The sequence below is a fragment of the Bos indicus genome, chromosome 24, assembly GCF_029378745.1.
Source record: "Bos indicus isolate NIAB-ARS_2022 breed Sahiwal x Tharparkar chromosome 24, NIAB-ARS_B.indTharparkar_mat_pri_1.0, whole genome shotgun sequence".
NCBI classification, from domain to species: domain Eukaryota; kingdom Metazoa; phylum Chordata; class Mammalia; order Artiodactyla; family Bovidae; genus Bos; species Bos indicus.
In genome coordinates, this window is record NC_091783.1 from 9,843,826 (window position 1) to 9,915,914 (window position 72,089).

Genomic DNA, 72,089 nt, shown 5'->3' on the forward strand with positions numbered 1-72,089 from the left:
TATAATTTAAAAGGTTTAAAAATTTTAAATAGCAATTACAAAAAACTAAAATGAAATATTTGAAGCTATTGAACTATACTGGGTTTCATGCTTTAAAAAATAATACGTACTCGAGAAGAAAAAATTGGTCCAAATTAAATGCACATTGAACAATGCTATTCACAGCACAATTATAATGCAAAGATAATGGCCTCTGGAAAAAATAACAGAAATTAAGTTAACTAAATGAATAGGGGGAAAGTGACCATTTTGATCCATTTTTAAATACCCATAGATTTCCTTTTTAAATTATGCATATAAAAGTTTTTAATTTCTGGTTTTAAATTACTATATACCACAGAAGAACAATTTGAAACCAGTAGGATAAAATATATCTTCGTTCTAAGAGATGCACTGTTTTTTCATGAGATGTTGGAACTCTGTAACTGGCAGCAAAACTCAAAAGAAATAATTCTCTGTTGAGGTTCTTGCTGTGATAACTATTTTTTATTTTTGCACACACAAAAAAGAGAGAAGTTTTTTAAGTTGCCAAAAGGAGAATATAAACAAGAGATATGTGAACAATTTAAGATTCGTTCATGACATTTTGTTCTACCCCGTTGACCTTGGCATGGGAAGATCCTCATTAGCATGTGCTCTGAATCAGGATCCAGACCACCTCTCATAATACAAGATACCAGGTTCTAGCAAAGTCTAATGATCATTTCTTCAGGCCAAGGCAACTTCCTTTCCACAAGTTAAGAAAACTTTGGTGGTCTTCATATTTTCTGTCAAATTGTTATTCCTATCTGATTAGACAGAGTATTAATTAATGACAGAAGAGTAATATTAAATCTATGCACAAATAGTGAAAATGCTGAATTTAACATTCAGGATAGCATTAAAATTAATTTTAAGGGAAACAATAAAATGATAATCTCTATGAGGTTGATCTTCATTTTTTTAAAGTAGCATTAGTTACCAAAAAAAGAAGCTTTTAAAGCTAAATGTTTATCTCTTTTTAAGAAAACAGTTGGATTAATTTTTTATGTTCTATGTTTACTTTTTTTCTAATATTTGCAACATCTTTTATCAAAGATCCTTTTACATAAAGATTCTTTCCCCTCTTTTAAAGGAAGGAGAAACATAAAATATGGTCTAATTTAAATGTGCTATTTGACTTTAAAATTACTTGACAAAAGAGTAACATAACTGGAATTATTTTTAACCTGTGGCTCAGCTCTTAGCATCTAAATAAATGGTCCTAACTTCCTCTGTTTTCTTCTTTCTAGCAGGGAGGGGGTGTGTTTTAAAGAGACAGATTTCATCACATTTCAACATTTTTGTTTAATTCTCAAACACTACTTCTGAGATGCACCTGATGACTTGATACCACTTCACATAGGAGCTAGAACTGGCTCTAGACTTATATCTCCTGTTCTTGAAAAACACTATTTTCTTTGAAATCATGATAGCCATCTCGATCACATTCTGCCTATACTATGGTCCCTAAGGATCTCACAGTGATCCCTCCTCAGTTCAGTTCAGTTCAGTTCAGTCGCTCAGTCATGTCCAACTCTTTGTGGCCCCATGAATTGCAGCACGCCAGGCCTCCTTGTCCATCACCAACTCCCGGAGTTTACCCAAACTCATGTCCATTGAGTCAGTGATGCCATCCAACCATCTCATCCTCTGTCGTCCCCTTCTCCTCCTGCCCTCAATCTTTCCCAGCATCAGCGGCTTTTCCAATGAGTCAGCTCTTCACATAAGGTGGCCAAAGTATTGGAGTTTCAGCTTCAACATCAGTCCTTCCAATGAACACCCAGGACTGATCTCTTTAGGATGGACTGGCTGGATCTCCTTGCAGCCCAAGGGACTCTCAAGAGTCTTCTCCAACACCACTGTTCAAAAGCATCAATTCTTCGGTGCTCAGCTTTCTTCACAGTCCAACTCTCACATCCATACATGACCACTGGAAAAACCATAGCTTTGACTAGATGGACCTTTGTTGGCAAAGTAATGTCTCTGCTTTTGAATATGCTATCTAGGTTAGTCATAACTTTTCTTCCAAGGAGCAAGGGTCTTTTAATTTCATGGCTGCAATCACCATCTGCAGTGATTTTGGAGCCCCAAAAAGTAAAGTCTGACACTGTTTCCACTGTTTGCCTGTTATTTGCCATGCAGTGATGGGACCAGATGCCATGATCTTAGTTTTCTGAATGTTGAGATTTAAGCCAACTTTTTCACCCTCCTCTCTCACTGTCATCAAAGGCCTCTTTAGTTCTTCTTTACTTTCTGCCATAAGGGTGGTGTCATCTGCATATCTGAGGTTATTGATATTTCTCCCAGCAATCTTGATCCCAGCTTGTGCTTCATCCAGCCCAGCATTTCTCATGATGTACTCTGCATATAACTTAAATAAGCAGGGTGACAATATATACAGCCTTAGCGTACTCCTTTTCCTATTTGGAACCAGTCTGTTGTTCCATGTCCAGTTCTAACTGTTGCTTCCTGCCCTGCATATAGGTTTCTCAAGAGGCAGGTCAGGTGGTCTGGTATTCCCATCTCTTTCAGAATTTTCCACAGTTGATTGTGATCCACACAGTCAAAGGCTTTGGCATAGTCCAGAAAGCAGAAATAGATGTTTTTCTGGAACTCTCTTGCTTTTTCGATGACCCAGTGGATATTGGCAATTTGATCTCTGGTTCCTCTGCCTTTTCTAAAACCAGCTTGAGAGTCTGGAAGTTCACGGTTCACATATTGCTGAAGCCTCCTCTACTGTGGCATATTCTAGCTGGCCCGTTTCCTGCAAACATTCACCTTCCATGGCCTCTCAGCAGCTTGAGCAACATGTTGCAATGAAATCTCCTCTTGTCTCCACTTGTGGTCATGCTCTGGACCTCCTCGTGGCACTACTAATAAACGAGGAATTTCTACGTCCTGCTCTGGCTTTTCCCAGTGTCGCTCTTATTCCACCAAAGCCTATTCTCTCAACAGTTGTCAGAGAAAGTCCTTTGGAACATAGGTCAAATCTTCCCAGTTTCTGCTCCAAATACTCTCACAGCCTCCCATCACACCAAGAACACAATCCCAGGGCCTCACCAGGGGCCACAGAGTGTATCTGGGCTCATAGGTCTTCACATCCTCACAAACCCCATCCTAGCCGATCCTAAGTCTAACTCAGCACCCCAGACCCCAGGACTGTGCACCCACTGACCCACTGGCCTAGATTTCTCTCTCCTTGTTCCGTCCCTTCTTTTGGTCTCAAACATCACTTCTCAAAGAGGGGTGACAGCTCTAAATGAACATTCCAAGCTTATGTTACCCCTTAATCTACTTTATTTTTTTCTTAGTATTTATTGCTACCCAATGGCACCCCACTCCAGTACTCTTGCCTGGAAAATCCCATGGATGGAGGAGCCTGGTGGGCTGCAGTCCATGGGGTCACTAAGAGTCAGACACGACTGAGTGACTTCACTTTCACGTTTCACTTTCATGCATTGGAGAAGGAAATGGCAACCCACTCCAGTGTTCTTGCCTGGAGAATCCCAGGGACGGGAGAGCCTGGTGGGCTGCCGTCTATGGGGTCGCACAGAGTCGGACAAGACTGAAGTGACTTAGCAGTAACATTATACTTGTTTACATGTTTATTGTCCCCCTTGAAGGTACAATAAATCTCCCGAGGGACAAGGGCTTTATTTGTATGATTCACTGGTCAACCTTTAGCACTGAACTTAGCTAGAATACACTTAAAAAATGTGAATACAAAGAATACAAATAAAAACAAAAAACCCAAATAACAACCAAAAAAAAAGAAAAGAAAAGAATCTTCCCTCTTGAAAACACTGCTTCTTCCAGCTCACTTGTACAGCTGTTTCTCTAAAGGCCATTTGTCAACCTCAGCTCAACTTCATCTCTCCTTCCTCTGGATGCAGCTAGATTAATGATGGGTCATCATCTCAGCAGCACCGCCACAAACACCAGCCTCCTTGTACTGTGTTCAAGGCAAAAACCTAGTATTGGGTTGACTTTATAATCTGCTTCTTCCATGAATGAACCCACGCAACTCATTGCTACCCCACAGAATAAGTGAAAAAGTGAAGTCGCTCAGTCATGCCTGACTCTTTGCAACCCCATGGACTGTAGCCTAAGAGGCTCCTCAGTCCATGGGATTTTCCAGGCAAAAGTACTGGAGTGAGTTGCCATTTCCTTCTCCAGGGGATCTTCCCAACTCAGGGATCGAACCCGGGTCTCCCTTATTGCAGGCAAAAGCTTTACTGTCTGAGCCACCAGGGAAGACAGCGAAGAGAGCAAATACCATTATTTTAGGTATTCAGGGGATCAAACTGACATCACTTGTTTGAAGATACATTACGGGAGATGGAGAAGTAAACGATGACTGGTATCCTGACTTGTGACTAGATGTACATCATGGTGGTTTAGTCACTAAGTCATGTCCGACTCTTGTGACTGTAGCCTGCCAGGATCCTCTGTCCATGGGATTCTCCAGGCAAGAATCCTGGAGTGGGTTGCCATTTCCTTCTCCAGGGGATCTTTCCAACCCAGGAATCGAACTGGGGTCTCCTGCATTGTAGGCAGATTCTTTACTGACTGAGTTATGAGAGAAGCCCAAAGTCACTCAGTCGTGTCCCACTCTTTGCGACCCTGTGGCCTATACAGTCCATGAAATTCTCCAGGCCAGAATACTGGAGAGGGTAGCCTTTCCCTCCTCCAGGGGATCTTCCCAACCCAGGGATCGAACCCAGGTCTCCCACATTGTAGGTGGATTCTTTATCAACTGAGCCACCAGGGAAGCCATGACACTCCCTAAAATACAAGTGAGGAAGACAGTCACTTTTAGCATAGGAGGAAATCACAAATTTGAGCTTGGCTTTGTGAATGTTTGTTTCTCATTCAATTGGTGCTACTGAGAAAACATTTGATTACCTTGACCTGGATATATAAAACTGGGAAATCAACAATCTATGAATAGCTATTAGAGATATGGACATGTGTAAGATTGTAGAGGTGGGGAGGAAGGATGCGTAAGAAGATGGTCCAGAAGTCTGAAGTTCCTCCAACATGTAATGATTGCAAAGAGGTAGAAGGAAAAAGCAGGAAAATTGCCATTGTAAGTGATGGTTTCAGGAAGAGAGTGATGACAACATCATCTGCTGCAGAGATGACAAGTAAGAGGAGACCTGGAAAAGATCTCCAGATGCCACAGCTGCCCTTAAACGGAACACTTCCAGGACATGGCCGGGGAAGGAAGCAGAAGACAGTAGGTTAAAAAGTGAGTAAGAGATGAGAAAACAGACCCACCATGTGCTGTGCAAAGTAGACAGATAATTTCCAAGATCTAAATCAGAGGAGGCTTTACTGGGCTTTCTTGGTGGCTCAGATGGTAAAGAATCTGCCTGAAAATGCATGAGATGGCATTTCGATCCCTGGGTCGGGATGATCCTGTGGAGAAGGCAATGGCAACACACTCTAGTATTCTTGCCTAGAGAATTCCATGGACAGAGGAGCCTGGTGGGGCCATGGGGCCACAAAGAGTTGGACGTGACTGAGTGATTGATACTTGAACTTTTTTAACTTTTACTGACTGTAGATAAAAGGAGTAATATCTTCCACAGTGTAATCTGAGAACAAGAGAGATTTTGTGTGGGTGTAGGCAGGTTTGCAGATCTTACAGCTGGACAATGAGAGAGATTTTGTTTATTGGTTTAGTTTTCAAGGAAAAGGGCACAATTTCCTCTGCTGAGGGTAAAGAGAGAGACATTTGGAAGTAGAGGTGGAGTCCAAGTTTGTAAGAGAATGAAAAAGGCTCATTCTTGTCATGGAAAGAGAAACCATCAGCTGCCCAGAGGTGCACAGAAGGACTGCAATACAGACAGATGGCCTCTTTCTTCAATCAGGCCACTCTGCACATCTTCACTCTCACCAGCATGGTCTAAGCAGCCCCATCTGCCGAGCTACAGCAGTAGACAAGCCTCCCTGTATGCTCTGTCGTCCATTCTAACTCGTGCTGCTCACGACAGCCAGAGAGATAGCAAAAAACACAAATCTGTTATCCCTATTATTCTATGGTCAAAACCCTTAATGGCTTCCTATCATTATTAAGATAAAGACCAAAATCTTTAACTCAAATAGTGTGACCATAAAATACATCATCCAACCCCGGAGCCTTTCAAGATTTATGGCACGTACTATTTGCAATGATGCTGGGAAAGCTAATGTAAAGTAGGACCGCCCTGGGCAAAACGGGATTGAGTATTACCTTGTATATTAGATGGTACTTGGCTTAGCTACTTCACCCTTCTCCGGCTTCTTTCACGTCACATTACCCTCAGCTTTCTCCTTTCCAGGTAAACAATTCTTTTTATTTTTCTCGTATGCAGGTATTTTGCACTTGCTATTCCATGCACAAGAAATGTGAACTTCTCCCCACTCAGAGCTTGGAAACACACCATGGATTCAAGGTTATCGAAAAAGAGATGTTACCACGTATGACAGTTGTGAAGGGAAGGGACTGATGAGTGTTCATAGCAGGGACCAGACCACCACCCCCCCAGAAATGACAAGTCTGCATGAATATGGAGGTATAACCAAGATCTGCCATATCTTCCTTGTGGCGATGAGAAAAGGCTTGCTCAGGAAGCAAGGTGAGAAATTCTGACTAACTGTAACATAGTCCTTAAAATGCTGTCTTGACTTGTTTTGAGGTCTTGGCTAGAGGCCAGTCACTTCCCCTTAAGTAGCTTAAATCCACGTTCCAACCACCTGTGCAATGGGGTCTCACATTCAGGGCCGCTACACACTCACCTGAATTGTCCCAGACAACAAGGACTCTCTGTCCAGAACCTGCCGAGACGATGTGAACTGGGCAGTCCTAACCCTGCTTCCCCGGCATCACCTGTCCTTCCCCCAGAGGCCACTCTCAACACTCGTGTCCACAGCTTCTGCTCCCTTTCCCTGCGACCCACTCACTACTCACCCGAGAGACCCTGCTCTTTCTCCCCAGGGCTCTAGGAGTAACGAAGATGGGAGGCTCTTTCCATTTTCTCTCTCTTGATCCAAATTTGGCCTCACTGTACTTCAGCCAAGACGGTGTGGTTAAAACAGAGACCTCTTGCCTACAGCCTCCCGAGGACCTCTGAAATATGGCATGATGTGGTGGTGCTCCACGGTGTCTGACTCTTTGCAACCCCCGTGGACTGTCACCCGCCAGGCTCCTCTGTCCAGGAGATTCTCCAGGAAGAACACTGAGGTGGGTTGCCATGCCCTCCTGCAGGGGATCTTTCCAGCCCAGGAATCAAACCCACGTCTCTTGCATCTCCTGTATTGGCAGGCAGATTCCTTATCACTGTGCCACCTGGGAAGCCCTGCTAACAGCTGTTAATCCTCAGAAACTTGGAGGAAATAAACCTTTGGTTATTTTTGACTGCCAAGTTTGGGGATAATTTGTTATGCAGCAATAGATAACTAACATTCAAGCTAATGTTCCTCAAAATTGGCATGATATTTGGGCTTTTTCCCCTCTCCATTAAATTAGATTCCTTTTGTCTGAAGCCTAATTTTTTCTGATCTCCCTCTTGCATATATATAGGAAAGAAAGAGTACACACACACACACACATACACACGCACACACACACTCTCTCTCTCTCCAAACAAACAATATATCTGGCAAGAGAATTATGCTTCTAATTCAGATCAAATTTTTTAAATGATATATCTTTGGAAGTGATTCATCCATACACCTGCTTCACAGATTTTCATATAATCAAATCATTTTACCATAATTTGATTCTATCACCATTCAATTCAATGAGTTAAGTGAGTGCAAAGTGTCTGCTTAAAATTCTGGCTGGAAGTGACAGGAATACAAAAGAAGGAAAGTATGCAATTCCTGTTCTCAAGGACTTAATGGTTTAATTAGCTAGTTCTCCAACTTTAATTAGTAAACTTGATAAATATGCAAATTCTCATTCCGCATCAAGATTCTGATTCAAACATGATCTCTGGTGACATAGAAATCTATGTATTTAAAAAGTTTCTGATAGAACTTTGGTACAACTGTACGCTAGATAATCCCTTGAAAAAATGCCCCATTTTAGGATGCATATAGAATGGTGACTAAGGAGTTAATTTTTTTTTAATATCAAAGAATCAAATCTAAAACATGCATCACTGGATTTACTTAGAGAGAAATCACATCCTCAACAAGGCAATGGCAACGCTGCAGGATGGACATTAAAATCCTTAGTTCTAGGGGCTCTATGATGGCCTGGAGCAATGGGAATGGGTGTGAGATTGGAAGAGATTCAAGAGGGAGGGGGCATATGTATACCTATGGTTAATTCATGTTGATGTATGACAGGAATCAAACCAATATTGTAAACCAATTATCAATCAATTAAAAAAAAAAAAAAAGCAAAACTTGAGTTCTGGGTCTGCTTGTCCATCCATCTCTCTCACACCGAACAAATTAGTTTACTTCGCTGGGTCTCAGAGTCTTCACCTGTAATGCCAGCGAAATGTATTCAATATTTCCTTAAAACATTCTCAATCTTTAAAATTAGACAAATTCAGAAAGCAAGTTGCTAGACACCAGTGTACTATTTTTGCCACACTCTCCCAAGATATGTTTTCTCTCCAGAATGTCTCTTCCTCAGTTTTTAATTCACAAAACTGAGTTAATCATGTACTATTCGCATGATTGATAAAAGGACCAAATGAAACAACGTAAGTAAAATTGCTTTTTCACTGTAAAGAGTGCTCAGTGAACATCCCCAAACTCTGCAGGAAGGATTTTACCTGCCTTTTCTCATTTAAAATTCTCAACTTCCTATGACAAAATTAGTATTCTCTGGTGGCTCAGTGGTAAAGAATCTGTCTGCAATGCAGGAGAGGAGGGTTGGATCCCTGGGTTGGGAAGATCCCCTGGCAGAGGAGGCAATGGCAACCGACTCCAGTATTCTTGCTTGGAGAATTCCATGGACAGAGGAGTCTAGCGGGCTACAGTCCATGGGGTAGCAGAGTTGGACACAAGTTAGCGACTAAACAACAATTGTATTTTTACAGTTGAGCACAACAATAGAAAAGTTACAGAACTGAGCTCATGTCTCACAGCAACTTACAATATGGCCTCATAGCTCAGGTTCAAATTCAGGACCATCTCACCATGAAAGCTGACATAACATGGGTAACTGGAACTCACACCATCACAGGGAGAGAAGCCTTCTTTATCCTTCCACTCCGGTATCTGTTACATCTCTGGCGGTAACAATCACTGAAAATATCCGCTGATTCCATCCTTGCCTCCGAATCTGCATTTTCGGCATGGAGAATCTCTACGTGCCTTTGGTGATTCTTACCATCGAGGACTTTTGGAAAGCATGCTTCTGTCCATCTCTTTTCTATTGATTATGAGTACCCAGGAGAGGCTGGCTTCCCTGGTGGTTCAGCAGTAAAGAACCCGCCTGCCAATACAGGAGCTGCAGGAGAGCGGGTTCGATCTTTGGGTCGGGAAGATCCCCTGGAGAAGGGAATGGCAACCCACTCCGGGATTCTTGTCCGGAGAATCTCATGGACAGAGAAGCCTGGCAAGCTACAGTCCATAGCGTTGCAAAAAGTCAGACATGACTGAAGCGAGTTAGCACGCACGCATCAATGAGAGGTGACTTTCATCTTGTATTTGGGGCTTGACTGAATCTTATGATTAAAATCTCTAGCTCAGAATGAGGGCTATGCCAACTGCATGGCCCTGTTCTTTCAGACTGAGCCTCCTCCGTGGCCGGCTTCGCTGCCTGCTGCGGGATAAGGGCTCTGTCTCATCCCCAGCGGTTCCCAGATAAACAGCTGCGCTGCTGCATTCATTGTTGCTGAATCCCCTCATTGTCCATAGGAAGTCTCTGACCAGCGCAGGGCGCTGGGAAGTCTAGAGACAGGTCAGCAACAGAGCTTCCAGGATTCCTTTCTGCACTAGTCATCCGGCGAATTTTGTGCCTGGCTGAACTCCAGGGATTCTAACAGAGGGGGGTGCAGCTCTGAGAAAATGCAAATAGCCTCGAGATTTCTTACAAAATCAAAGGTTTTATCCACTTTCCCCGTTCCTGAGTCATTACTGATCTTCCATCCTTGTCAATTCAAATGTGCTTTTCAAAATAATGACAGCAAGACATAGAGGCGCCTTCAAAAGACAAATCTCATGAAGGAGTGATTCAAATACAAACAACGAAGTAACATTTCATACCTATTATGACTTTTCATTATGCCTTTTCTGTCCATAAGATTAGATAAGCTCCATTTGGCTAGGATTTGTTTTTTTTTTAACTTGCTCATAAAGTTTTTCCAAACAGTGCCTGGCAGAATGTGTTATTGAGCACTTTGTGCATATTTATTGAATAAGTGGAACAACTTTAACACATCTCTACAGATATGAATAAGATGATTTGAACATATCATCTGTCTTGGACTATTCCAGACTGAGATGGGTTATAGGAGTAGATAATTTAAAAGAACGGTACTTTTCTCTCCAGCATTAAAAAGGAAGTAGAATTCCTGGAGTGGAGATGGATGAAGATAGCTAAATCAGAAAATTAATTTTCAGTACATCCAGCTTCTATAAAGTCACAACCTAGCATTATATAACCTGAATCCATCTCACAGACATATTTTATTTGGTCTTCATGTGGTTTTGAAAAAAAAAAAATAAGCCACTTAAAAAATCACATTGTTTCACATAAAAATCGAGGTTTCTGTCTGTCCTTGCAAAATCAGATCATCTGGCTAGACGTGGTTCTAAATTCCACATGACAACCATCAGTGGTTACCCACAGATGTTACCTAGCGAGACAGTGTGGTACCACAGTATTTAGGTTAGATGTGGTTCTAAATTCCACAAAGCAACCATCAAGGGTTATTACCCACAGATGTGACCTAAGGAGCCAGTGTGGTCCCGCAGGGTTTAGGTTCTTTGGAGGATTATAGTAGAATCTTTTGGAAGTAACACACGCTGTCATTGTTATCAGTACTTCAATACCTCAACATCATCAACATTGTGATACTTACCCACCAACTCTGCACAGACCTAGGATGGGGATCCCGACATAAATATTACACCATCTTTCTCCTTGACTCCTCCTCTGTGTTCTAATCCAACAGAACTTTGTGCAGCAAAGGAAGTGTTCTCTACATGTGCTGTTCAGCATTATAACTACTAATCACAAGAGGCTACTGCACACTGGGAAATGTGGATAATACAATTAAAGAACTGTATTTTTTATTTTATTTAACTTTACCTAACCACACATGGCTAACAGCTACTATACCGGACCACACAGCTTTAAAGCTTCACTCAAATATAGCTTATTTTTCCTTCCCTGTCTGTCAAACTCTGCTCTCTGGACTTGAAACTAATTTATGTTCCATCATAAGAAACTGGCAATATTTTATACAGGTTATCTCTTTAAGCAGCAGTCCCCAACCATTTTGGCACCAGGGACCTGTTTCATGGGAAGATTTTTCCATGGATGGGGGACAGGAGATGGTTTGGGGATGAATCCAGTTCATTACACATACTTTGCACTTTATTTCTATTATTATTACATCAGTTCCACCTCAGTTCATCAGGCATTAGATCTCAGAGGTTGGGGGCCATTGTCTTCAAGGACAATTTAACAGTTTTGCAATGAAAAGATGACATTTAAAAACATGAATTCTTTGGATCCCCTTCCCCACCCTACCCTGATGATTCTAAGCAGGGACTCAGATCTCATATTATACGTGTTTAACAAGTGTCTTCTAGGTGATTCTTAGAATCAGGTAAATTTAATTCAAAGAGGGACAAGGATGAGGAGTGAGCTTGCATCATGCAATGAACGTGTAGGTGTTTTTGAACATATGCCAACCTCCCGGCCCACCTTCCACTGCCCCACCCTTACCTCGACCTCCCCCACCTCGACTACCCACCCTCAAGTCCATTCCTTCGACAGGCCTCTAAGAGGTAGTGTGGCCCTCTTGTGAGTCATTTCCTAACAGGCACTTTTCAGATATGAGCCAGCTCTGTTCTCTTGTGATGATTTATGCCCTAAACCCACAAATGCTACCCCCTGCAGCCATGTTTGAACCAGGTGACCTTGAACTGCTTTCCATCACTGTGTGTGTCATGATAGAACCCCGACTGTGCTGTACAGCCATCTTTTCTCTCCTGAGACTTTGAATTTGGAGTTCCAAAAGGAGAAATGATGGTAGGATCAAGATGATAAAAACTTACGATGGGGGCAACCCGGTTTATTCAGATTGCCATGAAGGATCTGGTAAAGCGATTCCTAGGAAAAGAGAAAAAAGAAGCGAATGCTCAGAAGCAAAGAGAGGCACCTCCCGGCCTTGGATGGAAGGAGAGAATGACCCTCCTCACATCCGAGTGGCTTTTCAGTGAGGACAGGGTGCAGGCGGCTCTGACTCGGGTGACAGAACTGAGTGGACTTCACGGTTGACATCAGACAAGGACCGCCTGCCACACTGGCTGAGCTCTCACTGCTTTCTGGGGAATCCATAAAGAACTGCAAGCTGGCCACTCAAGGACCCAAGACAAATGTCTCTGCTACCTTCCAGTCGATTGTTCTGCCCCAAAACATGCAATACAAGTTCCACTGTTCCCAGATGGTCTTAATTTTTCTCTCCTCTCTCTTAGAAACCCTCTTTACCTCACTCTTTCCTGTGAGAATAAACAATTAGCATAGGAAAATAAACTCACTGTGAAGTAGTTACCCATGTGTTCCTGGGTATTCTACAACACCGATTCCCATCCCTAGGTAATCCCTGTGCTCCGGTCAGCCTGGGGATGGTTTGGTTACATATCCAGACAAACCAGCAGAGACGCACACACAGGTGTGTGGGGAACAAAAGAACCCTTGTCCTAGAATAGTAACTCCAAACTAGGTATGCACCCCAGGAGCATTTCAAAGGTGTGGACTATTGGATTGGACACTCAGGGATTCTTAATCCATAAGGCTCAGATAGATTTGAGAAACTGGCATGTTTTTACAACACCTTGGTCTTTCTAATGCTAGGGGGTACAAGTATTTTAATTTCGAAAGCACTGTCCGAAAGGAGAGTCACCTGGATGGCTCAAGCAGTAAAGAATCTGCTTACAATGCAGGAGACACAGGAGACTCAGGTTCCATCCCTGGGTCGGAAAGATCCCCTGGAAAAGGAAATGGCAACCCACTTCTGAAGGAGTCTTTGGGGCCTAGAAAAGAAAACAACAGTTTCAAAGGCCCTTGCTGAATCACCTAACTTCGGAGAAAACAAAACAGAACTTTAGGTCCCGCCCTGATGCTCCAGGCCAGTTGCATCTATCTGGGACTTATCACCCCCTGTCCAGAAACCTTCCACCCTCTACACTTGCCCAGAAGACTTATCACCCCCTGTCTGGAAACCTTCCACCCCCTACACCTGCCCAAAAGACTTATCACCCCTTGCCCAACTACAAATGCTATCTCAACTAAAAAATACCCAAAACATCCCGCCTGATTAACGTTTCCCTTATCGCTTCCACAAGCCTCCCTACAAATATGGAGCCTCCCTGATCCCTCTCCGTGCTCAGCCTGGTCGTTAGGCCAACTGTCGACCCTCCTTGTCTAAATAAAGATAACCTACTTCTGTTGAGGTCGTCTTTCCTCTTTCTGCCTCGGCCCGAACTATACCTTACAACTTCAGTATTCTTTCCTGGAGAATCCCATGGACAGAGGAGCCCAGTGGGCTATACTCCATAGGGTGGTAACGAAGCAGACAATACTGAATACATGATGGATGGATTAGCCCTAAAGGAAAAAAAAATCAGATATTCAAAAATATGTTTGTGAGGTGTATGTGTCCGTGTTGTGTGTTCTGATTTTTTTAACATCAGAAGAGGATTTCTGATAACCCTGAAGTCACATTTTTCCCTTACTGTTTTAAAGTCATTGATTTACTGCCAGTTTTGCCTGGAAGCCTAGCCCAGGCTTTCATATGAGGTGAAACAGCTGGGTTCAGCAGTGTCTTTGGTCAAGAGAAGACAAATGGACCCAGTACCGGCTAAACAGAAAGCCACGTGTGAACAAATTAGGTAACAGCTAGCTCAAGAACCAGTGGTAAAGAGCGGACTGAAAACCCAGGGGAGAATTCAGGACTTGAACAACTACTAACCATTTGCACATAATCAATTTTTAGAGTCAGGGGGCTAGGGCAAAGTTTCTCAAACTCAGGAGTATTGACATTCTGGGCTGGAAAATTCTTTAAGGTTAGAGGCTGGGAGGTTGTGTGCATTGTCGGGTGTTGAACAGCCTTCCTGGCCTCTTCTCTCTAGATACCAGCAGTGCTTCACCCCCAAGTGTGACGATCGAGCACTTCTCCAGACTTTGCTGAAGGTGCTGAGGGGCAAAACTGTCCCCAGGAGAGACCACTGTTCCAGAGGCACGGGATGGGGGTGGGGGATGGGTGGAGGGAAAGAGGAAGGGCCCCACGCTGGGGCTGGGCTCCCTTAATAAGTTTCATCTCCTCTAAAACTGTCTTTCATAGTAAAAGCAGGACTATACGTAAGCAGAAGCGGTAGCAGTAAAATGTCTCATTTACAAACACGAGGTTTTAGTGGACTTACAGGGAAACTTCTTTCCTCAGAAGTTGGCTTTGGTATTTTTGAAATTTCATAAATCCTGTTACTGTCATACAGACTTGTACAGCTGGATAAACAAACTCAAAGAACACTCTCAGCCACATCTTCATTAGCAGCTCTGCAGGCAGAATCCCCGTCACTTTGAGATGTTTTGTATTCAAAGCAATCGCAGAAAGAGTATTTCCAGATCCTACTGCCTGCTTTAAATCTGCGGTTTTGTCTTTATCATTGGGGTGGCCTATTACTGCTGGCCAATTGTGCAATAACATTTGCAGCTTAAGTTTGGTGTCTGTACAGAGCTGCTACCCTCCCAAACTCTGGCACAAAACTAGTCACAGCGGCGCTCATGGATCAATACAATACACCTCTGGCCTTGATAAGTGGTTCAAGGAATCTGCATCTGAGCTCACGCAGACAAAACCATGCCAAAGAAGAGATATGCTAAGGGAAGAATAACTAAGTCTTCCCTAGATTCAAACGCCTGAGCTCTACACCAGCCTACACCTCGGAGACCTGTGCACAGTCAGCTGCTGAACATACAGCAATTAGTTCCTTGACATCCTTGTCCCAGTTATTAAGAGTCCACCAGAATAACAGATCACGGACAAATGCGATTTCAGTCAAGGGACTTTATGTAGTTCTTGGTTTGTTTTATTACTTGCTGTTTATCCTTCTGTAAGGTGATGCAGTATTTACCTATGTTCTAAGGCTCAGAACTTGAATTTACTTATCTTAAGAATAAAATGTCTTGCAGAAATTCTCCTTAAAATGTTGACCAGCTTCCTTCTGAGGTTTCAATTGAATTAAGTCCCTCCAAGACATAGCTCTGACTCTGTGCTGTGGCGAGGTCCTCTGCACCATTGGGAGAGTAAGAGCTTCTATTCTACTCAGAATTCAGCAACCCACTTTAGATGTTTATGACTGTTTCCTAGCCTGCCATAAAATGAGGGTGATAATTCATGTTCAACAGTCGATACACACTCCACACAAAGTGCTGGGCTCTGAGTTAGGAGCTGAAGAATTTAAAAACAGAAAAGAAGAAAAAGAAAAGATAAGAAAAAAGAAAGAAAGAGGAAAGAGGAGGAAAGGAAACCTCCTGCTTTGGGGAATCTAGTTGAGAAAGCATCATCTCTGATGTAAGTAGAGTGGCCGGAGGTGGCTGCTGCTGCTGCTGCTGCTGCTAAGTTGCTTCAGTCCTGTCTGACTCTTAGCGACTCCATGGATGGCAGCCCACCAGGCTCTTCCATCCATGGGATTTTCCAGGCAAGAGTACTGGAGTGGGGTGCCATTGCCTTCTCTGGCTGGGGGTAGGGTTGAAAGATATTCAAGTAAAAAAAAAAAAAAAGATTTTCATTAAGTGTTTTGAAATGACAAGTAAAATCTCATGTAGATTTAAGATCTTTTTATATTACAGGATATAGCAGGAAATCCCTACAGCTAGAGTGATAGACTCCATGGTTCTCCTCTTCTATTAAAATAGATACGGCTCCAGGATTCTGAATTTAGCAGCTGCTGGTATATGTGTCTCTTGCCACACTCATAAAGATTTTTAATGCACAATAACATAATATATACCTCATGCCTTCTGTGGCTGGATGCATTATTTCTAATTAACTAACTTCGTACCATCTTCATGTGTGGAAGGAGCAATAATTGGAGCTATCCATTTTTAGTTCACAGGAAGCAAGACGCTCTTCATTTGTCACAGAACCGTTTACTTACCACCCTTTCTTGCCAATGATTTGAAACAGTCAGCTGTAGCTCCTGTTTAGTTTCAACAGACTCACAACTGGGAGACGATGCCAGTTCAAAGTGAATTAACCAGAGAGTTCATCTGGAAATGCTGAAAGGCCTGCTGCACCCCACAGCTTAGGTGCAGACGCTCAGGGCAGACCTGAAAGTCATAATGTCTGTACCGGAATGCATTCATCTGTAAAGTGAAAATGATTATATTGATGTTAAATCTGAAAAGAAAAAGCAAAGGTTTGGATGGAAGTTAAAATATTTCCCTGGCAGATATTAGTGTTTGTAATAGTTCTCCACGGTTCACTTTGCCCTGTGTCATGAGGCACTTTGGATTCACAGAATAAAAGAATCCCATCCACACATTTTGTTCTTAGAAACGGTCTGCATATTTACTCACTGTATTTACTAACACGGATTCCTAGTCACTTTCTAAAGCTCCTCTTTGCAGAAACTTATAACAATCTTTGCATCTGGGCTCCTCTTTCCTCCAACTCTACTTTCTCCTGTAAGGGAGGCTAGAAGCCAGGAGTCATCTTTCTCCATCGTGGGTCATATACGGGGACAGTCCCGATGTTTACAGGAAGTTCTGTCTCTAGAGGTTGGAGGAGGACCCTTGTTTCAGAATGAATCTCAGTGAAGGAGATGAGGCACTACGTGAGCCCAAGTGTTGACGCTTCAGCTCATTTCAAACATAGGTACAGTCCTTACGAGAGGGGCTGAGACTGACCATGACCTGACAGAGCTTTGAGGAGAGCACAGTAGTCAGCCAGGGAAAATATAGCACATAAAACAAATGATCTGAGGCTGAATATATTTACAGATAAAAACTATAGCGTGGTTAGGGAAAAACCTAGGGTGTAGTTACAGGAGAATTTAAGCATCTGAGCTGGGACAAGTATAATGAGAGAACTTCAACAGTCAGAAAAACTTTCAACCAGTAAATTGGAGTGTCGGGGGCAGAGAACACAATGCAGGAAGGAGCTGGATAAGCATAGTTACAGAAGCCGCAGGCAAAAAGCAAGATGGGCCATTTGGACAGAGGTAGGGTTCCCAAGAGGATCAAATAGAAGATTGACGGTGAGGCAGAGGCCATATTTCACACCCAAGGTAAATTATTTTGAAATGTATTCTGCTAGCAACAGTCTACTGTTTGGTTTTACTAGGAAGCGATCAGAGCAAGACACTTATTTTTTAATAGACACATCTGTCCCTTTCTACCAAAATGGAATGGAGTAGGAGGAAACTGAAGGCATCACCAATCCCCAAAGGAGTTAAGTTTATTTGCAACAGCTGGTATTTCACTATATTAGATGGCAGACTCAGGTTGACTCTTGGCCAAGTGTAATCTCAGATGTTAGTGAGAGGTTCCATATGTCCAGTACCACAGGAATTACAGGTGCTCGACGATTTCCAAAGTCTGGAATTGCACACACGTGTCACAGTAACTGAGCCACAGTCTTTGCTGCCTGTGGGTCTTTACTGAATTGCAGGTTCCATTTCTTGAATAAGAAAGAGGTTCCTTCCACCTGTTTGTCACATACCTTTCCATATTTACACTGCCAGAGAAATTATTGCAATCAATAAGGCTGATTAGTCTTTTTTGTCTTCCCCTGATCTTTAGCATCTGTGCTCCTCAAGTCAGTCTTGTATTAATACGGTATATTGATTTTGCATTTCTAAATGACAGCAACCCCAGCCCTGCTGCCGCACATTCCCCTCCTCAGCCCTTGCTCTTCCTGAAGGCTGATCCCAGACATCCCACGGCGTCACCCCGCCCATCCCCACTTCCCGCATCATTTGTAATCTGGCCCAGAAACTCCTCTATCCTCCTCTCACTCCTAGCCCTGTGAGGTCGGCCCTCTCCCCACAACCAAAGGCGTAACAGCAGCGGGACTCGACCGGCAAGGAGAGGTCCTCTGACCCTTGCACTCCCAAATCCCTCCCTCCCTCTTCTCCCGGTTCCGCCGCTCCGGGAGCGCGCGCCGCCGCGGCAGCCGGGAACACGCGCACTCCGAGGGCCCTAGGGTTCAGATCCCGGGGGCGGTCGGCCCTGCCCTTGGCCCCGCCCCCATCTCCTTCCAGCCCCGCCTCCGATCCATCTCCGGCGTAGCCTGTGCTCGCGCTCCCCCGCCCGAGACCCCGCCCCACCAACGTCCTCTCCACCCCGCCCACCACCCGCCTCGCCCTCCCAGGATCCGAGGCCCCGCCCCGGCCCCGCCCCCAGCCGTTCCCGCCCCGCCCCCGGCCCGCGTCGCCGTCTCTCGCCCTCCCCCGGCCGCGCGGCCGGAGCTGGCACTGAGCACCGGCGGCCGCGGCGGCCTCGCGTTTTGGCACGCCAGCGCCCCGCTGGACACGGCGTCCCCGAGAGCGCCCGGCGCGCGCGGATCTGCCTTCCGCGGCCCCGGGCTGCCCGGGGGCGTCCGGCGCTCCCCGAGGGCGGGCGTGTCCGCGCGGCGCCGGGCGGGGCACGGGCGCGGGGCCTCAGCCTGTTGGAGCGCCGGGGGCGCCGGACCCGGGGGCTTCGGGAGCCCTGCGGGGGCCGGGCCGCCCGAGTCCCACGCAGAGCAGTGTTTTCCAACTCTCCGCCTGCGTCTCATCGGGCCCACCACCACCCGGAGAGACCCCGTCCAGATCTGCCGAGGTAAGAGGACTTGGCTATTGAGGGGTCTCTTGTCCTAAGACCACTGCCAGGGGTCGGGGATGGGGAGCGGAAGATGGAGCTGGCATGTTCGTAGGAAGCGAATCACAAAATGCAACAGGCGGAGCGGAGCAGGAAACTCCTAGCGTTCATGTTTCCCACAGAGAGGAGACTTGTCCAAGACTGAAACTTGGTGAGGTTCTTCGGAACCCAGACGGGCTGCCGCGAAGCTGCTCCTTGAGTCCGGGTTTGGGTCTGAGCTCCCTCTGGTGGCTTCTTTTAAGGATGGAAAACCAGGCTTTTCGGGAGGGAGACTGGAGCAGAACCGGCGTTCTTCGCTCCCACACATTGTCATGACTTCTCCTTAGACAAAAGTGACTGCGCTTAGTATTATAGTTCCTCTGGCAAAGACACCTTGAGCCCTTGAAAGCTAAGCCCTCATCGAGAATCATAAAATGGTCCTTTCAACTTTGGGTTTTTGTCTCTGAGTCTTCCGTGATCAAAACAAGAATGACAGCGGTACTCAAATCTTCTCTTGACTGTATTTGAGTAAAAACATTTTAAATTAAGAAAGCAAGCCACCGTTAAAATAAATACTCTTGGGAAAGTTACATCTTGTAGCCGCTTGTCTTCTACCACCATTGTTATCCTAATATGTGCCTTGAAAAGTATGAGAAAAGGAATCATTTAGTGTAACTTCGATTGTATTAAATAACAGATCTTATTGTCATTCTAAAATTTCTATCAGGAGATGGTAGAACGTTTAAATCTTCCGTTTATGTCCCAGCATACCTGTAGCCTCCGAGAATTTCTGTTTTGTTATGTCCCCCAGAACAAAATTTCTGTTTTGTTTTTCCAGTGTCATGAAAAAGGAACGGAAAAGAGACGTCACTGTTGGTGAAAGGGGAGTTTTCTTTCCCAGTTGATGGTTACTTCGTGATTGGAAAAGAAGTACCTAGGTGGTTGCAAAGATTAGATTTTCATAGTTGTACAGATGAAGCTGATAAAAGAAGATGAGAATATGCTTTCTCAGATGGGTCATAATAGGCTGATGAGTAAGTAAGCCTGACAAGACAGACTGGAAATGAGGGCAGGAATCTGGAATGTTTTAAAACCAAGTAGGACTTTGAACACTTGCTGAGGATTTTTTCTCCCAAAAATGGAGGAAGAAAAAAAAAATTCTCACAGCCAGAAGTGTAAAAAGCTGAGCGGAGTAACAACCCAGTCTGCTCCAAGGATTTCAGTACTTCATCAACTTCTTTGAGAGCACACAGACAAAGGCATCAGACCTGTATGATGAGCTTGTCACCAGTGATGGTATCCTGTGCCAGGAATGACTTCTTAATTTGGATTTTGGAGTGCTTTTTTTTTTTTTTTTTACAATGTGGGGTTTTTGACTCTCCATGTTAGGTAGATTTCTGTCACGGAAGTAACTTGTGAATTCATAGTATTCTTGACTATCTCCACTCCTGTTTGCTGTGTGACATGGGAAAATCAAGAGGCTTTAACATTCCTTGAAGTTTTATTGGAAGCAACACTGCATCAGGGAGGCAGATTCACAGTGTAAGTTTTCTCTTTTTGGCAACTGTACTTTGAATGAGCCGAATGTCAGCAGGATTTCACAGCGCATACAATTTACAGTCTTTGTTTTATCAAGGCCTTAAATGTATGTTTTATACTCAGCAGATGGGAAGCACATTGAACGCTGCATTTGACATGTATGCCTGAGGAAAGGAGCTCCCCGATGGATCATGGCGTTAATGTTTACAGGACATTGCTTATTTTTAGTATTAGTGATGTTTGCTTTCTCCACTTTGGAGGAATCTGTGAGCAATTACTCTGACTGGGCAGTTTTCCCAGATGACATAGATCCATTTAAGACACAGAGAGTGCAAGATGTCAGACCCAATCAAAAACCGAAGAAGAGTATGCTTCATCCACATTTGTATTTTGATGCTGGAGAGATCCAAGCAATGAGACAGAAGTCTCGCACAACCCATTTGCACCTTTTTAGAGCGATCAGAAGTGCGGTGACTGCTATGCTGTCGAACCCGACATACTACCTACCTCCACCCAAGCATGCTGATTTTGCTGCCAAGTGGAATGAAATCTATGGCAACAATCTGCCTCCTTTAGCCCTGTACTGTTTGCTGTGCCCGGAAGACAAAGTTGCCTTTGAATTTGCCTTGGAATACATGGACAGGATGGTGGGCTACAAAGACTGGCTGGTGGAGAATGCACCAGGGGATGAGGTTCCAGTTGGCCACTCCCTAACAGGTTTTGCCACTGCCTTTGACTTTTTATATAACTTATTAGATGGTCGTCGGAGACAAAAATACCTAGAAAAAATATGGGTTATTACTGAGGAAATGTATGAATATTCTAAGGTCCGCTCTTGGGGCAAACAACTTCTTCACAACCATCAAGCTACTAACATGATAGCACTGCTGACCGGGGCTTTGGTGACTGGGGTAGATAAAGGGACTAAGGTAAATCTATGGAAACAGGTTGTAGTAGATGTGATGGAAAAGACAATGTTTCTGTTGAATCACATTGTCGATGGCTCTTTGGATGAAGGTGTGGCCTATGGAAGCTACACAGCTAAATCAGTCACACAGTATGTTTTTCTGGCCCAGCGCCACTTTAATATCAACAACTTGGATAACAACTGGTTAAAAATGCACTTTTGGTTTTATTATGCCACCCTTTTGCCAGGCTTCCAAAGGACCGTGGGGATAGCAGATTCCAATTATAACTGGTTTTATGGTCCTGAGAGCCAGTTAGTTTTTTTGGATAAGTTTGTCTTAAAGAATGGAGCTGGAAATTGGTTAGCTCAGCAAATCAGAAGGCACCGACCTAAAGATGGACCCATGGTCCCCTCCACTGCCCAGAGGTGGAGTACCCTTCACACTGAATACATCTGGTATGACCCCCAGCTCACCCCACAGCCTCCTGCAGAATATGGCACTGCAAAAATGCACATGTTCCCTAACTGGGGTGTGGTCACTTATGGGGCTGGGCTACCAAATACACAGACCAATACCTTTGTGTCTTTTAAGTCTGGGAAGCTAGGAGGGCGTGCTGTGTATGACATAGTTCACTTCCAGCCATACTCCTGGATTGATGGGTGGAGGAGCTTCAACCCTGGACATGAACATCCGGATCAGAACTCATTTACCTTTGCCCCCAACGGGCAGGTGTTTGTTTCCGAAGCTCTCTATGGACCTAAGTTGAGCCACCTGAACAACGTACTGGTGTTCGCGCCGTCACCCACGAGTCAGTGTAATAAGCCCTGGGAAGGTCAGCTGGGAGAATGTGCACAGTGGCTCAAGTGGACCGGCGAGGAGGTTGGTGATGCGGCCGGGGAAATCATTACTGCCTCTCAGCACGGGGACATGATATTTGTGAGTGGAGAAGCCGTGTCGGCTTACTCTTCAGCAATGAAGCTGAAAAGCGTGTATCGGGCTTTGCTTCTCTTAAACTCTCAGACTCTGCTAGTTGTTGATCATGTCGAGAAGCAAGAAGATTCCCCAATAAAATCTGTCAGTGCCTTCTTCCATAATCTGGATATTGATTTTAAGTACATCCCATATAGGTTCATGAACAGGTATAATGGCGCCTTGATGGACGTGTGGGATGCTCACTACAAGATGTTTTGGTTTGATCATCGTGGCAGTAGCCCCCTTGCTAGTATACAGGAAGCAGAGCAAGCCGCTGAATTTAAGAAACGGTGGACTCAGTTTGTCAATGTTACGTTTCAGATGGAATCCGCAATCACAAGAATCGCATATGTCTTCTATGGACCATATGTCAATGTTTCCAGTTGCAGATTTATTGATAATTCCAATTCTGGACTTCAGCTTTCTCTCAATGTCAATAACACCGACCATGTTGTTTCGATCGTGACTGACTACCAGAACTTGAAGACAAGGTTTGACTACCTGGGATTTGGCGGCTTTGCCACTGTGGCTGATCAGGCCCAAGTAACCCGCTTCGGTTTGGGCACTGAGGCAATAGTAAAGCCCATAAGACGCGATAGAGTTATTTTCCCCTTTGGATTTAAATTTAATGTAGCAGTTGGGTTGATTTTGTGCATCGGCCTGGTGATCTTAACTTTTCAGTGGCGGTTTTACCTTTCTTTTAGAAAGCTTATGCGGTGGATCCTCATCCTTGTTATTGCCTTGTGGTCCGTTGAACTGCTGGACGTGTGGAGCGCTTGCACGCAGCCCATCTGTGCCAAGTGGGCGAGGCCGGAGACCGAGGCAAGCGGGCAGGCGCTGGCCCCGGGAGGCCAGCGCACAGACCCGCCGGACGTCGTCATTACCTCACTTCCTGGTTCCGGAGCCGAGATTCTCAAACAACTCTTCTTCAACAGCAGTGACTTCCTCTACATCCGGGTCCCCACAGCCTACATTGACATCCCGGAAACGGAATTGGAAATCGACTCCTTTGTGGACGCCTGTGAATGGACGGCGTCCGAAGTCCACGGCGTGCGTTTCCGTTTACTCCGAGGCTGGTTGCAGTCCTTGGTCCGAGACACGAAACTCCATTTGCAGAACATCCATCTGCATGAACCCAGTAGGGGGAAATTGGCCCAGTATTTTAGCATGAATAAAGACAAGAAAAGGAAGTTGAAAAGGAGAGAGTCTCTGGCAGAACAAAGAAGCAGAATGAAAGGCGCCTTTGACAGAGACGCTGAATACGTCCGGGCTCTGCGGAGACACCTGGTCCACTACCCCAGTGCGCGGCCGGTGCTCAGCCTGGGCAGCGGGAGCTGGACGTTAAAGCTGCATTTCTTTAACGAGGTGTTGGGAGCCTCCATGAGGGCCTTGTACGTGGTGAGGGACCCTCGGGCGTGGGTTTATTCCATGCTGTACAGTAGTAAACCTAGCCTTTACTCTTTGAAGAATGTACAAGAGCACTTAGCTAAGCTGTTTAAAACGGAGGGAAGTGCAGGCCGTTGTACCTTGAACTCAGGCTATGCTGTGGAGTATGAATTGTTGCGGAAGGAACTGTTGGCATCCAGACCTCACCCAGTCTCGCTGCTGGCCCATGCGTGGCTGGCAAACACGGCTGCTGCCCTGAGGCTAAATGCAGACCTGCTGCCCACCAGCTACCAATTAATCAAGTTTGAAGATCTTGTGCATTTCCCTCAGAATACCACGGAAAGGATTTTTGCCTTCCTTGGAATTCCTTTATCTCCTGCTACTTTAAACCAAATATTGTTTGCCACCTCCACAAACCTTTTCTATCTTCCCTACGAAGGGGAGATATCACCCGCTAATACTAACGTTTGGAAACGAAACTTGCCGAAGGATGAAATTAAACTGATTGAGAACATCTGCTGGACGCTGATGGATCGTCTAGGATACCCAAAGTTTATGGACTGAATGCTGCAGGTCAGCAGAGATTTGCACTAATACTTTCCAACCCAATTTGTGGATATGAATTAGAAGTTTGTTTATTCTTGTACTGTGTGTGTTTGTGTGTGTGTTTGTGATCAATTCGTTACATGCAGAGAGATTATTTTAAAAATAAGCACTGTATTTGGCCTAGCAGGATTTATTTTTGTCACCACTTCCCTTGCCTTTGTTTCTGAACTTTTTTCTGCTAATATGTTTCTGCCACAGAGGCTTAGATGAAGTTATATTACCATGGTCAGGGGAGATAGGAGGATTATAAAGGTTTTTGTCTAACTCTCTGCTTCATCTGTAACTCAGCTGATCTAGCCCAGAACCTCATGCACTGCTGAAAGCCTGGCAGTTGCTGCTTTACCCAAGCGCCTCTTGCTTTCAAGATGAACTGCAGAAGTTTCCTAGTTTTTTAGAAGGTGTCCCAACACATTTATCTTGCACGCCACACATACACACAAATCCTTTCACTGTGTAGAATGTTCACAGATATCACTGGGGAAATGGTGAAAGCTCCTATTGGAATTATCGGATCCCTTCTGGAAAATACAAATGGAAATACAGAATGGACTTTTTTTTTTTTTTTTTAGGTCAGAAACAGTGACCTGAAAATCCTCCTTCAAGTTTTTTACTTAGAAGTCATAAGGAATCAGTCTTGGAACAGTGGATGCCAAGGGCTGGTAGGGTATTTTAGGCCCTCTTGTCTCTTTAAAACCCTCTCATTCTTGCTTCCTTGAAACTGCAGCTGTTCACCATTACCGCTCCCACCCTGTCCTTTCTGCCACTGTCACGCAAAACAGTCAGTAGTTGCTAATGGCTAAACTCTGATATTTGTGGGGATTTTTTTTCTCCCTGTCCTGTTGATTAATTTTGTGTCAAAGCCTGAGACCACCTTAGAATCAGATTTCTCCTTGTGGAAGCATCACTGTATGAGTCAAAGCAGTGCTGCTGCTGCCAGTGTTTTTTTAGACTGGAAACAGAATTGGAAAACTGCCTGACTTATCCTGCGTCCCTTTGAATGAGTCTCCAGACTGCCGGTGTCTGCAGAAGTTGAAGGCCAATGGCAGATGATGTCAGAGGCATCTGCTTCCTTTACCATCTGCATCTTATTATAAATGTTGTCGTCATAACACATGGTTCATTTTATTTTGGTAGACGCTGAAATCAAAATGCGATGCCATTAGAAACCAGTGGAGCAATTACAATGAACTGGATGAAACCATGAGGCAGTGTGGGGACTTAATGCAAATCTCTGTGTAGACTGCAGTCTTCCTGATGTTTCAGACTGTAGTTTCACACCACCCCCCTCACCCTCCAGGCGCTAACACTTGGAATTCTGTCATTCTGACCTAGATAAAAGTGGCTTTTTCTCAGTAGTTTGTTGTTATGTCAAAATGTGCCTCCAGGGTGATCAAGCTGTGGGTATGTTACATTCCAGCTGAAGCTAACCAGGCTGTCATTTTTCTTCCATTACAGTAGGAAAACAGCTCTCTCCTACGCCCCCACCTCTACTTCCTGGTGTAGCTCTCCCTGCCCTCTCTCTACAATGTCAAAATGAATGAAAATCCTGTTGGGTTAATACAGGTTGAGAGGGCAACCAAAGACTCAAATCCGTACTATTATTCTCAAGGAAGATTATTCTTCCTATCTCAGGGTTATCGTGATGCATGTAACATTTCTACATGGATGATAACACCATTTCCATTACTGGTCAGAGTCTCAGTGTCTGCTTTCAATTTCTAGGATGTGTGATCGTATATCAAATAAAAAGGCTTTGGGTTGAAAATAATATGAGGTTCGATCAAGGTAAGAATTACCAATGTTTGCAGATAGCAGCAGAGAACACCAATTCTGGACCACTGCCTTTCCTTTAACTTTGCACAGAAACATGCTCACAGGCAGAAGAGAGCCAGGTTGAGTATGCACAGGGGTTGGGGAGAGATGCAGAAAATGAAAAAGAGCAGTTCTGTGAATGAATATGGGAACAAGATGAGAATACATTATTAATAGATAAGGAAAGGGACGCACTTAAAGTGATCTTCACAGGGTATCTTTCACCACTTAGCAAGGTCAGGGTGAATTTCCCTGTCTACTTCTGACCCAAGGGAAAGTTTGCTGGAGGAGACTAATGTTCACAGGTTCTGTTTCTGAGGAATGTTACACGTAGGTGAAAGCTGGCCCAGCCGTTGCATGTGCAAGGACTTGTACATGCTTGGGACCCACTGCCTTAACATCCCAATTATGATCTCAGAACACCTAGGTCCTGCACTTCCAGAGTGTTATCCTAGGAAAAATGTGAACTTACTTTTACTACATTTTTACTCTGATCATCACAAAAATAAAGCAACCCTGATGACTTTATGACATTTTCAAAGGAAACACAAAATGTTCTTTCCATAAAAACAATTCTTTCCTTCATTAATTTCCCCAAACTTGGGCCCAGTTGGAATAAAAGCATTTATTAATACTGTTTACATATTGAAATTCTGAAAGAATGGATTAGGTTTGCTGACATAAAAAGTAGCTTAAGTGTGGTGATAATGTTGATCTAGTTTTCAAAATTTAGAAATGATGCAAATTACTCACTTTGGATGAGAGAGGCCATATCCATAGCCGAATTTACTGTAATGACAATTCCAGAAAGGAAGGAAATGGGAGAACCTGCTCAGGAGAAAGAAGTCTATGATTATACTTAATCTATAGAAACCCAGAAAGGCATGAATTTTAGGTAGATACACTTTAATACCTACATACTGAGCCTAGAACCTGAGTATTAGATGTTTGATTAACTGGGTTTTTGGACAAACAGAATAATTAGTACTATAAATGCCTGGCAGGAATGGGGTAATTGTGTCTAATTCCCAGACGTGGTATAGGATCTGCCATAAATACCTTCGTATTTGAAGAGACTCTCTCCACACACTAGTTATGTTTATTTTATTTTTTCTTTTTGTAGAAATGCCACCCCTTCTGTCTGCCATTGACTTGATTGGCATCATTTATCAGCACAGTTTTTGGTGATTTGGTTTAGGGTCATCATAGATGCTGTGTGTATTAATCACTCAGTCATGTGTGACTGCGACCCTGTGAACTAAAGCTTACCAGGCTCCTCTGTTCTTGAAATTTTCCAGGCAAGGATACTGAAGTGGGTTGCCATTTCCTTCTCCAGGGTATCTTCCCAACCCAGGGATCAAACCCAGGTCTCCTGCATTGCAGGCAGATGCTTTACCATCTGGGCTACTATATAAAGTCTATCTCATTCAGTTATCTGTAAGTAAATATGGACAATGGTTTTAAACTCTGACTTAATTCTGATCATAATTAGAAAAATGTCACTAATTTAGTGAAAAGTGTAAGTAGAAGATAATATGTTATAACACCACTTACAGAGGTAAGGGAGCCTAATATTCTAAGACAGATCTAGGAATTTAATATACATATGTGGGCTATCTACTGCTTGTTTAAATATAGACCAAAGTATGTCTAAAAATAGCTGCTAAGGCAATGTTTTCCATACTTGACTAGTATCATTATTTCCCTTCATGTTGGCAGAAAAATTCAAATAACATTTTAAGAACTAGACTGAATTTTTGTTTTTTATTTTTTTTTTGCACAAAGAATGGAAGGAACTTAAAACAGATTCTCACACTCTCTAGCTAACTTGTAAATGCTTGAGCTGTAATTTACATGAGCTTATGTTGTGTTTAGTCCAAGTAACATGTTTAGTTCCATTTCCAAAGATAGGTTTGGAGAAAGCTTCCAAACCTTAGCCGGGTATCTTGTTTTTGTTCTTCATTTTCATTTTTCTTTCACATCTATCCAGTTACGCAGCGAAGAAAACCTATACTGGAGACCATAGCCCAGTTTATTCTGCTGCTGCTGCTGCTAAGTCGCTTCAGTCGTGTCCGACTCTGTGCGACCCCATAGACGGCAGCCCACCAGGCTCCCCCATCCCTGGGATTCTCCAGGCAAGACCACTGGAGTGGGTTGCCATTTCCTTCTTCAATGCATGAAAGTGAAAAGTGAAAGTGAAGTCGCTCAGTCGTGTCCGACTCTTAGCGACCCCATGGACTGCAGCCCACCAGGCTCCTCCGTCCATGGGATTTTCCAGGCAAGAGTACTGGAGTGGGGTGCCATTGCCTTCTCCGCCAGTTTATTCTAACTATATGTATAACATGACTCCTCTGTTAATAAAAAGCTAAAAGCAACTTGGCTATGGTTGGGATAATTTGTAATAGCCCTCTTCTTTAGGTCTTTGGGTACCTGTGCTAGGATTTTGTCTGGAGCTGAGAAGGCAGATTTGGGAAATGCAGTCCCATGATTTCAGCTACTAAACTTGTACCCTTCAATGATGGACAAGCCATGACTCCACTCTTGTAAGTTAATTTTAAGTCCTGCCTTCAGTCCATTTCACTCTTCTCTGTACTTTGTCCTAACTTACTAAGTAGTAAGAACATCCTGGTACTGTATACCTGGGCTCCACAATTGCCCCCCCTATCATTGGTGGAATCTCCATTTGAGCAGGAGATCTATGAAAGGAAGGTTGGTGCAGGTTCCTTGAGTCATTCCGACAGGTGGTGCAGAGGGTTGGCATAGTGGAGACTTTTGCTTTTAAAGACAGAAGGATCCATCATAAATTAGTCTCAGTATGTGCTGCACAGAACCTTAACGTTTTCATGTTCATCATTACAATCTTCACAACTCACTGGTGTTGATTTTACAGATAGATCTGAAGCCTGTATTCTCTTTGCAGGGAATCTGTTTTTGTGAAGACATTTGGAGCAGGTTTACAATTCAGTTATCAATTCACGGTAGTTTTAGGGTATCTACCACCAAGGTATTGATTTGCATGAGGGAAGAAGACAAAAATGAGTTGACTTTGTGCCTGCCCTGTGAAGAATTGGTGTTCTCGCCAGAGACTTCAGAGCCAGTAGGAATTCATCAAGAGGAGAAGGAGAGGAAGGGCATGCCAGTAGCGATTACCACCCAAGGAGAGGCACCACAAAGTGTCAGCTGCTCTGCCTTAGAAATGGTGGTTATGAGAAAAGGAAGTAGTTTATGGAGCTTCAGTACATTTGGAGAGAGATCACCATCCATGCTTTTCCTAATTAGATTTGACTCTATCATCACAGGACGTCCCATCAGTAAGTAGTGATAGGCACAAGCGGAACAAAACTGCTGACACTCTCTCCCAATTCTCCCCTGACTTAATTGCCCCAACACATTTCTCACAAAGAAATGTGGTCCATAACTGAACAGCAAGGGATGCCCTGAAGAGAAGGCTGTGTGAGTGTGGTTGGACTGGGGTGCATGCAGATTGCTGCTGGTAATAGCAGTAAAGGATAACTCAGGGTATCTCATCTGGGCTCCAGCTGGCCAGTAGCATCTCCTTTTCCTTCCCCGGCCCTCTCAGTGCCTCCAGATTCATATTACCAGGCGGAGCTGACCAATCCTAAGAAGGCAGCAGTGAACAAAACCTATGGAGCTGACAGTCAACCAAATATATTGGGGCGGGGGGGAACTGTTCTTATTCCTACTACGAAAATAGTAGAACTAAGGGAAGGAGGGAAGGAAAAAATGGAAGGAAGGAATTCTGAACCTAAATCTGAACACAAAGTAAGGTGTATAAGGAGAACGGTTTCTCTAACAATTGAGTTCATTATTGTATGAACTGTTTAAGAATCTCTTTGAAATCTTATTATAGCTAAAACTTCAGAAAAAAGGAAAGATTGTAATCTGAACAAACCTTTTGTATAGTACATTGCAGTTGCTCTTTCTATCTTATTTCTTTTAACTATTTCTGTATTGCTGTGACTCTTGAGATGAAATGAATTTTTCCTTTCAAGGGTACTAACACTGGTGTTGAATTGCATCTAAGTGTTAGGTTTTACAGCTTTCTAGATAGCGTGGTGTTTTCCTATATACTATCTCCCTCTCTGTTTCCAAGTGAGGGGTATATACAATGATCCCAGTGATTTAAGGAACCAGACATTCATACACATGGGACATCCATGGTGCTCTTCATTCTTTTGGAAGTTAATTCACCTCCCATCACCATCACTTTTCTCACTTCATGAGTAAATGAACAACACAGAAATCTCTAATCCCTGCATTAAAATCTGACATCCCTCTACGGACAATGCATAAACCACTTCTTACCTTATTCATTTCATAATGGAAATAATGCTCCCAAACTTTGTTCTACTACAATGAAAGATAACTGCCCAACTTTATTAGTGTTTATTTATTGTTTTAAGTGTTCATTTATTCCTTTGCCTTGTTCCAAAAGATTAATTTTGTTTTATATATTTGTTTAAAGTTTCTGGGATTTTAAAATAAGGCTTTTTAAACTATATTGAGCTATTTTAACTTGATGCCTTAATGCAGTATTCCACAAAACTTTGAAGGGAGATTTACAAGAACACAATACAACCAAGAAGTGATGAAATTGCTTCCATAAAACACCCATGAAAAGACAACTACATATAAAGAGTGCAGTTAATAAAAGTTAACCCTACACAGTGAAATAGGTGGGTTCTGCTCTTCATTTTTATTCCAAACATTAACCTGGGGGTCCTGGCATTCAGTGTTAACTCGAACACATCACACTCACAGTGGGCTTATGTGCACCAAGGAACTCGTGTTATTTTTCTTTAGATTGACCAAAATAAACTGAAATGTACATGCATTCAGTTATACTTTATAAAGCTATGGTTTTTCCTGTGGTCATGTATGGATGTGAGAGTTGGACTGTGAAGAAGGCTGAGTGCAGAAGAATTGATGCTTTTGAACTGTGGTGTTGGAGAAGACTCTTGAGAGTCCCTTGGACTGCAAAGAGATCCAACCAGTCCATTGTGAAGGAGATCAGCCCTGGGATTACTTTGGAAGGAATGATGCTAAAGCTGAAACTCCAGTACTTTGGCCACCTCATGCGAAGAGTTGACTCATTGGAAAAGACTCTGATGCTGGGAGGGATTGGGGGCAGGAGGAGAAGGGGATGACAGAGGATGAGATGGCTGGATGGCATCACTGACTCGATGGACGTGAGTCTCTGAACTCTGGGAGTTGGTGATGGACAGGGAGACCTGGCGTGCTGCAATTCATGGGGTCGCAAAGAGTCGGACACAACTGAGCGACTGAACTGACCTATAAAATGTGCGTTTATAGTTACTGAACAAAAACCCCATTACTAAAAGGTACTTGCTTTTATGCTCAGTCACTCAGTCGTGTCCAGGTTTTTGCAACCCCATGGACTGTTGCCTGTCAGGCTCCTCTGTCCATGGGATTCTCCAGACAATACTGGAGTGGGTTGCCATTTCCTTCTCCAGGACTTTCTTGTGCACCCACATGAAAATCTGGCACGATTCTGTTATCATATGGGGTGTAAGGTTTTCTGTGTATAATCAACATATTGTACTCATAGGTTTTTCACAAGCTATGTTTATGCCTTTCTTCCATTTCCTTGGTTAATTTGAAGAGGGAGATTTCTATTAAAAATGTTATATTAACAACACTTTGTATATTATATGAACTTTGAAATTTGATAAAATTTGAATACAAATCACGAGGTCAGTAAATAATAACCAGCTGTGAGTTGTTGCTCAAACTACTGCACAATTGCACTCATTTCACATGCTAGTAAAGTAATGCTCAAAATTATCCAAGCCAGGCTTCAGCAATATGTGGACTGTGAACTTCCAGATGTTCAAGGTGGTTTTAGAAAAGGCAGAGGAACCAGAGATCAAATTGCCAACATCCACTGGATCAAAAAAGCAAGAGAGTTCCAGAAAAACATCTATTTCTGCTTTATTGACTATGCCAAAGCCTTTGACTGTGTGGATCACAATAAACTGTGGAAAATTCTGAAAGAGATGGGAATACCAGAACACCTGACCTGCCTCTTGAGAAACCTTTATGCAGGGCAGGAAGCAACAGTTAGAACTGTACATGGAACAACAGACTGGTTCCAAATAGGAAAAGAAGTATGTCAAGGCTGTATATTGTCACCCTGCTGATTTAACTTTTATGCAGAGTACATCATGAGAAATGCTGGGCTGGAAGAAGTACAAGCTGGAATCAGGATTGCTGGGAGCAATATCAATAACCTCAGATATGCAGATGACACCACCCTTATGGCAGAAAGTGAAGAGGTGCTAAAAAGCCTCTTGATGAAAGTGAAAGAGGAGAGTGAAAAAGTTGGCTTAAAGCTCAACATTCAGAAAACGAAGATCATGGCATCTGGTCCCATCACTTGATGGGAAATAGATGGGGAAACAGTGGAAACAGTGTCAGACTTTATTTTAGGGGGCTCCAAAATCACTGTAGATAGTGGCTGCAGCCATGAAATTAAAAGACGCTTACTCCTTGGAAAGAAAGTTATGACTAACCTAGATAGCATATTCAAAAGCAGAGACATTACTTTGCCAACAGAGGTCTGTCTAGTCAAGGCTATGCTTTTTCCTGTGGTCATGTATGGATGTGAGAGTTGGACTGTGAAGAAAGCTGAGTGCCAAAGAACTGATGCTTTTGAACTGTGGTGTTGGAGAAGACTCTTGAGAGTCCCTTGGACTGCAAGGAGATCCAACCAGTCCATTCTGAAGATCAGTCCTGGGTATTCTTTGGAGGGACTGATGCTGAAGCTGAAACTCCAATACTTTGGCCACCTGGTGTGAAGAGTTGACTCATTGGAAAAGACTCTGATGCTGGGAGGGATTGGGGGCAGGAGGAGAAGGGGACCACAGAGGATGAGGTGGCTGGATGACATCACTGACTCGATGGACGTGAGTCTGAGTGAACTCTGGGAGTTGGTGATGGACAGGGAGGCCTGGCGTGCTGTGGTTCATGGGGTCACAAAGAGTCGGACACGACTGAGTGACTGAACTGAACTGAACTGTGTGGTGTTGGGGAGTTTTCTTAATTTGAAATGATCATTTCCCCATCTTTAAAACTCCCCAGAGTTGATGTAAGGATTAAATAAAATCACATGTAAAAATTAATAGAATGATACTTGTTTCCTCTCTGCAATCACCTCAAATTCATTTTCTATCAAACCCATATGTAACAGAATGCACCATTCTCCGAAGAAGAAAATATTAAAGTGTCCCCAGAGGATTTGAGCCTACATAGTTGGCATATAGACCAAATAGACACCTATTTTAATATTTCATATATGCACTGAGTTGTAAAAACATGTAAAATCACAATTATGCAATTAATATATGTGGAAATAATTTGGAGCATTTTTCATGTTCACATTTTTTAAAAAATCATTCAAATTTTCACTTACTTCAGTGCTTTATTTCTAAAGTCATGGTTTGAGTTATTCTAGAGAATATTGTATTTCCTTCTGAATTTTATTAAGATAGAGACTCTCTTAAGTTTATGTTTAGTCACCCGGTTGTATCTGACTCTTTGGAACCCCATGGACTGTAGCCCACCAGGCTCCTCTGTCCATGGGATTTTTCAAGCAAGAATACTGAAGGAGGTTGCCATTTCCTCCTCCATGGTATCTTCCCAACCCAGAGATTGAATCTGCATCTCTTGTGTCTCCTGCATTGCAGCAGAATTATTTACCCGCTACGCCATCAGAGAAGCCTATTGAATTTAAGTATGATGCTATTACTTGAAGTTTTATATCATGTTACGAGAGCTATTTGTATAACATTAATCATAATTTTATGTTCATACCTTCATTCAGTAGATACATTATTATGATCTTATGCATCAAAATCAATGTATTTTCCTATTTTAATATTTTCATTTATTTATTATGAAATATGCATAAAAGCTGGGAGTGTTGAAGACTATGTGTGAACATGACATTTACTGCACTGGCTATGATGGAATAAGTGAGGGCCAACCTTGTGGCTCAGTGGTAGAGAATCCGCCTGCTAATGCAGGAGATGCAGGTTCAGTCCCTGGGTTAGGACAATCCCCTGGAGAAGGAAATGGCAACCCACTCCAATATTCTTGCCTGGAAAATCCCATGGACTGAGGAGCCTGGTTGGCCACAGCCCACAGGGTTGCAAAAGAGTCAGACACGACAGCAGCTAAACAACAACAATCTGAGGTAGCATATCCAAGTTATACATGTCATGATTATATAGCTTGACACTGTATGTAACAGATGGTTTTATGAATATAAAATGATCTCTTTATAGAACACTTAATGCGCACATCCTTCACACACATTTTTTGGCTCAGGGTTAAGTTCTACAATACGTTATCATCTGCCTGGTGCTTTGTAAGTGTGGGTGTTTTTTCCCTTCTGTGGCTGTAGATCACAACCCAGGAGCAGTTCCAGAGCCTCCAGTTGGAACCTCAGCCTTCCAGCAAGGAGCCCGGGACAGCATGCGCCTCTGCCCAGGGAACGGGTGCCCCACACCTACGATCACAGCATTCATCTCACTGAGGACAGGAATTCCTCTTCTATGACTGGTTTTCCCTGGAGACTGCCGTCCAGACCCTGGCTGAGGTCCACTGTATGCAAATCAGAAGACACTGTTTTGCTGAGCCTTGCACGTGTCAGGTCTGCTGCCCCTACTTCTCCAACTGTAGGTGTGATGGATAGGTTACGCTAATCTGTGGACCCTGAAAAGACGTGCTGACCCTATCAGAAGCCCTCTTCTGTGATGTTGATGTCTCTGTGACCACAGCTGAGACTTAGAGTCAGAACCCCTATACTCACACCCTACCATGTGGTGCAGAGCGTATACCTCTGACCTTCGATTACTGTATCCTCCCACCCTAACCAGCGACCCCAGAGGTAACAACTATCCTGAGTTTTGTGTTTACCATTCCTGTGCTCTTCTTTATAGCTCCACCACATATGTCTCTATATTTATCAACACATTGTGCATTTTTGCATGTTTTTATACATTATGTAAACCTAACATACTGCATATATTCTTACACAGCTTGCTTTTCTTCACTCAAAATTTTGTCTAATGCATGTTGATGTTTGCAGGTGGAGAGCACTTATTTCCAACACAGTGAGTTCCAATATAGACTACTGTCCAAACAGCATACTTTATGAAGCTTTCATCTTGTTGGATTTGGGGAATATTTTTAATTTTTGTAATTTTAAACATTATACATAAAACTTTATATATGCTATATAATGCATATATGTTAATGCAAGAATTTTGTCATTGTGTTTTTTGTTTTTTGTTTTTTTGTACTCAGAAACCTTCCCACCCAGCCCCACTCCAGCCTAGTGTATATATTGAGGGCTCAACGCACATCCTCAAGTATTCTTGATACCAAATTATTATTTTCACAGATTGTTTGTACCAGTTGACACTCTAGCAATTGTTGAAAAGCTTATGTTGCTCCAAAGCTTCTCCTGTACTTGGCATTTTCATAGTTTTAAATACTTTTCTGTCTAGTGGGATAAAAGAGTGCTATGTCTTTTTTTTTGGTTCTGTTAATAACATAGAACACGTGTGCAGCAATGCACTAGTGCACACACACACACAGCCGTCCTTATTTTTCCCATTTGTGTTTCTTCTTTTGTGAAAAGAAATCATGTTCCTGTCTTTTATGCATTTTTCCATGGCATTCATTTTTTTCTCATTGATTCATTGACATTTACTGTATATTAATAATACTAATCCTTTTTTAGTTATACTTGCAGTGAATAACTTCTTGGCTTATATTTTTATGATCTTTGCACTATGACTTTTATAATACATTTTGATATGCAGGTGTTCTTAATTTGAACGTAGACAAAATATGTTTACAAATAATTTTTCTTTATTATTTATACTTTTTAACATCTTATCAAAGAATCTTAGCATCTTGGCACTGAAAATGTTCTCCTCTATTTTCCTATCATTATCAATTGCTGCCAAATAATATTACCACACTTGTAATAGCTTAGAACATCACACATTCATTATCTCACAGTTTCTGTGGGTCGGGAATCCAAGCCTGGCTGAACTTGGTCGTCTGCTCGTACATGTGGCTGAAGTGACGTTGATGGGACTAAGATCTCATCTGAGAAGCACCCACTTCCAAGCTCATGTGATTGTTGGCAAGACTGAATTCTTTGTGGGCTATTGGACTAAAAGCCTCAGTTCTTTTCTGCCTGTTGGCAGGAGACCTTGAATCACTTGCCATGTGAGCTTCTCCATTGGCAGTTAACTTCACGAAGTCAGGATGAGAGAGTCTATAGAGAAACTGCTAACATGCTATCATAATCTTGGAAGCGACACCCAGGCAGCTTTGGTTAGAAGCTAGTCAGAGGTCCCCTTACCCCTACACCCAGGAAAGGGTTTCCACAAAGACAGGACTACCAGGAGAAGGAGAGCTTATTTTGCCTTTTATATTTAAGTATTTAATCTGCATACTTAGTTGGTCAGTCATGTCTGATTCTTTGGGACCCCATGGACTGTAGCCCACCAGGCAACTCTGTTCATGAAATTTCCTGGGATTTCCCAGGCAAGAATACTGGAGTGAGTTGCCATTTCCTTCTCCATTTAATCTGCTTTACATTAACTGTTAAGTCCATTCTGAGGTTGTTTTTTTTTTTTTTTTCCCCTTGTATGAATAACCTGCTGTCCTAGACTGAAAAGATTCAGTACCCTCTCCTTTCCACTAATCTTCAATGCCATTTCTACTGCATATCAAGTCCTTATGTTTTGTGTGAGCTGATTTCTGAGTTCTCTACTGTACTCCACTGGCAAATTTGATTACCCGATGACAGTACTGCACTGTCTTAATTACTGCAGTCTTTTTGTTGGCCTTGAAATCTGGTAAGGGAAGTTTTTTTATTTTCTTTTTTCTATTTCTTAAGCCTTTGTTCTTCCATATGCATTTTAGAATTAGTTAGCATAGCTCCTCAAAGCAAGCAAACAAAGAACAATACATGTTATTGTAAATGCATTACATCAATTTTGGGAGAATTGACCTCTTTAATTAATCCCAATTCATAAGCATGGCATATCTCTCCTTTTATATAACATTTGTTAATCCTTTGATAGATTTAAGTATGAGCACTTTATATATTACAGTGGATCATATTTATTTTTAATTGTGTGTCCTAACTGATGATAGTATGTAGAAAATACAGTTGACTTTTGTGTATTTATATTATATCAGGGAACTTACTAATTTAATAATTTACCTGTAAATTTTTTTGAAATACTTATATAAGATGATTTTGTAATCTGTAATTAATGGAATACATTTCTGTCCTTTTAATTTTATAACTTTTTAATGTTCTTACTGGGTTTGTTAGGACGTCTTATAAAGTACTGAGTGGATCTGGCAATGTGAATATTCTTGTACTGTTCCTAATGTGAATGGAGTAATTGTACATTTCACCACTGAGCAAATGAATGGATGCTGTGTGTATTTCATAGATTCCCTTTATCAGGATGCAATACTCCCTTCTATTGCCAGTTGATAATTGCCTTTTTATCATCAGTGCATGATGAGATTTATTCATGCTTTTACTGTATTTATTGTGATAATCATATGTTTCTTTGCCCTAATCTGTTAATGCAAGGTATTTTGTGAAGATATTTTTTTCTTTTGAGATTAAACCAAATTTGGCTTGCTATGATGAAACCAGACTGGGAGTGATTTATAATATTTGTTGCTGAATTGAGCTTATTAATAATTAAGATGTTTATATCAACATTTGTAATTGTAATTTTCTCATGATATATTTGTCTAATTTTCAAGTCAGCAAACTTGTCACACAAAGTAAGTTGAGGATGTTCTATTTTTATATTCTCTAGATGAGTTTGCATGGGATTGAAATGACCTAATACAAGAATGTTTGTCAGAACGCATTTGTAAAATTATCTGAGCATTCTGTTTTCTTTGTAGGAACACTTTAACTAAATATAAAATTTTATTTGGTGGTTATAGGGTTCTTTTATTTACCTCATGAATTTATTTTGAAGCCTATTTTGGCAAATTATGTTTTTAAGGAATCTGTACTGTTCTTTTAATTTTTCACATTTATTGAGCTAAATTTACTCAAAATGCAAATTACCTAATTTGCATTTCTAATTATCCATCTCCCACATATGTATTTTCTCTCCCTAATACTGCGTATGTGTGCCTTATTTCTTTATGTTCCTGATGCTTTTGGGCTGGTGAATATTGACAATAATAGGCCATATAGTTAAATTACCTTCCATATTGGTGGTGGTTTAGTCGCTAAGTCATGTCCAACTCTTTGCAACCCCGTGAACTGTAGCCCACCAGAGACCCCATGGACGCTAGCCCACCAGTCTCCTCTGTCCATGGAATTCTCCAGGCAAAATACTGGAGCGGGTTGCCATTTCCTTCTCCAAGGGATCTTCCAGACCCAAGGATTGAATCCTGGTCTCCTGCATTGCAGGAGATTCTTTACTGACTGAGCTACCAGGGAAGCCCTATTTATCTTCTCTATTAGGAATATAAATTGAAGGTCCTTTACAACGACTAATTTTTAGCTTTTTTGTTCTTACCTAATATTTTATGTTTATTTGCTATTGCATAACCAGCTCCTAATCTTATATATTTCCTTTATTTCTCTAACATCAATTATTTTTCTTTTTTAATCTTTAATTATATGCCCCATTATTTTTTGTCAATGTTCACCAGCCAAAAACCACCATGAAGAAACTGTATTTATTAGAGTAAGAGGGTTTTAAGCAGTACAGCTTTGCTCTGCCCTATATAAAAAAATGAACTAACAAAAACAGCATTAAAAAAAAGCACCAATTAGAAAATAGGATTTTACCACAAACAAGTAAAGATTCAATATCTTTAATGTAGAAAAGATTTTACTTATATGTAAGCAAAAAAATGATTACAACTTTAAAAGAGACAGAAGTTAAAAGCAATAGAGCAGATAATCAGTTTCACTAATTCAAAGTACAAATACTGTCACTTCCCTTTTCTTTTACAGTTTGTATCTTGGCCTCCAAATTATTTCTACTTAAGGCCTGTCCTCCCAGTACTAAATAAATTAAAAAAAAAAAAAAAATACAGGGGAAAAAGTCTAAAATTCCTTGGGATTTAATCAAAAGGTTTAGGACTACTTCCAAACATAAATCAAGAAAGAGCTTTAATCCCATGTGACCAATACTTTACCTGTTTCTCACTGGTATAATGTATCACTGTAGATGACTGGGCCTGTCCAACGCAACAAATGATGCTTTTCTACAGAGGCTAGAATCACATGCCTATATTGTTTCTGCAGAGTTCACATTAGTGACCCATGCACAAAAGGCCAGTTCATTTTAATTCACCTCCCCCACTCCTTTTTTTTTTTTTTTCTTAATTTTATTCTTGAAAGCACAACCTACTGGACTGCTGTTCTTGGGTCTAGAAAATTTGCCTACATTAGGTGTATATTGATATTATGCAGAAATTACTCCCACCTCCTGCACCATCCTTGCAAAAACCATTAGACATTTTTATAGAGACTGGATTACCAGCCTAAAATCCCCTCCCAGGGGAATGTCATTTCAGGTATTTTCTCGTCCTTTCTTGAACAAGTGATTGTTTTGAGGGCCATGCTGGACCAATTTTAAGGGCTCTGTACTTCCAGATTTTGAAAAGAGGTATCAGTTATAGGTCACTTCACGTTCACAAATGCCCTGGGCCCCTTCAGGAAAGAAATTGGCAATCACCAAGGAAATTGATTCAGATTACTTCAGGAAATACAGATACAAGATGGCCAGAAAACCACATGACCCAGTCCAGTAGGGAAGAAAATCTAAGGTGGGTATCCGGCTTCCCGTCATTGCAGGGCACTTCCCAGGAGGCCCCCTCCAGTCTCAACTCAGGGGGTCCTCAGAAGAATCCTAGGAGCTCAGTAGCTGGGGAAATGGAGAAGAAGGATGGAACTTAAGAGCAACCAGTGTTCAAATATCCACGGACTGCATTCCTGCTTCCAGTGGTACCTGAGTGGACAGTCTACCCAGTAGCTCTGCACATGCGCAAAGCTGAACTAATCAGTGAAAATCAGTAAAAGGAAAATCCATAAAAACCTGGATATTAAAGTGAGGTAAAGACACTCCTGAAAAACCCACTGGCCAAAGAAAAAATAAAAAGAGATATCAAAAAATATTTTGAGACAAACAAAGATGAAACACAGTATATAAAAACTCATGGGGTGCAGCAAAAGTAGTTCTATGAGGAAAGGTTATATTAATAGCTATGAGTGACTACATTAAGAAAACAGGTCTCAAATAAACAACCCAATAGTATATTTCAAGGAGCTAGGAAAAGCAACAAATTAAGCCCAAATTTAACAGAAGAAAGCAAATATAGAGATTAGTATAGAAATAAATGAAATAGAGAATAGGAAAACAATAGAAATGATTAACAAAACTAAGTGTTTATTCTTCAAAAAGATAAATAAAATTGTTAAAAACCGTAGGATGGTTACCAAGAAAAACACAGAGAGGACTTAAAAATAAAGGCAGAAGTAAAAGGAGAGAAATTAAAATTAATACCACATAAATACAAAGGCTCTTAAGATATGATAATTATATACCAATCAACTGGACACCCTAAAAAGTTAGATTTATTGCTAAAAACATGCATCCTGCTAAGACTGAATCCTGAAGAAATATAAATCTGAAAAGACCAATAATGAATAAGAAGATTGAGTCAGTAACAAAAAAATTAAATAGTAATAAGAACTGGAGAAAATAAATATTGGAGAAAGCGTTAGTATCAGTGTCACCTAGTTATAGTTATCAGATTACTTTAGAATATTTTCTTCGACCTGGGTATAGGAAAAGGCTTTCTAACTAAGACTCAATATTCACATGCCTGAGTTCACTTTTGATTACGGACCAAAGAAACCAATATTGCTTCAACCCTCTCACAGACAGCAGCATTTAACTCTAGAGAAAACTTTTTAAATAAATAATAAACACACACGCAACTACTAGAAGATGCTGGAGAGTGATCCAAAAATGAGCAGAAATCCGAAAGAATTTCACTATTGGAAAAAGGAAGAGGCACTAGGGATTTTCTTGTTTCACCACTTCTAGCTTCAAGGCAGGCCTCGCCTGCAGCACAAACGGAAGCTAAAAAGCCAACAGACTAGAAAATGCCATTTTCCGGTGAAAGAAGAAACTGTAAAAGAGGAGTGCCAGAGACTGGGGGCACAAACGCCATGCAGAAACTCTACCTAAGTATCTTTGAGTGTGTGCTCAGTCATGTCCGACTCTTTGTGACCCACGGACTGTAGACCACCAGGCCCCTCTGTCCATGGCATTTCCCAGGCAAGGATACTGGAGTGGGTTGCCGTTTCTGCCTCTAGGGGATCTTCCTGATCCAGGACTCAATCCTGAGCCTCCTATGTGTCCTGCTTTGGCAGGTGAATTCTTTACCACTGCCCCTAAATACCTGGCCTATTCGTAAACCATGAACGCTAAGGGCTGAGTCTTAGCTTAACCATAAAGATAAAATAACCCATCTAAGATTCAATCTGTTAAAAGTCCAAAACTGAGCAGAATTAAAACCATTAAATCAATAAACAGTCTTTAGTAAGAGTTTATCATGCATCACTTCAGTTCAGTCACTCAGTGGAGTCCAATTCCTTGTGACCCCATGAACTGCAGCACACCAGGCTTCCCTGTCCATAACCAACTGCCTGACCTTATTCAAACTTATGTCCACTGAGTCGGTGATGCCATCCAACCATCTCATCCTCTGTCTTCCCCTCCTCCTCCTGTCTTCAATCTTTCCCAGCATCAGGATCTTTTCCAATGAGTCATCTCTTCGCATCAGGTGGCCAAAGTATTGCAGTTTCAGCTTCAACATCAGTCCTTCCAACGAATATTCAGGACTGATTTCCTTTAGGATGGACTGGTTGGATCTCGTTGCAGTCCAAGGGACTCTCAAGAGTCTTATCCAACACCACAGTTCAAAAGCATCAATTCTTTGGTGCTCAGCTTTCTTTATAGTCCAACTCTCACATCCATACATGACTACTGGAAAAACCATAGCCTTGACTAGATGGACATTTGTTAGCAACGTAGTATCTCTGCTTTAAAATATGCTATCTAGGCAATGGCACCCCACTCCAGTACTCTTGCCTGGAAAATCCCATGGATGGAGGAGCCTGGGGCTATAGCTATGGAGGCTATAGTCCATGGGGTCGCTAAGAGTCCAACATGACTGAGCGACTTCACTTTCACTTCTCACTTTCATGTATTGGAGGAGGAAATGGCAACCCACTCCAGTGTTCTTGCCTGGAGAATCCGAGGGACGGGGGAGCCTGGTGGGCTGCTGTCTATGGGGTCGCACAGAGTCGGACACAACTGAAGCGACTTAGCAGCAGCAGCAGGTTGGTCATAACTTTCCTTCCAAGGAGTAAGAGTCTTTTAATTTCATGGCTACAGTCACCATCTGCAGTGATTTTGGAGCCCCCAAAAATAAAGACTCTCATTGTTTCCACTGTTTCCCCATTATTTGCCATGAATTTATGGGACCAGACGCCATGATCTTTGCTTTTTGAATGGTGAGCTTTAACTTTTTCACTCTTTCACTTTTTCACTCCCTTCACTTTCATCAAGAGGCTCTTCAGTTCTTCTTCACTTTCTGCCATAAGAGTGGTGTCATCTGCATATCTGAGGTTATTGATATTTCTCCCGGCAATCCTGATTCCAGCTTATGCTTCATCCAGCCCAGCATTTCTCATGATGTACTCTGCATATAAGTTAAATAAGCAGGGTGACAATGTACAGCCTTGACGTACTCCTTTTCCTATTTGGAACCAGTCTGTTGTTCCATGTCCAGTTCTAACTGTTGCTTCCTGATCTGCATACAGATTTCTCAAGAGGCAGGTCAGGTGGTCTGGTATTCCCATCTCTTTCAGAATTTTCCACAGTTGATTGTGATCCACACAGTCAAAGGCTTTGGCATAGTCAATGAAGCAGAAATAGATGTTTTTTCCTGGAACTCTCTTGCTTTTTCGATGACCTAGCGGTTGTTGGCAATTTGATCTCTGATTCCTCTGCCTTTTCTAAATCCAGCTTGAACATCTGGAAGTTCATGGTTCATGTATTGTTGAAACCTGGCATGGAGAATTTTGAGCATTACTTATATTATCATGCATATACGTTTGCAAACCAGGAGCTTTCAAAAGGGCCTTCATTAAGTTACAAGGATGACTTACAAAGTGAAAACAAAGAAGTTGTTTGCCCTTTGGAGAGATTACAGTGGGGGTTTCTGGTTGGCAAGGGGTTGCTTAAGAGTGATTACTTCATATTATTTTTAGGAAGATGGTGTAAGTTTCTTTTATGATTATCAGATGCATTTGCAAGAAATAACCTAAGCTTTTTCTTTTGTGCTCATGAAATAGACTTAGTTTTGCTTATATGACTTAAATGGTTTTGTCTTCTCAGGAAATTCTCAAGTCTGGTCTTCATTTTGCTTTTAATTTTAATACCTGCTACTCAAAAGACTGAGTTTTCATTTTGAGAACAATTGAACTAGTTGCCTATTAAAACCAAAACAAAATAAAAATATCTCTTTAGGGTAAAATAACAGAATACAAATTCTCCAACAAAATGCTTTTCATAGCACACAGGACACAGTTTAAAATCACACAACGTTTTAAAGAAACAGAGAAATGTGACCTATATTTGAAATTAAAGACAATTTTTTGAGACTGACTCCTAGAAGACACAGATTTTTGAATTAACAGACTAAGATTTTAAAGCAGCTGTTATAACCATGCTTTATGGCATAAAGGAAGCTTAATTTGCAATAGCTGAAAAAGAGAATATTTCCATTGAGAAATATAAAATAAGAAGGAAAATTCCATAGCTAAAAAGCACAATATTTGAAATCTTTAAAAAAACAATAAACATGCTTGATGGTGATACAACAAAATGGAGATAGCAAACACTGTGAGCTTGACAGAGCCGTAGAAATTATTTAAAGACTAAAGAAGATATTAGTAATATTTGGAAGCAATAACACACACATATTTGGAGTCCTATAAGGAGAGAAAAAAATAGGACTAAATATAGTCAAAGAATAATAACTGACATATCCTCAAATTTGTGGCAAGATGCAAATTTATATTCTGTGAGCTCAAAAAACCTCAAGTATGTTAAATGTGAAGAAAACTATGCCAAGACACACCATAGTCAAAATACTATAAATCAAAGACAACAGAGCATCTAAATACCGTGAAAGCAAAGTGGCGTCATGTATACACTGGGAAATAATTCAAATAACTCCTGATTAAAAACAATAGAATTGAGATTTGACAGAAAACAGCAAAATTCTATAAAGCATTATCCTTCAATAAAAAATACTTTAATAAAAAAAATAGAATTTAGAGGATATTGTGCCAATGTCTTTATAGTGCTGAATGAACGCAACAACCTTTCAACCCAGATGTCTCTATACAATCAATAGGTAGCTCAGGAAAAAATAAAGACATTGTGTTATGCACAAACTTGATAAACTGTATCACCAACCCATGTGAGCTACAAGAAAGGATAAGGGGATGTTCTTTATGTAGAAAAGTAATCAAACAGATGGAACCTTGTATACTCAAGGAGTGAAAGAAAAGCCAATAATATGAGCATAGGAGGGAATGCAGTCCTGTGATTATCCTCAGATGAGAAATGGGGACCTGGAGGCAGGGAAGTGGGTATTCCTTGGAGCTGCCTAGTGCACACTCCAAATTTCCTTAAGTTTCTTTCCTTTTTTTTTAAGAATCCATCTACATGAAACACTTTGTTGTTTAGTTGCTAAATTGTGTCTGACTCTTCTGCAGTGCCACGAACTGTAGCCCACCAGGGTCCTCTGTCCATGAGATTTCCCAGTCAAGAATATTGGAGTGGGTTGCCATTTCCTTCTCCAGGTAGAATTTCTTTAAAGCCTCATTACTAAAGGAGGTAAAAATGCCATAGACTATCCCATGATATAGACAGACATGTTTTAATAGTAAAATTTTCAAACTATGGTTAACAATCATGAGACAATTTCTCTGCAAAAATATTCACTTAAAATTGAGAAGCAAGAACTAGGCCTTGCCTGTTGTGTGGCTTTATGTATGAACCCCTTGGCCATTAGATTTAAGACTTGGGCAAATTGAGAACTTATTGTGATGGAGGGCATCCTTTTCATCTGACAAAGGCAGAAATAAAAATATTGTTCAAAATTGCCCTTTAACCCAGGAGGGTGGAGGAATATAACATCTAGCATTAACTTTCTATTCTGCAAACCCAGCGTTTCTCTGTTAGCATTTTTAGGAATCTCATCCTGCTAATCAAAATGTATATATATGTCCAAATCTCCAGATTTTTTAAAGGAACTACTGCAAAGGAAGTTTCCTCTTTTCTGAAATTATACCACTGAGTTTTGAAAAGTACCAGACTTCTGCTCAGTTTCTATAAATTTTTGTCTGAGTTTCTACACAGCATACCAGATGGTCAAAACTATTTCTTTTTCCTCTTTCTTGATTTTGTTTCTATTGCTTTAGTTATCACTTCCAGCTTGCTGCCATCTACACATCTTAAAGCTATGCCCTTTATCTGTCTTTCTCCTGGGTATTAATCAAATTTTTAACAAGATAGGGATAAGAGCCAACACACGCTGTAGAAATCTGCTAGAGACTATTCCACTTTGCAGTTTAATATTTATTAGCATTCTTTGGGCATCTAGCTGCAATACAACTTGATTTTTCTGTGAGAAACCATTAATCTTCTTTTGGCTTATTTTCCTTATCTTTAATATGGGGTGGATTTCATAGCAGTATTTCTCAAAGCATCTGTGGTAAGGGACAGTTTTGCTTTTTAATTTCCATTTGTCAGGTATCTGTGTTTTTATACAATACAATAAGAATGAAATATAAAAAAAATCTCTAGAAAAATGATAAATACAAGAGAAATGAAATCAGAACCATTTTATTACTAGACTCAAAAGACGTAAGACCACATTTCAATAATCCAATCAAATAGATAGGAAAATAAAACTGTTGCAAAAGCTATATACATTGTTCATTGAAATTGTGCACATAGGTAATTAATATAGGAAATATTTTTACAGTTATCACTTTTTGTTGTTCTTCAACTTTCACCAAATAAGGGTTGTTGTTGAAATAACAATCCCTACACTGAACTGCTGACTGGACATTTTGAATCAATTCTGTTTGTCAATAATGTTTTTTCATGTGACAGATGAACTTACATTTTGCTTGTTAACTGATCTAATTTAGATTGGATAAATAACATCACCACTCATACAGGTTAACCTCAGTTTTGATTTCACAGCACTCAGAGAAGCTTGTCTCAGAGACAGGTATACTGAGTGGATTGGAAGACAAGAATTTGAAGTAAATTCAGTAAACTTACTGAATTCATTTTTAACATAAAGTAGATGATTCTATATTTTAAAAATTTATCTTCAATCCTTCATCATCAGGAGTTTCAGCCATTAATCTTATGAAAGATTAATTAAAGTTATACTTTGATAAAAGAAATGGAGTTCATCTTTTTTTCTGGTATGGATATTTGATGAAAAATAAAATTTAAAATATTCTAAATAAAATGCAAAACACATTTGTGTTTGGTGGTGGTGTGTGTGTGTGTGTTAGTCACTCAGTCGTGTCTGACTCTTTGCAACCCCACAGACCATATCCCGCCAGGCTCCTCTGTCCATGAGATTCTCCAGGCAAGAATAGTAGGGTGGGTTGCCATTTCCTTCTCCAGGGGGTCTTCTCGACCCAGGGATCAAACCTGGGTCTCCTGCATTGCAGACAGATACTTTACTGTGAACTACTCAGGAAGCCATTTTTCACAAACGTACAAAATCAAAAGTCATTGAAGTAAGTATGTGTGAATACTTCCTGCCAGGCATGGAAGTATTAAGATGATTTAAAAAATTCAAATACTCTGGTACAGGGCAAAACTATTTTTGGCACCCTGATCAGTTAGCAAAGCTATACAGGAGATTTTAAAATAAAATTAGCATTCCTTACCAAATTTGAAAATGTGACTATCTGCTAAGAAATATTATTCCAGTATTTTCTATGCAGACATTTAGATTGAATCTGAGACAAAATACCGTTAATTTCCTAGTCTGTCTCTGTACTTTAAAGAGCTAATCTCCAGTGTGCTGGCTGTCACAGTGCTGAGTCACTAATACATTTGACTTCACGCTAGGAGAAACTACTTCACACGTAGTATTTAAAAGTGTTCATGTTTCTTACTTCTTTTGACAGTTCTTAGCAGAGTTTGTTAAATCATAATGTTTATTTAAACATTTTTTAAAAGATGTGCCCAAATTGCTTTTATTTGCATGTAGTTTATACATAAAATCACCTCATGTAGAAAACCAGAGGATACATGAGATGCAAAAATTACCCATCTATAGACTGCTGCCACTTGAATTTAAATATTTTAATCTAAATAATGGCCAGGAGGCTTATAACTGTGAAAATCTTAATAAAATCATACCTAAAATGATAGAAAATTTCTGCTCGTGATTGACTTTTGCTTATGGACAATATTTGCTAAAATCCAAGGAGGACTGGGTACAGGCTTCTTTGTGCTTTCATAAAAGTTTGATTATATATGTATGTATAAGGTTATTGTGGGTGCTGTAACAAATTACCATTAACTTGGTGGCTTAAGAAAACACACATTTACTATCTTTCAATTACAGAGATCAGAAATCAGACATAGGTCTCACTGGATGAAATAAATTTATGTGTAGATCTGTATTTCTTTCTGGAGTGTCCAGAAGAGAATATGTTTCTGTGGATGTTCAAGCTTCTAGAGGGCACCGTTGTTCTCTGACTTATATCTTCATTTCTTCATCTGTAGAGACTCTGAACCATAAGCTTCTCACATTGCCATCTCTTCACATCTCCCTCCTCTCTCAGCCTCTTTTGATCCTCTTTTGAGGATCCTTGTGATTATACCGAACCCACCCAAATAATATATAAAAATCCCCCAATCCCAAAGTCAGCTGACTGGCAACATTAATTCAATATGAAACCTTAGTTCTTCTTTGCCATATAGGCTAACACATTCCTAAATAGAGGAACAGGTGACTAAAGATTGAAATGGAAGCTTTTATCAGTGAGAATGACTAGGCTGGAGGACCATGGGGGAAACGGGGTCCCTGATCCTTTAGACTGGATATAGGCAGAGTTTTCCCAAAGGTCCCAAGTGGTGCTGGAAGCCTCCCATGGGAATCAACCCTGACGGTACTCTCAGCATAGGGGAGGAGATTAGAGCATCTACTGTTAGGGGCAACAGGAGTGTGGGCTATGGGCCAGTTAGATACACCACCAGTAACGTCACCCACCGGGAGAAGAAACAGGGCAGCAGTGACCAGCACAAAGCCCCTCCAGGTGGGCTCACCACAGAGGGTAGGAAGCACTCCCCTTTCCACCCAAAGACCAGTCACTTCATTGGAAATACAATCTATCTATTCAATTCAATCTGTCAAAAACAGTTGTGGATAAAGACAAACTAGCATTTACATTTGAGCATAAAGACAAATCTTTAGAAACTTACTAGAGTCAGTTACTAAGTCTTCCCTGGTGACTCAGATGGTAAAGAAACTGCCTGCAGTGCAGAAGACCTGGGTTCCCTCCCTTGGTCAGGAAGATCCCCTGGAGAAGGAAATGGCACCCCACTCCAGCATTCCTGCCTGGAGAGTTCCATGGACAGAGGAACCTGGTGGGCTACAGTCCATGGGCTTGCAAAAGAGTTGGACACAACTGTGTGACTGACAAACACTTTAAAAAGAAAGTTGATAACGTTATACCATATTATAACTATCCCGAAATATGTTTGTCAGGAAACAGGCAAGGCCTATCCCAATAAACTGAACTGTAAGAAGTAATTTTCCAAATAATCTGCTCCTCCACTTGTTCAAATAGCTTTCATTTTAAAACTATTTATTTTGGTAGCAGCTGCTTTACATATATTTTTGGAATAAACAAACAGAATTTTGGTTTAAAGCATGGAAAATATTGAGAGGAACAATTAAAAAATAATCTGAATATTTATAAATATGTTACTAATACCTGTTTTTCTTTCCACCAGAATCCACAGGTTGCAAAGTACGTTTCCAATAAAACAAGGCATCTGTGTATAAGGTGTATGATAAAAGATCTTTGTCCTCTGGAATCACTGCTGTTTGACACCAAGGCTGGGACCATGCATATCTCAAGAATTAAGCAAAGGTTTGTTGAGGCAAAGGGTAAATGAATCTTCACATCAAGATAGGAAGTCATTTCCTTTTGGTAGGAGCCAAATTTCCTGAGTTCAAATCCTGTCTCTACAGCGAATTTCTTCAGGCCAGTTACTTAACTTCTCTCTGACTCAGTTTCCTCCAGCAGTACAAGGATTATAATAATATAACCTACCATAAAGTTATTGTAAAGTTCAGTTGAGTTGAACACATAAAGTTCTTAGAACAACAGGAGGTACATTTTAAACTATTATGTGCTCCTGGTAAAATAAAGAACGACTCAGAGTCTTTTTTTTTTTTTTTTTCATGTCTCATAGTTAGAAATATTTAGGACTTGAGCTCAGCATACTGATTCTTACGCCCAATTCTATTTCTAAAATGTCTGAACTATGTTCAAGATACATAGGTAGGTTGTTTACCACTAGCGCCACCTGGGAATTCCCCACAGAAACTAATCTTGAAATATGTGTCATTTTTACTGTTCATGGATTTTTTGTAAGATATTGACTTTTTATCTATCTAGTTACAGAGTAATATGAAATGATTCTAATATGAAACAGTCAAATCTTGATTGCCTGTTAGTGATCTCAGCCAGGCAGCAGTGGGCGGTGGCGTGAAGTGGGATCTTAATTCCCTGTTCAGGAACTGAAGCTGGGTGAGAACCAGGAATCCTTGCCACCAGACCAGCAAGGACTAGAGGCTAGAAGCTATTTTTCTCTTGGTCTTTGCCCCCAGTGAAAAAGGGGACTGCTGTAAAGAGACAGTTAAGTCATTTATATAGGTCACTTCTTCCAGCTGTTGTCTTCCTTCAGGCCAATTATCTGGTTTCTTTTCCCACATCTGACCTGTCCTGGGACACCCTCTTGGGACGCACAGGCACCTCTTAACCAAGATGGATCTCAAAGTGAAGGCTTCTGGGAGGAGCACGCCTCCTTATGGCCTAGCATTATCCCTTGACACTTGACCCCCAAGGAGGATTTCTGCACATGTGTAGTGTCTCCCTTGTTCCAAAAGAGAGGTGAGTGAAGATCCCTTAACTCCTTACTCAAACAGGGTTTTACCCCTCTTTGTCCTTACCGTGACTATTACCTTAAGGTGTTTATGAGAGACAAACACTGGCTTTTTACCCCATTTCTGTTGTTACTTCCAATTTGGAGGGCAAATAGGAGGCTGATTATAAATGCCTCAACTGGGGCTCACCTATCTCTTGTCTCAGGAAATGCAAGCAGGAGGCTGGTTGTAACTGTTTAACCTGAAGCCCATCTATCTCCTTAACCTGAAGCCCATCTATCTCTTATTTCCTACATCAATAGGAAGGGGACGGGAAGAAATGGGTTTTACAGCAATGTGACTTTTCTCCATCTGAGATAAACTTTTATGCATGGAGAAGAAAAAAAAAAAGACTATGTGAGTTATTTGAGAGATAAATAGGGTACCCTTGTTTAAGTAAAATGATACATCATTAAAAGTGCTTCAGCTGAGTTTTCAATTCAACTCACAATATCATTTGAGTCATTCTGGCTGAAAACCAAGATCCTGTCACTACAACCTGGGGCTTTGCTGTTTATAACCATCATTAAAATAATTTTTGAGATAATATACCCTAGACACAGATTTTCAGGTAGACACAAAGAACTCACAGACTGGTGGGAGGCTACATGGATAAAATGGGGACTAGAATACTATCATGGCTCTGAGTGCAGAGAGAAAGACTGTGATTGGCATGGGGGAAGGCGTTATGCAACCCACATCACTGCAGTGACATTTCAGCCGCACTGTGTAGTCTGGGTCTTGGGAGTCAGCACTTCTTTTTTTTTTTTTTTTTTTGTGAATGATAATCTTATCAAGAGGACATAAAAAGAAAATAGTAGCTATTTTTATTGTGCACGTAGGCTGTGTCAGGCAAGCACTTCTAAATTTTAATATTTGGTTTATTTGCAGCATGACTTGGGGCAAATTACTTAGCCTTTTGAGCCATAGTTTTGTCATCTGTAAAATGAGAATACTAATACACATTGTTGTTTCTAAAGATGACAGATACAAAGGACATGTTAAAGAGTCTACATGTGTTTCCATGTAGTTCAAAACTATGTACTTTTACAATTTAGTTAAGTCCATAAATTATTAATCTTTTCCATCTGTACACTTATTTTTTTTCCAGTGCATTTCAATAAACAATTGCTATTATACCTAATTTTTTAAACAAAGTTTTGCCAATAGTAGCCCTCTTAGAAAAAGGACATATGTATATTTGGGGAAATTATGAAGCAAGGCCAGTTTAAATTACTTAGAAAGTAAAAATGTAAAATATGTTAAGCTTAATATTATCAAGTGCAAAGCACTTAGATCTTTTCAATATTTAGCCTTTGTTCAAAGACCAAGTCATTTTCTGATGTTCCACATATGCATTAACTTCTTTCATAAAAATTTCTTTTATCGATCCTCCCATTTTCTGAACTTCTAAATATTTAGAGTGAGTAGTATTCTAGTTCCCAATCAAATACACATTTGGGTACCATAATTGTGTTTTCTTTGTAAAGGTATGTTGATTTTTTTTTCTTTCTTTCAAAGGAAGTCTTTAAAAATATGATAATTTTCTTCTAGGATAATGATGTTTTTGAATGCCACACAGAAAACAGCCTCTTTCTCACCGATTGTATTTCTGTAAACACACTTCAGAGGAGCCTACTTCTCCCTTTTCCACCTTAATTCATTCATTAGTGGTGGTTTCCTTTGGTCCTCTGGATTTCCTTTCATCAGTGAAGGAGCACCATCTGGTAGCAGACAACAGTAAAATCAAGCTACACAGAACACACGCAGGGAGGACTCCCTTCAACCTCCCTCCTCCCAGCCAACATCTGCTTCCCTCTGCTGTTTGCAGTGACATTTTAAAGGGAAAACTGGGAATCATGGTAGTAATTTGAACTAGGTTAAGCAATTTTGATGTTTGATGAAGACATCTGTAATGAGGATTTCAAATCACCAGTATAATCAGTGTTTGCTTGTGTTAAAGTTCTATGTCTTAGGCGTTGAATTCATGTAGTTCTTAAGAAACATTTTTTTAAAATATTTTCCACTAGCTGAGTAAGTGCCTCTTATTTACTGATGGTGGAAAGTTAAATTTTGGCTAGTTAGGTTTTGTATTGTACCACATATTCTTAAGAAGTTAAGTCTGAGTTAATGGAATTTGTTTATAATTAAGAATACTATGGCATGAGTAATTACATACATCAAGTATCCAGTATATAACCACAAGTTAATGTGACATCATTTGTACAGATAGGACTGAGCAACTGAACAACAACAGAAATAAGCATACAATTAGTTACCTAAGATCCAAACTGATGAACACTTGGAAGTGTTAAGCAATGTTGCATAGCAGAAATCACATTGTTTTCACTATAGATGAATTAAATTTTAATAGATTCATTGTTTGTAATTTAATTTTTAATAGTCCAGAATTTAGACCATCAACTCAATGGACATAGATCTGAGAAAACTCTGGAAGATAGTGAAGGACAGAGGAGCCTGGCATGCTGCAGTCCATGAGATTGTTAAGAGTCAGACATGAGTTAGTGACTGAAAAACAACAGCAATAGACCATTTAAATATGCAAAATCACAAAGTTATGTATGAAGAGAGAAACATGAAAACCGAAAGAATAGTCTTCCCTATTTTATTTAAAAATTTGTCTTTAAACCCATGCCGATTCTCTCATAACCTCCCAGGGTCAGGCCTCAGATCCATGCCATTGGTGTTTTCATAAACAATGGGAGAAACAAAGTCATGGCTTGAAATATTGAGCTTGCTTTCTCAACTAGGAAAGAACTTTCCAGAACTAGGAATGCTTCCAGCTTCACATAAACCCACATTTCAAGCAGTAGGTTTAATAAATATGGATTTATTTTTTCTAAGATAATAAAAAGTCTTGAGAGAAAGGTAGATACTAGTTGTGATTCAGCTCCATGATGTTAGAGTGGTAGCTCTGATAGTCTCATGGTAACAAAATGGCTGCCAGTGTTAAAACATTACATCCACCCTCAGGGCAGAAGGGATAAAGAAAGTGATGGCCACAGATATTTCAATCTTTTTACCAGGAAAGCAAAATCTTCCCAAGAATATTCTAGCAGAATTTTTATTACGTCTCATTGAAGAGAAATGTAACATGTGAACATTCTTAGCCAAGAGAGTGTAGAAATAGGAAAATTTATCATTTTATCTCCTTAGGGAGATAGGAAAAGGGGAAAAGGATTAAGAAAGGATGTTTGATAAGCAAGTCAAAAATGTTAAACCTAGTTCCCAACCTCCACTTCAAGACACATCAACAGTTTTTTAAAGTTTGTTTGTTGAATAAATAGTGTGAATGGAAGCTCTGGCACCTGTTTTTAAGAAATATGCATCTTCTAAACCCTTCTAATATAAATTCTGGAACCACTAATCCCCCATTCCATTGTCTCCACTGTTGAAATTACTTTCTCGTGTGTGTGTGTGTGTGTGTGTGTGTGTGTGTGTGTAAAGAGAGGGAGAAGAATTGATTATTCCTTTTAAACCTTTAGGCAAGTGTGGTGGAGACTGGCTAGATGTTTATCTTTTCTATTTCATTAATCTGATCAGACCACATCTCTCAACATCCCTAACTTCCCATAAAATAAAGTGTGAGCAGTGTAACTGGGTTTAGACCATGCCTACAAATGGTCCAGAACATCACAGAAATGATGTCCTGCAAAATCCCTATGTTCTCTCTCTCTTTATCTCATCCTTGCAACGGTAAGTGAAAGACTTCAAGATGGCAGAGTGACAGAATGAACAAGCACTGACTCTCTGTCCCTGGGGGAGAGGCACGAATCTGCACTCATCTGTCACGTGAGTTAGTCACTGATCTGAGGGGTATTTCTTCTAGCCGCTGATGTTACTTATGCTACTTACCACCAATGGTGTATTCTCCTGTGTAGTTTTTCCCAAATGTCCAGATAACTGGTTGATTGCTTGTACTTCAGGGATTATTATCAGCAAAATGACAGGGGAAGAAATATGTGCTAATGTAATTAAAACTGAATACAGCTTTTTATGGTATAATTAATGTCTTTATAAGGACTCCTTGGGAGGTTACAACTTAACGAGTAGGTAGGCAAACCTCTTAAATAACTTGGTAACCATCAAGATTAGACAGCTTTTTAATTAGAGAAAAAAGTAAAAATGTCTTTTTACAATCATTAGGCACAATATATCAGAGTATCAGCTAATTGAAAATAGATTTAACAACAGTCTTGACATAATCAAGAAGCAACTATTATTTAAAGACTGTTAATCAAATAAAAAACTCAGTGTATCATCAGCGGTAGCCTAACCTGATAGAAGCTAAGTTCTTCCTTGGCAACTAATTCCACTGGGCGTAGAGCAATCCTGATAAAAGTGGATTCTTCCATGGCAACTAACTGAAGCTGCTACCTTTCCGTTGCTGTACTTGGGTTTTCCAGGTTTCTTACTTGTTCTCCTTTTAATTCTTGAAATTAGTTAAAAGGACAAGTGTTCTTTCTCCCCCTTACTACCCAGAGACTTCCTAATTATTCTCCAAGTCCCAGAGCAACTGCGATCTACATGAAGCATTTCTGTTTCCTGAGTTTCTTTAAGCAATGCTGTCTGCTCTCTCCATTAGGCTGTTAAGACAAATTGCACCTGCCTTCTTCAGCACTTGATATTTATGCGATCTATGCCTGCCTTTCAGCCAAAGATATTTCCCTGAAATCTGGAACACAGAATAAGTAAATTTATTTGTGTGATTGATTTACAGCCCAAATAAGAGTTTGGATCTTTCATAGTCCTTTGACAGAGCAGGATCATATTCAAGCAAAGTATAGAAAGAAAAGCAAATCTATATGTGTGTATATATGTGTATATATATGATGAGAGATTTTAAGATTTACTTTCTTAGCAACTTTCAAATGTTCAATATAATATTATTGACTATGGTCCCCAGGCTGTACATCACATCCTTACTTATTTTATAACTGGAACCCATTATACCTTCTAATTTAAGTATGCTTACTTATTTTATAACTGGAAGTTTGTACTCATTTCATCCACACCCCTAATCTCCTTGTCCTCTGTCAACCGCCAATCTGTTCTCTGTGTTTATGAGCTTTGTTTTGTTTTCTAGATTCTGCAAATAAGTGAAATAATTGTCTTTTTCTGACTTATTTCACTTAGCATACTGCCCTCAAGGTCCATATCTCAAAATAATATCCAAACAGAAAGGAAAATCCGAGGGGAAAGTTAATCGTATGGTGTAATATATTTTGAGCCCCCCAGGTGGTTCAGTGGTAAAGAATCTGCTTGCAGTACAGGAGATGCATTTTCCATCCTTAGGTCGGGAATATCCCATGGAGAAGGAAACAACAACCCACTCTGTTATTCTTTCCTGGAAATCCTATGGATAGAGAAGCCTGGCAACCTAGAGTCCATGGAGGTCTCAAAAGAGTCAGACATGACTTAGTGACTAAACAACAATTTATTTTCAATGCCATAATTACACATAACTACATAATTTTTGATTCATTTTGTATTTGATTTTGTTGGAAGGAGACTTCACAATTGCAGTGACTCATAGCAATTGCCACACTTAGATGCATTGCTCTAGCATATTTTTATTCTAATACTGCAATGCTAAGAAACAGAAAATTCCGCCCAGGAACTAAGTGACAAGGGAAGTTCTGCAGATAATGAAAATGTGCGTTCTTATAAAGTGATTTTTATTAGGGTTTTCAATACTTTTCCTAATGCATTTTATTTAATGGACCATTTAGATCAAAAAAACCTGGTTGTTTAATTAAAAATGAGACTCAAAATAGACCAAATTATTTTGCCAACAACCTATATAAAAGGCATCACTGTTGTGCCCATGCTCTTATGAGAGTTTTGGGAATTAACTTTTACCTAAAGTTTTATAAATTCCTCACTGTTAAGAAATTTGAGTCTTTTTCCATTTTCTCTTTGGATTTTCAGCTGAGACTGGATGCCTAAAATGACGAAATACTACAAGGAAAGTGTCTTGTAATTTTCTGGCAGTTGCCCAGAATATAATATAGGAAGTAAGACTCAAAACTACCTTCTGTGAGGAGGCACTGAAGCAATAATTTTTTTCAGATGTACTCTAGTGGCCTGAGAGACATGATGCAGTTTCAAAAAAAAAAAAGGAAGGTGGGGGAGAAAGACACTCATGTGCATTTAGGTAGTAACTTATCAGTAGAGGCATCAGGAAGGGAGCTAGAGGTCATTTAGTACAAGAATTTTCTGTTAGTGTCCTGTTATAAAAATTAAATATGTATTTTGTTAACACACATACTCTTATATAGTATAGATATAATGCATAGTACATAAAATTAATATTCACACTTCTAAGAATTTCACATGTTAAGCCTACATGACAGGGATGAAGGGCTTCCCAGGTGGCACTAGCAGTAAAGAACCCACCTGCTAATTCAGGAGACGTAACAGACTTGGGTCCAATCTGTGGGTGGCGAAGATCCCCGAAAGAAGGAAATGGCAACCCACTCCAGTATTCTTGCCTGGAGAATCCCATGGACAGAGGAGCCTGGTGGGCCAAAGTCCATGGGGGTCAAAAAGAGTTGGACACAACTGAACAACTTAGCACGTATGCAGGCTACATGACCCAAGTTGTCCTATATCCTACAGCTTCTGAATTTATGTCAAGGCCTTCTTTAAAGTTTGAACAGTTTGGAATTTTCATTTTTCTTTCAGTTTCATTTGTCTAAAACACTTTTGGTATAAATGTGATTGTATTAGGAAAGTTCTTTCTACTTACAGGAAATGACTAATTCTGTACCACTTAATGACTTTTGCCTTGAATTTTATTTGCACTTGCCTGTTTTAATTTGCCTATAAAGTTACTTCTGCTATTTAGTGTCATCGAAACTTGCAGGAAACATAGGATTTTCTGCTTGACCCCCATTTGTCAGTTTCTTACTTATTTGTTGTTTGAGGAAAACAAACAACAAACAGGTTGTTTTATTTTTAGTTATTGTTAGAACTTAAATATTCAGGTTAGTTCTAGTTCTGTTACCTACAATTTATTCTTTTTGCTTTTGATGAACATCCTGTCCTTCCATTCCTTGTTAGATTTTTCTCGCTGGATGTCTTGGAGGATATATTTTGTGATACATTCTACTTTGTCACTATTGTTTATTTTTTCGAAGTGATTCATTTTATTATTCATCAATTATCAGATTCAACTATAACTCCCTAAAATTTGTGGTAAACAGTACTGGAAATACTTAATTCTGAATGATTTTTCAAAAGTAACTTTCATTGTTTTGATACATTATTTGAACAAAAGTAAAATGTGATTTTTTCAGAAAATTTCTGACATTTTATTTAGTTTCAATTATATATATATTAACTGATTTCAAATCCCACAATATATACACTTTAAGTATTTTTAAAAGGATGAACACAGTTCAGTTCAGTTCAGTTGCTCAGTTGTGTTCAACTCTTTGCGACCCCATGGACTGCAGCAAACCAGGCTTCCCTGTCCATCACCAGCTCCTGAAACCTGCTCAAACCCATGTCCATTGAGTTGATGATGCCATCCAACCACCTCATCCTCTGTCGTCCCCTTCTTCTCCTGCATTAAATCTTTCCCAGCATCAGGGTCTTTTCCAATGAGTCAGTTCTTCACATCAGGTGGCCAAAGTATTGGAATTTCAGCTTCAGCATCAGATCAGATCAGTCGCTCAGTCATGTCAGACTCTTTGAGACCCCTTGAATCGCAGCACGCCAGGCCTCCCTGTCCATCACCAACTCCCGGAGTTCACCCAGACTCACATCCATCGAGTCAGTGATGCCATCCAGGCATCTCATCCTCTGTTGTCCCCTTCTCCTCCTGCCCCCAATCCCTCCCAGCATCAGAGTCTTTTCCAATGAGGCAACTCTTCGCATGAGGTGGCCAAAGTACTGGAGTCTCAGCTTTAGCATCATTCCTTCCAAAGAAATCCCAGGGCTGATCTCCTTCACAATGGACTGGTTGGATCTCCTTGCAGTCCAAGGGACTCGCAAGAGTCTTCTCCAACACCACAGTTCAAAAGCATCAATTCTTCGGCTCTCAGCCTTCTTCACAGTCCAACTCTCACATCCATACATGACCACTGGAAAAACCATAGCCTTGACTAGACAAACCTTTGTTGGCAAAGTAATGTCTCTACTTTTGAATATGCTATCTAGGTTGGTCATAACTTTCCTTCCAAGGAGTAAGCGTCTTTTAATTTCATGGCTGCAGTCACCATCTGTAGTGATTTTGGAGCCCAGAAAAATAAAGTCTGACACTGTTTCCACTGTTTCCCCATCTATTTCCCCATCTATTTCAGCTGGATCATGGAAAAAGCAAGAGAAAACATAGAAAAACATCTATTTCTGCTTTATTGACTATGCCAAAGCCTTTGACTGTGTGGATCACAATAAACTGTGGAAAATTTTGAAAAAGATGGGAATACCAGACCACCTGACCTGCCTCTTGAGAAACGTGTATGCAGATCAGGAAGCAACAGTTAGAATTGGACATGGAACAACAGACTGGTTCCAGATGGGAAAAGGAGTTCGTCAAGGTTGTATATTGTCAGCCTGTTTATTTAACTTACATGCAGAGTACATCATGAGAAATGCTGGACTGGAAGAAACACAAGCTGGAATCAAGATTGCCGGGAGAAATATCAATAACCTCAGATATGCAGATGACACCACCCTTATGGCAGAAAGTGAAGAGGAACTCAAAAGCCTCTTGATGAAAGTGAAAGTGGAGAGTGAAAAAGTTGGCTTAAAGCTCAGCGTCAGTCCTTCCAATGAATATTCAGGACTGATTTCCTTTAGGATGGACTGATTGGATCTCCTTGCAGTCAAAAGGATGAACACACTGATGCCATATTTTCTGGTCCCTTTTATATCTAAGTCTTTAAAAATCATAACGCTTGCCATTCACCTTCACATAAGAATAATTTATTGTTTAAAATTTTTCTTAGGTCATGTTTTTCATGCAAATTTGAGAATTTAAAATTTTTTTTATTAAGCAGCTAATTATTTTTTTATTGTCTCCCTTCCTACTCAAGATCCACTGATTTCTTTTTCCCCAGTTTTATTCAGAAACAATTTTTCTAATTGATTTTATTTGTGTCCCCATACATTAGCTTGAGTTTCAGTAGGAAACAAGTAGCACTCACAAAAGCAGTGATTAAAGGAATGAAGGAACTGTTTACAAAGGTGTGGGCTGGGTTAAGAGAAACCAGTGTGTTTGTGTGTGCGTGTGTGTTCAGTCATGTCTAACTCTTTGTGGCCCTATGGACTGTAGCCCTCCAGGCTCCTCTAGCCATGGATTTCCTTGGCAAGAATACTGGAGTGGGTTGCCATGTCCTCTTCCGGGCATCTGCTCAACCCAGGGATTGAACCCGCATCTTCTGGGTCTCCTGCATTGGCATGCGAATTCTTTATCATTAGCACCACTTGGGAAGCCCAAGAAAAACCAGTGAGAGATACTTAAAGGGGTAAGAGGGGAGGGAGATTGCCTGTATCTGTGAGAGCCGAGCCATAGGAGAGGGCTGCTTGATGTGGGCTGTGGCCTCTGCAAGCCGACTTCTTCACTGGCAGACTGTGGCCCCGCTGGGAGAGGCAGGAAGTAAGCACTTCCAACTCTCAGTCTCCTGGTGGTTCTGGCCACCCCCACCACCAGATGCCAGGAGAAAGGGAGCAGGTTGGTGTGATCAATGGGCACAGGAATTAGTGGGCATGCATGTAGTTCTAACGAGTGAGACCTAAGGGGAAACCTGAAGAATGTTTGCGTAATTATTTTCTTTTGTTGATAAATGGCACCAATGCTCCTTGTTCTAACTTTCCCCGCCCCCCCCTTCCCTCTTCTTTCTATCTGGAAAGCAGATGTGAACCAAAATTCCTGGCAAGGACATTAAGCAACTAACTCTACCAGCCTTGGGTTGCCTACATTTGAATATTTTTTTCTTAATATGAGAGAAAACAAACTGGAATATTATATTTAATAGTCCTTGTTGCTTTTCATCTCCAATATATGATACTTCTCATAATCCTATGTTTTGTGTCTTTGAAATCACACTTATTTCCACTCCTATATGACTTCTTATTTTAATCCTGGATAGTGATAATAGGTGATTAACTGACCTTCTTCTTTATGTTCTCCAAACTCAAAACTATCCTAGGACTTCCTCAGTGTCTAAGTGGTAGAGAATCTGCCAGTGCAGGAGATGTAACAGACTTGGATCTGATCCCTGGGTTGGGAAGGTCCCCTGGAGGAGGAAATGACAACCCACTCCAGTATTCTTGCCTGGAGAATCCCATGGACAGAGGAGCCTGACAGGCTACAGCCCTTGGGGTCACACAGAGTTGGACATGACTTAGATACTAAACAACAAATCCTAGCTATGGAGTAAATTAGTCCCCCCAAAACACCACTTCCACAACCATATTCCCTTGACACCACCCTGGTAATTACTCTTCATCTACAGAATTCATGACAGTGTACTCCAAGGATGCTATTAGGCTCTGATCTACTGGTTAGATCTTCTCTCTCAACACTTCCTAAAGGTATATGCTATCTTGACACAAATATTTTAATGCCAAGTGCATTTTGACATATTCACATTGATATTGTTATAAAGAGGAGAAAAATTTGGTTTTGCTGGATTGGAAAATAAAACATGATATTTATATTCCTTTCTCTCCTTTCAAGTGAGTGAGTGAAAGTCTCTCAGTCAAGTCCGACTCTTCGTGACCCCATGGACTATGAAGTCCCTGGAATTCTCCAGGCCAGAATACTGAAATGAGTAGCCTTTCTCATTCCAGGGGATTGGCCAGGGGATCTTCCCAACCCAGGGATTGAACCCAGATCTCCCGCATTTGAAACAGATTCTTTACCATCTGAGCCACAAAAGTTACCAGTTAAGAAGCAAAATACACACTGTCACCCCCATTAAATCATCCCTGAGCCTTAAACACTAACCTACCCCCTCTTCTATAGGGAAATAAACTTTGACACGGCTCTTTAAAGGGTTAAAATTCTGAAATAAGCCCGTGTCTATGCTTAAGTGGACTTTGCTCCTGGTTCAGCGGTAAAGATCCCATCTGCCAAAGCAGAAGACGGGGATTCAATCTCTGGGTTAGGAGAAGGAAATGGCAACCCATTCCAGTATTCTGGCCTGGGAAATCCCATGGACAGAGGAGCCTGGTGGACTATAGTCCATGGGGTTGCAAACAAGTCAGATATGACTTAGCAACTAAACAACAACAGCACAATGCTTAAGGACAATAGAATTAACCTACGGAAAGCAGAAACATTAACAACACAAGTCCGCACGTGAATGCTGCCGCTGAAGGTAACATGTGCCAGACTTCTCCGTGATCGCCAAGGTCCTTCTGTTTCAGCTCCATCAGAGCACATGTTCTGTTCTCCATCACAGGAGTATCTGTGGGGTCCCCATGAGCAGGGATATTCTGGGGGCTCATTCTGTAGCAACACTGCTTTAGGAGACTCCTTGGTGTATATGATTCACAAAACAGCCCGCTGCTCCCACTTCTAAATTGTTGGAATTTTTTTTTTCTAATACAATGTTGTAATTTTTGTCTAAATGCAATTTATATATTCTTGTGAATGTAGAAATTCAAATAAAATATTAAAAACCAAAGCCCAGAATAAAAGAAAAGTAACTTTTTAAAAGATTATTACTATTGCTTAAAAAGTATGAAAAAAAGTAAATCTTTTGAACCTTACAGAAGACCAGAAACTGCACTTATTTTTGTCTAATTCCAGTGGCCAGAATAGACAATAACCAAAATAATATATGAAACTGTATTGGTGTGGCTCAAGAGAAATGTTTCAATAAGAACTGTTCATATAAAAACATTATTAGATTTTTATAGATTCTGATGATGTAATGACAGAATAGAGTTTGTAGTTTTGGTCACATTTTAGAAAAAAAAATGAATAATTAATTTGGCATTACCTACCATACCACTATATCTTACTATATAAATAATTAAGAAAGTTTACTTTCTAGTATATATGAAATTTCTAATAGATATTCGAAATTAAGCTTTAAAGTTGTCATTCAAAATGTCAGTTATGTATTTTGCTTTACAAAAAAGTACTGTTTCAGCTATTCAAATCAAAATAATAAGTATATGACTTTAAAAATGATAAATAAAAGTGGAAGACATAAAAATGGGAACATGTAATATGCTTGAAAGAAGAGCAAAAAGTATTCTGAAGGAAAAAACTGCTAGAATAGCTAATATGATGTGAATATGCATTCAACATAGGTGATAATAAATATTCAGGCTCTTTCATTCCAGTTGTCTTGAAACTAACAAAGTGATGTTTCTGTGTATAAATATGAACAAAAATATCGAATTAAGACAATTAGTTGCAAACAGCTCTCACAAATGTGATATTCTTGTGTGTGACTTGGTATATAATGCATTACTCAAGTATATTTACACAAAGTATATTTACACAAAATATCATCACTGCTATTATTCTAGCAGAACCTAAAAGAGGGTTCAGCATAATGAAAACTACATCACAGGTGATGAAGGCACTGTTCTGTGCACAGAGACTTCATGTTTTCTGAGTCTTTAGGAAAATTTAACGTCTTTACCTACGTCAACCTACTCCTCAGACAGGATCATCTTTTCTAGTGACAGTTGCATCATACAAAAAATTACATGAACAATTTCTTAAAAATAATTAAATGACTTAAAACTTACTGATGATAGACAATCTGTGGTATAACTTACCACTTTGTAAACAAAGTTTAATGATAAATGTAGTGTATTTTTAAAATATTTTTGTAAAATTATATAATAATTTGCAAACTTGTCCCGGAAATATATTGAACATTATTCATGGGTATGAGCTAATAAAGGATCATTGATGGCATGGGGATGGTGGGGTTAGAAATGTTACGAGATTTGGTGATATCTGTCAGGTAAAATCAGATGTCAATCATGACTTATCTGCTCATAACTTCTCATAATCTAAAAAAGGTTCATTTTCTAAGCATGTGAATGTTTTAAATAGCTCATATTATCTGAACTGCTGTTTTGTTACAATTCATTATGCTAATGGTCTTTTAATTAATAATACATTTGGTTGATTACTAATGGAATTAGGGAAGAGGAATGACAAACTTGGTAATTAGGTCCTTTGTAATCATAAAAGTAACATCTTCATTAAAGCAAAAAGCCAAAATGAATTTTGTGTCAAGCAAAAGTCTGCTGTAATGGAATGAGTTAGTGTGAAGTAAGAACTGAAATGTCTTTTTCATACGTTATTGTGCATAAAAATACCCAAAAGATTTCCTTCCGACAGGGTCTTTTGGACCCAGCTATGTCCAAAGAGTGTGAACATGCCTAGAGTAAAATGCCCTGGTTCTCCCCTGTGTGATGAGTTAGCCCAGAATAACTTGCCGTGCATGTCCCTTTATCCCTGTCTGAACATCTCCATCTTTTCCCAATATACATATCCAGTTCAATCTGTACATTCTCCTTATTACCATACCTTAACTCTATGGGGTCGCACAGAGTCGGACACAACTGAAGCGACTTGGCAGCCGCAGCAGAGTAACCTCTCTAATAGACCTTGGTGACCATAACACTACTTTTCATCTGTATCATGCATCTTTGCGTTTAATCCCATAATACCTCCTATTTTAAAACTAATCAAGGAACTTCCCTAGCGGTCCCATGGTGAAGACTTCACCTTCCAGTGAAGGGAGTGAGGGTTCAATCCCTGGTCTGGGAGCTAGGATCCCACATGCCTTTTTTAGTCGAAGAACCAAAACATTTGGGAGAATGGCATTGAAACATGTAAAATATCACATATGAAACGAGATGCCAGTCCAGGTTCAATGCACGATACTGGATGCTTGGGGCTAGTGCACTGGGACGACCCAGAGGGATGGTATGGGGAGGGAGGAGGGAGGAGGGTTCAGGATGGGAAGCACATGTATACCTGTGATGGATTCATTTTGATATTTGGCAAAACTAATACAATTATGTAAAGTTTAAAAATAAAATAAAATTAAAAAAATAATAATAAAATAAAATAAAATTGAAAAAAAAAAACAAGCAATTTTGTAATGAATACAACAAAGACTTTAAAAATGGTTCACGTCAAAAATCTTTAAAAAAAAAAAAAGAAAGCTTCCACGATAAAGAAGAAAGGCACACTACTCAATGGGTTTCTTTGAGTTCTGCAGACAGCCTGTCTCACACTTAGGTGTGTGCCCTGACCTACACAGTCTGTGACAGGAAAGTGCTGGCTTTCAGTGGAGCCAGACTCAGACACGCACCATGGCAGATCTAGACAGCTGCTTGGACCATATGGCTGATTCCACATGTAATGTTATCAGAGATGAGAAAAGACACCATATGTAATAAGACTTAATGGACAATTACTGCATTGACCATGAGAGTTTTCTGATCTAAAATATGCCAACTGAGATAGGAATTGTATACCTTTTGAAAGCATAGCTTTTGGCTAGTTCCTGAACCCTGGAGGAGTCAGGGATTTTTGACCGTGGAACATACTCCAATTTTTTCAATGTATTACTGAATTTCATTAAAGGATAAAATTGCAAACCATATGAAAGATTTTTAAAGGCGTTTTGCATAGAAGAAGATGAGACAATTTCTTTTACATTTCTATAACCTCTACTTTATAGGTAATTGTGATGCAGTTGATGATTCCTAAGCTTTTATATCCAAGCTGCTCATATTCCCACGAAGCCTTATAGTGAATGTCACAATTCAACTTTTATAATAACATGCATTGATGGCCATGAATGCATAATGGATACCACTGAAATGGTGACCATTCTATTCCCTCAAAGCTCTTTCCTGTTATAAAACATGCAGAAGGTTATTATTATAGTTTATTAGCAATCATTTTCCTCTTTAAAAGTTTAACACTATCTAGAGGAAACTTCATGTAAAACCCGTAACAGTGAAATTCTTCCACAATTCATTAAAATTGCTTTTTTTTTCATACATAAAATAATGATCAGCAAACTGTACCGGGAGACAACTTTGGCATACTTTAAAACAGCATCTGCTACTTAAGTATTTAAACTATCAAATTTGATAGGAAGTAATTAAACAAATTTCTTTTCCCAGAGATATTCTGAATCTCCATGAAACTTGAGGTTTCTTCCTTGTGATGACTTCTTATTCTTTCCCCACAAAAACATATTTTATTTGTTTATCCCCACATGGATAGCTATTGCCAGAGAGAATAAGACATTCATTTAGGACAAATAGTTGACTTCTTTGAAGAGTCCTGTGTCAATCAAGCAGGCTCCAGAGAGCCTTTTTCTTTGATGGGTAATGGACAGATAATAGACAGACTGCACAGGTAACTAGAAGTCAAGGGATCACCATTTACTACAGACAGTATCTCTGATATACGATGGAAGGTTTCTAAAACCTAAGCCCCCAGAGTCAGATCACATCCATGGAGCACTCTGTCTATGACATGTAATATGCTAACAACTTTTAGAAAAACAAGTTCTTCTCTTTCCTTTTCAATGTTTAATGTTCCATAGCCATTACTGTGGATTAAATTGATATTTTAGAAATCCAATAGTTATTATTTATTTCACCCAAAACATTTTTATCTCTTTAGATTCCTTGTGAGAGGTTGACATGATCTAACTTCTAACTCCACAAAACAGTTATTCTTACACCCAAACACTGAAGAGTATAATCTCCCACATAGAAAATCCAGAAGTTTCAGAAGAGACACAAATAACTTATTATAGTTATAATATATTGTTTCTTGGTGTCATAATGACACGATTATAGCCCTTATGCATCCCTTATGGAGAGCAAGAACATTACTTTATCTGTGTGTAAACACAAACATATCATTACAGTACTGGTAGGTTAGTGAAATACAGCACCAATATTATTTGTAATAGTGATAACTAACAATATCTTATGAAAATTAAATTAGGGTAGTAAAGCTTAAACCTAAGGAAAGTCCTACTGTTAACAATATGAAAAAAGAGGCAAAGTCAGAAGCATATAATTTTAAAACAGTAAAAAGCAAACATATAACCAAAGGCATAATTATTTTTTAAAGCACTACAAATGAAGGTGTGACATGTAGAGTAATTTTCCAGCGGTCTTATGCAGAACTCTCTGTGGTTTTGTCTGCATTTTCCAAATATCCTGTATTCGTGTTCCAATCTCTTCCAAAAACTCTGTGACGAACAACAGTTTAGGATGCTTAATAGGTGTTATCCCAATTCTTATAGGTTTTGTGGTTGTTTTAGTTGAGAAATATGCATCCAAAGACGAATTCTTTGTCATCAATTTCTGTACTGACAATAGAGTCCTTGATAAGGTCTTCTGCCAGCAGCTTTTAAGGGTAACCTTTCTTTGATATCTCTTCCAGGATACAAGCTCACCTATTTTTAAGTCACATGAGGAACTGATTAGGTGGTTTTTTGAGGAAAGGCAGCCTGTAGCCATTAATGGTAAGACTGATTGTATCTGTTCATTTCCTGACAATGATCAGCTAGAGCAACTCTAAAAAGTTGGAATTCAGTATGAATGGTGGCATTTCTAGTTGCAGGGATCTGCTTATAAATGATCCATAAAGAGACAACCTATGCATATCTGATAGGCAAGACCACAAGGTCATATAATGTTAAAAAAAAAAAAAAAAAAGGAAGTGTTAATCATGTCTGACTCTTTGCGACCTCACGGACCGTAACCCACCAGGCTCCTCTGTCCATGGAATTCTCCAGGCAGCAATACTGGAGTGGGTAGTCATTTCCTTCTCCAGGGGATCTTTTCAAGCTAGGGTTAGAAACCAGGTCTCCTGCATTGCAGGCAGATTCTTTACTGTCTGAGTCACGAGAGAAGCTCATATAAACTAAGGGTAGTAATTGAAGCCATAGGAATTCAATGGCATCTGGTTGGTTAGCTAAAAATTTTAGGCTTAATGTTTTTTTCCCCATTTTTCAAGAGTATTGGGAATGATAAGAAAATGAAGTTTCCGAGTAAGTGACAAAACTTTGCATAGTTTACAAACAGCTGGGCCAGTAAAATATGTTCCTCTATTGCTGGATAGATAAATCTGAATGTCCGAGCAGGGAAACACAGTATCTATTTTTGTTTTAGCTACTATGAGGTTGTAGTCCTATAGGAATTTGGTGCAACCTGTTCAGATAATAGACTACTATTAGGATATTGCCATATCCATAGCAGAAGGAAATGATACAAAATCTCTTTAGGACATAGTTCCAGTTCAGTCTTACCTTTACTTTTTCTTAATTATCTAAGTCACACAAAAGTCATGAATTCCCCAGGCTCTGCTGTCTCAGAAAAATTTCTTTCTGGCTTTCTCACGATGTTTGCTTAATGGTTACAGTTAGTCTCTGCCGTGTTGCTTCAAGGGGGGTTTTGGCAAATGTGTATCTGAAGTTTTATCTGGGGCAACTGGATGGCTATGCTAACATTTCCAAATGTAATTCCTGTGGATTTTACACTCTGATCATTTCCAGCGCTCATATTTTGAATTTGGGGCCACATTTCCATATCTATGACAGGATTTTTGATTCTCCTCCTGCTTTGTGTTTGTTTTATAGAAGATTCTTGCATAAAGATTCTGCCAGTGTGACCTATTTAGCATGATAATCTAGTAAGTATTTTCTCTAGACTCAATATTATCTTTTTTTATTATTGACTTTTACACTAATGACAGCAGGCACCACATCAATATTACTCCAACACAAACATAGACACTTTCGGTGTATATACTTATTTCTTTATTTACAGCAAACTGACGTGCCCCAGAAAAGTGAAAGTCGTTCATTCGTGTCTGACTTTGTGACCCCATACAGCCCATGGAATTCACCAGGCTAGAATACTGGAGGGGGTAGCCTTTCCTTCTCCAGGGGATCTTCCCAGCCCAGAGATTGAACCCAGGTCTCCCGCATTGCAGGCAGATTCTTTACCAGCTGAGCCACAAGGGAAGCCCTAGAAAGGGCCAGCTTTTACCCTTTGAACCTATTTTGCTCCTGGTTAGGAATGAAATTCTACAAGATACTAACTATGAACAGCTAGGCTGGTATCAACTCTTTCTATTTAAAAATAATTGCTAGGAAGGAAAACATCAAGACTCATTTGGTATGAGAAGGGACAAAAGTCTTTCCTGGGCTCCGATACTTCTCTAACTACAAAATTACAATCATGAGATTCTTTTTCTCTGTGCAAGCCTCATAGAGTTGCTTGATTAGGGATATTACCAAAATGAATGGCAATGTGAGAAGAAAGTAAAAATTATTCACAATTAATTAACTAGAAAAATGCTGTGTGTTTTTCATTAGCCACAGAGACTCACTTAGTAGAGTAGTTTTGGATTTAGAGATGATCCTAGGGACTTTCTTGGTGGTCCAGTGGTTAAAAACTCCCTGCCAATAGAGGGGACATGGATTCAATCCCGTTCCAAGAATTAAGATCCCACAAGCCCTGTGGCAGCTAAACTCGTGGGCCACAGCTGCTGAGCCTGCACTCTAGAGCATGCTCCGCAACAAGAGAGACCGCTGCAAGGAGAAGCCTGAACACTGCAAACAGAAAGTCTGTGTGCCCCAAAGAAAACCCAGGGCAGCCATAAGTAAAATTAATTAATTAAAAATAAAGATGATCCTCATAGAAGACATGAAGATGCTTTGATTAATTTGGCTGAGGATCTTAATTTCTCTGAGGGAAGAAGGGTGAGTTTTGGCTACTGGGTCAGAAGATCAGTTTTTTATAGACAATAGGTCTTTGATGTGGGCCCTGAGTTAGCACCCTAAGGGTATATTCTTAACCTCTTCATATTCATACAAAAATAAAGATCTACATTAATCTAAGAAGAATAGATCTGAATTCTTATGGATTTTGTTCCAATTATTCTCTCTATGCCCCATTAGTCTTTTCTCCATAGGGACTCTGGGACTTTGGGTAATTCTTTGCTCATTTTTTGTCTCATACATAATGTAGTGTTCTAATTTCTGGATCAGCTATAATCTGATTATGTGCAGATAAATTAAAGGAAATTTAAATATATTTTATCAGACAGTTCTATTTGCTGAGTAAATCCTGCTTATTAAATTTTTACATGTTATAACAAAAAGAAGAAAGGAATATTCTGTGATAACATTCTCCAAATTGAAGGTCTATATCAGAAATTGAAAAATACTTAGAACTGTTACAAAGTTCTACTACTTGAGTAGTTCTAATAAAGCAGAGAAAATAAAATTGATTTTCCCTTCAGCTTTCTACAACTGATACATGCAAAAGTTTGCTGATTTTTAAAACATTTAATGATACAACCAGATATTTTGCTTCAAGACAAAAATTACTCTTTTTTCCTTTTTTATTTAATATAATTTGTCTTCAATTTTATTTTTTTTTTTCAGACTACTTAACATTTTCTCTAAAGCTGAAATTAATTGTGGATGGAGCACTTCCAAATTTACCAGTGTATTGCCATTTTTCTGTATTTGTAGACAGTGCCTCTCAGGAGATAAGAGAAATGGCAGGAAGTTTTTGGAGTACGAATTTTTTCCTCAAGCGGACATACTGAACAGGTTTTGATAGTTTTTCTTGTTTCCTATCAATATGGTAAAAGGGATCTTCCAAAAGTCCTTTTGCTTGCAATTAGTTTACCTGTATCCTTCTCTATGAGCTCTTAATTCTTAGGGAACCAAGGATATTTGGTCTTATATTTCTTTCATGAACTGGTTGTTCTCTCCAGAGTTAAAACAACGTTACTTTTTATATGGATCTCTAAAATTTGGTTCATTATCCAAATTGTAAATTTCACATTTCCATTCGTATTTTTCTGATGAAATTTTAATTTAACAACTGAATCCATTTGTAGACAGTACATGACTCCTTTTATTTAAGTCCACCTGAACCTCAAGGCAGCCTAAAGTTCTATTTCTCATCCTTATCTAGTTTATATTTTTAAATTGGACTTTGTGAAAAATTAAATTTCTTAAATAGCATTATGTGGTGATATTTTTGCCCTTTAACAGTTAAAAAAAAAATTACGTGACTGGAGTATTTAAATGTTAGTTCTGCCATGCTGCTTTTTAATACCTTTATCTCTAAGCATCTTATTAACTAAACTAGTTGCTGTGGGTATGTGTGTACTCAGTCACACAGTTGTGTCCAACTGTTTATGACCTGACCCCGTGGAATTGTTATGTATCTGTATTACAAAATAATATATGTCTAACAAAATCCTGAAATCTGCAGTTAAATTCTGTACTTCTCCCTGTGGTTTAGGAAAATCCGCGATTGTTGTTTTTATTTAACTTGATGCCATTTTAAAGCCTGGGGTAACCTTGGGCTTGTGAGCCAAATACTAATGATATCAGAGGAGAAAGAAGTCCTTGATTAATCGCGTCACAGAATTGGCTGCAATGCCAGCCTTTGACCAGCTACCTCCAGACTTCCTTTTCTTGAAAGAATATACCTGATTGCTGAAGTCACCACAGTTGGTCTCATTCATTAACAACTGTATCTGAATTCCAACAAATACAGAGTTTTAAAGTATAAGTACACAGAAAGTCAATACAAGCAAGAATAGCACATTGGTAAGTGGCAGCTTAGCAGGTTAAAAATAAAGCAGCAACAGCAACCGGACAAATTCTTTAGGCAGCATACATGGAAAGGAAGGGAGACATTTTCCAGGATGCTTCATATCTAGTGACTGACTTGCAAGAAGGAGTGAGAAAAACGATATTCTAACAAAATACCTAAGGAGAGTCGGCATTTAAGAATATTTCCATGACTCTTCTCTTTCTGTGGGTGAGGATATTGTTGCAAAATGCAAGAAAGAAGCAAAGAAATGCTATCTCTGCTTTCCTTAATGAAATGAGGTCCTCTTTTCTGAAAGAAGTGATTTGCTCTGAAGATTATGAATGTGGTATGTCTGAATATTTCTGAAAATCTTCATTCAGTGTTTTGGTGTAGCAGAAAAATTAAGAGAACAAATCCTGCTCTGGGATATACAGCATGTATCAGTAGTATCCACAAATAAAAATCACAATTTCCCCTTCTTTTTTTTTTCTTGCTTCTTTCCTCATTCTTATTACTAATATCCTTGACTACGTGATTTTGTCTTTTTAATTCTTACCTGTTTCTATTTTTTTATTTGAAAGATAATTGCTTTAGAGAATTTTGTTGGATTCTGTTTCTTAACTGTAAATTTTAGCTTTGGACAAGATGATCTTTGTAGACGCTTCCAGTTCTGACATTTTACAATTTTATGCTCCATATCTAAAATTGGGAAATAATGCATATTTTCCCCAGCTTTATCGAAACCTAATTGACATCAGACATTGTATAAGTCTCAGGTATACAAAGTATTGATT

General features: G+C 40.1%; 1 protein-coding gene across 4 annotated transcripts; it reads left to right on the forward strand.

Annotated features, from left to right (window-relative positions):
• Positions 1-18,888: 18,888 nt before the first annotated feature.
• DSEL (dermatan sulfate epimerase like) lies at positions 18,889-38,007 on the forward strand. Of its 4 annotated transcripts, none has more exons than XR_011563768.1 (4): positions 18,889-19,027; positions 19,884-24,423; positions 25,026-25,115; positions 34,715-38,007. XR_011563768.1 is itself a non-coding variant. In XM_070778686.1 (4 exons), exon 3 carries the CDS (start codon positions 20,776-20,778, stop codon positions 24,412-24,414), a length of 3,639 nt encoding a protein of 1,212 aa, XP_070634787.1. In that variant the 5' UTR covers positions 18,889-19,027; positions 19,884-20,587; positions 20,711-20,775; the 3' UTR covers positions 24,415-24,423; positions 25,026-31,960. The 4 variants fall into 4 exon arrangements, 3 of the variants coding, with proteins under 3 accessions (XP_070634787.1, XP_019842444.2, XP_070634786.1); XM_070778686.1 differs by lacking the exon at positions 34,715-38,007 and having other exon boundaries at positions 19,884-20,587; positions 20,711-24,423; positions 25,026-31,960; XM_019986885.2 differs by lacking the exon at positions 25,026-25,115.
• Positions 38,008-72,089: the final 34,082 nt, after the last annotated feature.

Bases quoted from the DNA above. Each gene is read 5' to 3' on its own strand.
- DSEL (XM_019986885.2), top strand. From the start codon at position 20,776: ATGGCGTTAATGTTTACAGGACATTGCTTATTTTTAGTATTAGTGATG.